Source organism: Scyliorhinus canicula, chromosome 11 (genome assembly GCF_902713615.1).
Source record: "Scyliorhinus canicula chromosome 11, sScyCan1.1, whole genome shotgun sequence".
In the NCBI taxonomy this organism is placed as follows: domain Eukaryota; kingdom Metazoa; phylum Chordata; class Chondrichthyes; order Carcharhiniformes; family Scyliorhinidae; genus Scyliorhinus; species Scyliorhinus canicula.
Genome location: NC_052156.1, coordinates 162454351 through 162526439, shown reverse-complemented (window position 1 = coordinate 162526439; position 72089 = coordinate 162454351).

The following is a 72089-nucleotide window of genomic DNA, read 5'->3' as shown; positions in this document are numbered from 1 at the left end:
CAGTAACCCAACAACCCCCATTAACCTTATTTTATAGGACACTAAGGGCAATTTAGCCTGGCCAATCCACCTAACCCGCACATCTTTGGACTGTGGGAGGAAACCGGAGCACCCGGAGGAAACCCACGCACACACGGGGAGGACGTGCAGACTCCACACAGACAGTGACCCAGCCGGGAACTGAACCTGGGACCCTGGAGCTGTGAAGCATTGATGCTAACCACCATGCTACCGTGCTGCCTCTTGATGCAGTCTTGACTTGATGCAGTCTTAACTAAAGGATGCGCCAGACTCTGAAATTAGTTCAACGTGTTTATTGAACTATTAACACAGTTCTCAAATGAGTTCGACTCTCTGCTAATCTAACTGCAGTAACGCAGTCTAACTGTACCAGCTTGCTCTAAGTCACATGCTGGGGTGTGATGCTGCTGATCAACCCTGTCTAACTCTCTAGATGTCTGTCTGTGGGAAGAGGCAGGGTGTGAGTGCCTCATCCCTTTTATAATGTTTGTGTCATGCCCCCTTGTGGTGATGCCACCTCTGAGTGTCCTGACTGCCCATTGATTGTGTCCTATTCTGAGTGTTCATTGGTTGCATGTTTGCATATCATGACAGCATACAAGCACTGACTGGTTTTCCTAATGGGCTAATTTTGTTCCAGATTTTAGATCCCATTGTAATTTACTGTTCACACAACAGCATTACACCGTTACAGGGGCTGTTTAGCACACAGCTAAATTGCTGGCTTTGAAAGCAGACCAAGCAGGCCAGCAGCACGGTTCAATTCCCGTAACAGCCTCCCCGAACAGGCGCCGGAATGTGGCGACTAGGGGCTTTTCACAGTAACTTCATTTCAAGCCTACTCGTGACAATAAGCGGGGCTGGTTTAGCTCACAAGGCTAATCGCTGGCTTTGAAAGCAGACCAAGCACGCCAGCAGCACGGTTCGATTCCCGTACCAGCCTCCCCGGATAGGCGCCGGAATGTGGCGACTAGGGGCTTTTCACAGTAACTTCATTGAAGCCTACTCATGACAATAAGCGATTTTCATTTCATTTCATTACTCTCTCATTTACCAAATTGTACAGGTGCACTTTAGAAAGCTTCCTATCTGGCTGCATCACAGTCTGGTATGGCAACTGCTCAGCCCAAGACCGTAAGAATTCCGGCCCTCATCTTCCGAACATGTTCCAATATGAGCTGCTTTCAGGAAAATGCCCAAACTAAAATTACACTGTGGCTCAATAAGATTCTGAGGAGCTCAGGCCCTCATGAGCAGTTTGCCCATTAGATGCTTCAGATCTAGAAAGTGTTGTAGTGGGTTTGGTCAAGGTTCTGCCCATTGCAGCTCTGTAATATAGCTCTCTGTGCTGTACAGGCTGTTTCCAGGGATGCACACTGAGAAAAACATCAACTGCTGCTGGAGGACCCTCAACTCGATGAAAGACGCTCTTTAGTCTGCCCTAGCTGGCTGATCTTCCAGTGCAAAGAGATGTCGATGATCAAACGTTGCAGTCTGGCACATTCTAAGGTCAGGGGCTGCCAGCTGCGGGACACACTAAAACTTGGGGCAACTATAATGAAGGCTCAATGGGGAATGGCCACAGTCTATGAACTTCCTACCATAGTATACTGAGGGATTAGAAACCCTAGAAACCCTTCAGGCTGTATGCACAAGATAAAGTTTGACATAAAAAGTAAATGGACATTGTAGACATAACCTGTAATGGCATGTGTAGTGAGGCACGCCATTGAAAGAAACTGATGAGCCTTGCTCTTTCTGTACTGTCAAGTTTGAACTGTTACATAATGTTTTACAAATATTATGAATACAGTACACTCTGGAGAATAAAAGCAAAGTCGCACACATTGGGTAGGGTTCAAAAATGGCTGCTTCTGACCACCATGCATTCTGGTTAACAGTCCCCAGGCAATATCACAATCCAGACATTATTAGCCACATACCAATGGAAATCCAATTCAATTTAAATGGATGCAATGTGTTCTCCCCCCCCCCCCCCCCCCCAACCAACCCTACCCTCCACCCGCATCCCCCCCACACTTCACCCCTCGGTTGTAAAGTATTTCAAGATTGGACAGATAAAAACACGTTTGATTCGGAAAGCATAGAGGTAAAGTTTGCTTTTTCATAACAAAAGTATCAAAAGTTAAATTTTTTAGAAAATCAGCTTCCTGTTGACAATCATGGAGAAAACAAGACCATTGAAGCAATTTCTTAAATCACAACAAAGACACATTTTTTTGTCTGTTCCAGGAATTGTTATTGCAGATTAAATGGTTATTACATGGCTGCCTTTTTTTCTCTCAGTCTACTGCCGTGAAATCTCCAAACATCCAACTGCTTCAAAACGACTGACTACTTTCGCAAGATGCGATTACCATTTTGCCTCCATTAACAATTTCAATAACAGAAAAAATGTCTCTCTATTTGTGATTTCACAGATTCCTTCAGTCGCCTCGTTTAAGATCAAGCTCTACAGCATTTGTCAGCATCCTTTGGGAGGCCTTTTCTTTCCGACAAAATATTATTGCAATCATAAAACTTGACAACAACTTTTTAACCCATTGGGAGTGCTTTAATATCTGAGATAATGGATACATTATCCAGAGGATAAAGACCTCCCTGCCTGACATAGGTTTCAACATGAAATTGTATTACTTAATCTTTTAACCAATTTCCTAATCAGCGCAAGTCCCTGACACTGAACTGCCTAAGGTTTAGGCAAAAGCTGGCGCAGGTGGATGTGCTACAAAGTTCGATGCGGGATGTGAAAAAAACATTTTAGTTTTAGATTTCATTGTGAGATTGTTGATTAGGAATCATTGTTGGGGAGGGGGGGGGGTGGGGGGGGGGGGGGAAGCACGGTGGCACAGTGGTTAGCACAGATGCCTCACGGCGCCAAGGTCCCAGGTTCGATCCCGGCTCTGGGTCACTGTCCGTGTGGAGTTTGCACATTCTCCCCGTGTCTGCGTGGGTTTCGCCCCCACAACCCAAAGATGTGCAGGGTAGGTGGATTGGACACGCTATATTGCCCCTTAATTGGAACAAAATGAATTGGATACTCGAAATCTATTAAAAAAAGGAATTTTTTGGGGGGAGAAACAATGGAAGCTTCTGCTTAATGGAGCTCAATCCGAGAATACTTGATGATGACAGTGTATATAAAAGATAGAAAAACATTCTGTTCCCCATGCTGGCATCCTGCCCTTTGCGAAGAATTTCCTGAGACACATCAAAAATAGAATCACTTTACTCTCACCTCCATGACTTGGGTTTGAATCCATAACTGACCAGGGAGGTAATTCTCTGATCTACAAAAGGCAATGGCCAGGCTTTTCCAGACTCACTCTGACAATGTTTGAGCAGAATTGGGTGCAGTGGGGTTGGAGTATGGTTCAAGGTGCACTTTGCTGCATCCTCATCTATTTTGTTTTGGATTGCCACCAGAAGTGCCAATTTACATACAGTATATCCTCCTGCACATGCTGGACACATAATCAAATGATGTCAATGCATCATCCAACATATTTCTCAGCATTTGTATAATCACAACGCTGTTTGCCTTTGACACCCAAGGTAGCCATAAATGGCTATAAATGCGGATTAAATGGGCAGCACGGTAACACAGTGGTTAGCACAGTTGCTTCATAGCTCCAGGGTCCCAGTTTCAATTCCCGGCTGGGTCACTGTCTGTGCGGAGTCTGCTCATTCTTCCCGTGTCTGCGTGGGTTTCCTCCGGGTGCTCCGGTTTCCTCCCACAGTCCAAAGATGTGCAGGTTAGGCTATGCTAAATTGCCCTTAGTGTCCAAAAAAAGATTTGTTTGGGTTGCGGGGGTAGGGTGGAAGTGTGGGTTAGGGTGGAGGTGTGGGCTTGGGTAGGGTGCTCTTTCCAAGGGCCGGTGCAGTCCCGATGGGCCGAATGTCCCCCTTCTGCACTGTAAATTCTGTAAATAAAACCGAGAATGAGGGATAGAGGGGAACAACACATTAAACGTAACGGGTATCGTTACCACAATGAAGAAGGCATAGAAAGTCACATATCCAAATTTGCTGCTGATACAAAGTTGTGTGGCATTGTAGACAGTGTAGATGACAGGATAAATTTACTAAGGGATCTTGATAGATGAGGTGAATGTGCAAAGTTGTGGCAGATGGATTTCAACGTAAACAAGTGTGAGGTTATCCATTTTGGACTAAAAAGGATAAATTAGAGTACTTTCTAGATTGTATGAAGCTAAATTCAGCAGATGCCCAAAGAGACGGGAGAGTTCAGATGCACAGATGTATAAAATGCCAGAAGGCTAATAGAAAGCTGGCCATTATATCTAGAGGACTGGAGTTTAAGGATATAGAAGTTATGCTGCAGCTTTACAAAACCTGGTTAGACCCCACTTGGAGTCACTGTGAGCAGATCTGGACACCACACCTTAGGAAGGGTATTCTGGCCTTGTCGGGAGTACAAAGTCGATTTACAAGAATAATGCCTGGCCTTCAGGGGTTAAGTCATGAGAAGAGATTATGCAAATTAGGCCAGCTTCCTCGTGAATTTAGAAGTTTAAGGGATGATCTGATCTAAATCTTCAAGATATTAACTGGAAAAGACATGGTTGATAGAGAGAAGCTGTGTCCACTAGTTGGAGATTCTAGAATTAGGGGCATAGTCTAAAAATTAGGGTCAGACCATTCAGGAGAAATGTTCGCAAGCATTTCTACACACAAAGGGTGGTAGAGGTTTGGAACTCTCTCCCACAAATGGCAATTAATGCCAGATCAGCTAATTTTAAATCTAAGGCAGATAAACTTTTCTTAAGCAAAGATTTTAAGAAATGTGGCTACAGGTAGGAATATGGGGCAGGATTCTCCAATAATGGGTCTATGTCCCCACGCTGGCGTGAAAGCCGGCGCCAACCACTCCGGTGTCAACGGCCCCCGAAAGTGAGAAATTCTCACCTTTCTAGGGGGCTAGGTTGATGCCAGAGTGGATCTCGCAGCTCCAGCGCATGCTCGGAACGGCCGGCTAATTTCCACGTATGCGCAGAACGGCCGGCCCCCGGTCAATATGGCGGAGACCTACAGGGGCCTAGCATGGAGGAAAGAAGGCCCCCACGGAACCAGCCCACCCACAGATCGGAAGGCCCCGATCGCGGGCCAGGCCACCGTGGGGGCCCCTCCCAGGGTTGGATCCCCACACACCACCCCCCCAGGATGGACCCACACACATACCTGCCAGGTCCCACCATGTGAGAGATGGGTAACCCACGCCGGCAGGACTGGGCAAACCGCGTCGGCCACTCGGCCCATCGGGGTCCGGAGAATTGCCGGAGCCCCGACTGGTGTGGCGGGAATCCCGCCGGCGCCCAAACAACGCGCCAGGAAATAGGAAAGCCGGCGTTGGGGCGTCGGGGGGGGGGGATTCGCGCCCCCCGGGGATTCTCCGATCCGACGCAGGGTTGGAGAATCCCGGCCATAGAGTTAGGCCACAGATCAGCCATGATGTCATTGAATGGCTGCCCAGGTTCGACGGGCTGAATGGCCTACTCCTGTTCCCACGTTCCTATGTTGCTGAGGTGTCCCTCGCCTGAGGTGTGGTGATCCTCAGGTTAAATCACCACCAATCAGCTCTCAAAGGGGGGAACATCCTGTGGTCCTCTGGGACTGTGGCGAAATTCACATTTTTGAGGTAGGGGACCGTCAGTTTCCTGGTTTCAAGCTTCCTGTGCAGAATTTTATACTTGTAACTAGAATTGACACATGAGGCCAGTGCACCCACTATGTCATGTGTGTGATTTAACCTACATTAAGGGCAAAATTGCTCAGGGAAATTGGTAAGTATAATGCACCTTGAATATTTTCCTGATATGAGTGTGATATGTGTAATATTACTGTGACCCATATTATCACAACTTATTTTTTCCTTATTCTTTATATAAGATGTGGTCATCATTGGCAAGGCCAGCATTTGTTGCCCATCCCTAAATACCCTTGAGTAACTTGCTAAGTAATTTCAGAGGGCAGTTAAGAGTCAACCACTTTGCTGTGAGTCTGGATTCTCCTGTAGGCCAGAACAGGTAATGTTGACAGATGTCCTTCCCTAAAGCTATTTAAACGATAAAATATTAAAGCATGCCGCTGTGCAGAGAGACCTGGGTGTGCTAGTGCATGAGTCACAGAAAGTTGGTTTACAGGTGCAACAGGTGATTAAGAAGGGAAATGGAATTTTGCCCTTCATTGCTAGAGGGATGGAGTTTAAGACTAGGGAGGTTATGTTGCAAATGTATAAGGTGTTAGTGAGGCCACACGTGGAGTATTGTGTCCAGTTTTGGTCTCCTTACTTGAGAAAGGACGTACTGGCGCTGGAGGGTGTGCAGAGGAGATTCACTAGGTTAATCCCAGAGCTGAAGGGGTTAGATTACGAGGAGAGGTTGAGTAGACTGGGACTGTACTCGTTGGAATTTAGAAGGATGAGGGGGGATCTTATAGAAACATATAAAATTATGAAGGGAATAGATAGGATAGATGCGGGCAGGTTGTTTCCACTGGTGGGTGAAAGCAGAACTAGGGGACATAGCCTCAAAATAAGGGGAAGTAGATTTAGGACTGAGTTTAGGAGGAACCGCTTCACCCAAAGGGTTTTGAATCTATGGAATTCCTTGCCCAGTGAAGCAGTTGAGGCTCCTTCATTAAATGTTTTTAAGATAAAGATAGATAGTTTTTTGAAGAGTAAATGGATTAAGGTGTTCGGGCCGGAAAGGGGAACTAAGTCCGCAAAAGATCAGCCATGATCTCATTAAATGGCGGAGCAGGCTCGAGGGGCCAGATGGCCTACTCCTGCTCCTAGTTCTTATGTTCTTATGTTCTTACTAGTGAGCCATACGGGATTTTACAACAATCAATGTTAGTTTCATGGTCACCATTATTGAGACTGGTTTTCAATTCCACATTTATGAATTGGATTTAAATTCCGCCGGCTTCTGCGGCCCCAGAGCACGAGGCTGGGTCAGTTCAGCGATGTTACCATCATCTCTCCCACAATCCTTCAAAAAGTGACTGAGCTCCAAATCTAACCGAGCACTGTTCCAGATAAAATCTGATTGGAACCTAGATTTTCAATGTACTTAGGATATCTGAATTTGCTCCGTGAGCCTTTCTAGTATCTTGAGACCTGACCAGACTGATACGGTACCAAGAGAGTGTTAAAAAATGTCCGTGTTTGAATATAATAGTTATTTTCCACTGCCACCTCTGGGTAAAGTCCAACAGGTTTGTTTCAAACACTAGCTTTCGGAGCACTGCTCCTTCTTCCTTCCTGAGGAACAAACCTGTTGGACTTTAACCTGGGGTTGTAAGACTTCTTACTGTGCTCACCCCAATCCAATGCCGGCATCTCCACATCACCTCTGGGTCGGCCACAGGGACTGGTGAGCATGGTCAGGGTTGTGCACACGTCCAAATCTTTCTCTCTATTGGCTTCAATCCTATTGACCAATTGGTTGCAGTATGTAAAATGGGCCGCCCACCCGCTGTTGCCCAGTAACAGTGAAAATCAGCCTCATTGGTTACCGGAGAGTGAAAGAAATGCAAACTCATAGTAACAGGCAAACATCATTCAACACAAAAGACTTTGATATTACTGAAAATAGTTACATGTTGCTGAAACTTTTTACCTAACACTCTTCAGGAGAAACACAAGAATGCCACATTTCAAACAAGCACCAGCGTTGATACTGCAGGAGAAAAAAGGGTATTGATTGTCGGCAAGCCAACTCTGATTGGCCGAAGTGTTGCCATTGAGGGGACAGGGAGCCCCCCAATTGGGGGGGGGGGAGAGCAGGTAGGGGGTGGAGCAGGGAGAGTGGCAGGGCAGACGGAAGGAATGTGTGTATAATTTGTAAATGAGAAACGTCGTACCGTGTAAATATCAAGTGCATTATATGTTAAACTGTTACATTGTAAAAGTTGGAAAATGCCAATAAAAATACTTTAAAAAAGAGAGAAAGCAACGGGGAACTACAGGCTCCCAAGATCCCACTCTCAAAAATGGCGCAAAGCTTGAACATGTAATCTATTTTTCTTCTGTTTGCAGATAACGGGTCCCTGCGTATGAATGTATGTCACTTTTAGCAGGAGCAAAGGAAGCACGCTGAACTCAACCGATCGTAAATTGTCCTACAATCCCCAGTTGCTCTCCAACACCAAACAACAGTCTTTGCTCGATCTTATTCCCATTTTCCAATCTCTTCTCTCTCCGGAACTTTATTCAATAAGCCTCAAAATAAAAGTCGAGAACGCTGGAAACAGGTCGGTCAGATAGCGTCTGTGGAGAAAGAAAGGCAGGGTAAACATTTCAGGCCCAGTTATCCTTTCGTTAGAAACCCTTTAGTAAATGGATTGCAAACAAGGTGAACTTGATGAAAGAGACAAACAGAAATCTGATCACGGACATCTCACCTCTGAGTTGTGTATCCCCTTTGAAGATATTTGTTCAATTAGTACTGATTACTTTAAAAGAATGGTATATTTATTGTTCTCCTTCTGAATCTTCCGTATGGCATCGCATTCTGCATTTAATAGGGTCTTGTTGAATTTTTTTAAACATGTGTTTATTGAGGTTTTATACTTTGTAAAATAACGCAACAAAGTTACAAAATAATACACCGCCGTAAGCAAGGAAATGAAAAAAACATGAGCACAGAACGGAAAAGGAGAACACCACAACTGGTTTAATACAATCATTAGACAGAACTAAATACTCCTATAGCCCTGTCAGAGACTGAGGGTGAAACAGGATAGGATCATGAAAATCATGACAACATGGCAAAATGGTATGTGCCCTCCCACACTGCACAAACCCACAATCATCACGTGAAATCAGGACAAAGTAAACTTCCCGCACAGCAGCGCACAGCCCCCTCAATCCCAGCAGTGCCAACGTCACCGATGGCCCATCACAGCCTCCCTTTTCTGAATACCATACCTATCTGCGTCCATGTAGGAGCCAAGAGCGGATTCGTCATACACACCCGGAGAAGAATTGAGGAAATTACACGAAAAGCCCAGATCGTTATACATGCTCCACAATACAACTAAACCCCCAAAAGTAGGCCCAGGGCAGAACCAAAATCATTCCATACAGTCATGAAGAGAGAAGAGGAAGAGAGGCCACGACAACAACATGTTCAGACGATGGTCAAGCCTCCAGGGACGACCAAGGTAGAAAAGAAGGACGAGAAGACCAAAGAAAAACCTACCAGAGCTATCCTACCAGATGACAACACCCACCCACCAATGAAGAAGAGAACATTCCATTTATTCTATCCACAGAGGAGTCCACACGAGAGGCTGAACTGTTTGTATATCGATCAAGTGATTATTTACAATGTATGTACACAGGTCCCAGTCGGGGCATCTCTGTTTGGTTCCCACTCAGGCCAAACTTTCAAACATAGTGGGCGGGATTCTCCGAGCCCGCGCCGGGTTGGAGAATCCCCAGGGAGCCGCACGAATCCCACCATACCGCTTCGACGCCTGGCGCGATTCCCCGGACAGCCCTACGAGCCCCCCCCCCCCCCCCCCCGAAACACCCCCCCCCCCCCAACGATTCTTGGCCCGGGATAGGCCGAGCGGCCGTACAAAGAAACCCAAGTCCCGCCGGCGCAGTTCTAACCTGGTCCTACCCAGCGGGACCTCAGGGTGAATGGATCCGGGGTGGGCCTGGTTGGGGGGAGGGGGGTCCGACCCCAGAGGGGGGCCTCCGCTGTGACCTGGCCCGCGAACAGGGCCTACCGATCGGCGGACCGGCCCCTCGGGCTGGAGGCCTCTTTTGTTTTGTGCCGGCCCCTGTAGACCTACGCCATGTTGCGTCGGGGCCGGCGTGGAGAAGGGAGCCATCGCAAATGCGCGGCAATCGCGCCGGTCCCACTGCGCATGCGCAGAACCGCGGTGCCCATCTGGCACCAGGATCGGCAGCTGGAGTGGTGTGGGTCGCTCCAGTATCGTCCTGGCCCCCTGTAAGGGTCAGAATCGCTTCTCCTGAGGCTATGTTGATGCCATCGGGAAACGTGACGGCGTTTACGACGGCGTCAACACTTAGCCTCAGGATCAGAGAATCCCACCCAGTGTCTATGGTACCAATGATGGGGTCCCCAGAACTAGGCGGGGAAGCTCGTACTCAACAAGACTCACAGAGAGACCAATTGGTTCATTCCCTGTAGATCTCATGCGGGTTGTAACATCTCTCCAAAAACTCTAATTTATGGAGTATGGTAGATGGACGTCCAGCCCAGAGGTCAAGCCAGGTATACAGGTAAAAAGGTATGGACAAGAGTTTCAGAAGCAGATGAGCTAAGGGGGTTGAGATGGATGATGTTACAGGAGTGGAAGTCATTGATCAGACACGTGTCAGGGAGAGAAATGGAATCAGAGATTAGCAAATGGAGTATGTGGCAGCCAGTAGCTGATGTGGGACAGGCAGCGTGACAATTAACTGAGAGAATTGATGGTGAAGTTGAGTTGGGTGCTGTCATGATATGCAGACATGCACATAATGAGATACAGACAGACAGCTAATGAACACAGAGAACAGGACATAACCAATCAGCAGGCAGAGCACTGGGGGGGTGGTTTACACTATAAAAGGCACGAGGCTCTCACATTCCGCCTCTTTCCACTGGGGACATCTACAGAGTGGCTCAGGTGTATATATCACAAAACACCTACAGCACGTGGCTAAGAGCTAGTCTGGTTCGGTCAGACAGAGTAACCACACTGAGGTTAGCAGAGAGTCGAACTGTGGCCAGTGAGTTTAACTTCGGTAGTAGGGAAGATGCTGGAATCTATCATCAAGGAAGAAATAGCGAAGCATCTGGATAGAAATTGTCCCATTGGGCAGATGCAGCATGGGTTCATAAAGGGCAGGTCGTGCCTAACTAATTTAGTGGGATTTTTTGAGGACATTACCAGTGTGGTAGATAACGGGGAGCCAATGGATGTGGATCTCGATTTCCAGAAAGCCTTTGACAAGGTGCCACACAAAAGGTTGCTGCACAAGATAAAGATGCATGGCATTAAGGGTAAAGTAGTAGCATGGATAGAGGATTGGTTAATTAATAGAAGGCAAAGAGTGGGGATTAATGGGTGTTTCTCTGGTTGGCAATCAGTAGCTAGTGGTGTCCCTCAGGGATCAGTGTTGGGCCCACAATTGTTCACAATTTACATAGATGATTTGGAGTTGGGGACCAAAGTTTGTCCAAGTTTGCAGACGACACTAAGATGAGTGGTAAAGCAAAAAGTGCAGAGGATACTGGAAGTCTGCAGAGGGATTTGGATAGGTTAAGTGAATAGGCTAGGGTCTGACAGATGGAATACAATGTTGGCAAATGTGAGGTTATCCATTTTGGTTGGAATAACAGCAAAAGGGATTATTATTTAAATGGCAAAATATTAAAGCATGCTGCTGTGCAGAGAGACCTGGGTGTCCTAGTGCATGAGTCGTAAAACGTTGGTTTGCAGGTGCAACAGGTGGTTAAGAAGGCAAATGGAATTTTGTCCTTCACTGCTAGAGGGATGGAGTTTAAGACTAGGGAGGTTGTGCTGCAGTTGTATAAGGTGTTAGTGAGGCCACACCTGGAGTATTGTGTTCAGTTTTGGTCTCCTTACCTGAGAAAGGACGCACTGCTGCTGGAGGGTGTTCAGAGGAGATTCACGAGGTTAATCCCAGAGCTGAAGGGGTTGGATTACGAGGAGAGGTTGAGTAGACTGGGACTGTACTCATTGGAATTTAGAAGGATAAGGGGGGATCTTATAGAAACATATAAAATTATGAAGGGAATAGATAGGATAGATGCGGGCAGGTTGTTTCCACTGGTGGGTGAAAGCTGAACTAAGGGGCATAGCCTCAAAATAAGGGGAAGTAGATTTAGGACTGAGTTCAGGAGGAACCTCTTCACCCAAAGGGTTGTGAATCTATGGAATTCCTTGCCCAGTGAAGCAGTTGAGGCTCCTTCATTAAATGTTTTTAAGATAAAGATAGATAGTTTTTTGAAGAGTAAATGGATTAAGGTGCTCGGGCCGGAAAGGGGAGCTGAGTCCACAAAAGATCAGCCATGATCTCATTAAATGGCGGAGCAGGCTCGAGGGGCCAGATGGCCTACTCCTGCTCCTAGTTCTTATGTTCTTATGTTCTCACAGAGAACTGAGCTATCTCTGTGACAGGTTCAATCAATCAAATTGAACTAACTTCAAGGTCTGGAGTATCTTTCAGTTAAAGCTGCATCCAGTTGCAGCCCGCGTTATCTCAGTGTGCTTAACACGACAGGTGCCATCTGTGCACATGAGAAACAGACATGTTTTCAGATGACATTGTTGAGAGGCAGTGTGAGGAGAAATAGGAGGGAACCAAGGTGAAGTCCTTGCAAGACAATCAAGGTCATGGTGCAGGTTCAGACGTTCCAAATATGCAAATCATCCTCACCTACAATTGGATGGATGTGAATGGAACCATGTGAGTGGAGCACTACCCAGCTGGATGACAATGGAGGGGGGAGGAGGACAACCATATTAAAAGTTGCAGACAGGTTGTGAAGGGTGGGGAAAGGTGGTTTACCACAGTAATATTTGCAATTAAAGAATGGCAGTCATGACTTCCATGTACTATAATATTAGTGTATCCCTCAGAAATGAAAGCAAACGGTGGTTCAGAGGTTGATCTGTGAGGTTGAAGAATGCTCCGTGAACCCACAAAATGTCCTCAAAATCATCGCCATTTCTTTTCTTGTGCGCTCCTTCAGAAAGCAGAAATGGAATTTAGTACACATCTGTGCCGTACCAAACACAAAGCATTATTACTTGAGGCTATTCCTGAACTGCAATCCAATAATTTATTCTGGAAATGAGTATGAAATGAGATGGCTAAGCCGGCAGCCTGAAATATATTTATCCTCTTGGCCTTTTCCTCATATTAAAGCAATCACCCCTCTGAGCTCGATGGAAATGAATCACAATTAGGAGGGAATCGGGTTTGTTCATCAATTAGTTTCCAATATGTTGTTTCCAGCAGACAGCTTATGTATCTGAGGTAACTGGAGCCCTTTGTGTTAATAATAGATGTAACCTACTTAACCTGCTGTAAATTCACCACAGAAGCTAATCTTCCATGCAAGACATTGTGTAAATACAGAGTGCCTTTATATCAATTAAAAACTTTAGCATGGCCTTGGGAAATACTCTGAAAAAGTAATTAACAATGGATTGAGGTGAAGGATGAGGTAAATTCGAAGGAAAATTAGTTAGGACTGATCACATTTTGAAAATCTTGTATGCCAGATGTAAAGACTAAATAAAGGTTTGTGTTCATGGCTGACATCCTTTCATTATTGTAAAATGACATTTCACTGATGAGGAAGACTGGAGTGCAGCATTCCACTCTCTGAGATCTAATTAGTTTCAGGATGATGAACTGTTGATGGTACAGTGGAGTCAAGCTGACTCCCCGTGACACACTGTGCAATCCGATACCTGAATCAAGCAGATTCAGAGCAGCTCAAGGCTCAAGAACATTCGATACCGGCCTCGGGTGACTGTTTGTGTGGAGTCTGCACTTTCTCCCCTTGTCTGCGTGGGTTTCTCCGGGTGCTCCGGTTTTCCTTCCGCAGTCCAACGATGTGCAGGTTAGGGGGATTTTCCATGCTAAATTGCCCCTTGGTGTCCAAAACGTTAAATGGGGTTACTGGGTTACAAGGATAGAGCGGAGGCTTGGGCTTAAGTAGGGTGCTCTTTCCTAGGGCCGGTGCGGACTTGATGGGCTGAATGGCCTCTTTCTGCACTGATTCAGTCCTAAAAGGCCATAGTCTTATTTTGGGACTGTGATTCCATGTTCTAGTTTCCACAAACAGGGGATCATTTTCTCAGCATCTCCCGTGTCAAGCCCCCTAGGAATTTTATATGTTTTGATTAGATCACCCATCATTCTTCCAGACTCCAAGGAATATAGGCCTCACCTATTCCTCATGGCACAATCCTTTTGATGCGACCATCAATTCATTCAGAGACACGAGTTGAAGTAAACTGTGGCTTTAATCGGCTTACAACTGAGCCTGCCTGCGACTATGCTGAACTGAGGGTGGACTCGCAGGACCCCAGCACTTATACTTCCTGCTGGGGGGAGAGCCAAGGGCGGAGCCAAGGGCGGAGCCCTGTACATGCTCCTCATCTCCCCCTCTGGGCAGAGCCGCGCAACGGCTCACAGATGGAGCCCACAGGGACACAGTAAAGTACAAGGTGAATTTATAGTGGTTACACATTCACCACACCCATCATCCCAGTAATCCCTCTTGTGACCCTTGGCTGCTCTTTGTTCCAGGCCCAGGATAAGGAGACTAAAGCTATGAGATGCAGTTGATGTCTGACAAGCCAACCTGTGTCACTGACCTTTTCACGGAAGTCTTCATTGATGGAATGATTTTAGCTTGTCAAGCAATAGGAAGCCAATTTATTTACAGTCTCGAAAAGTCTGCCTATGGCAGCAAATACAGATACAGAGTAAAGTCCTGGAACATCCAGCATGCCGATCCCTGTCAGAGCCGGCCTTCACACCATGAGCGGGATACTCTGACCCCCCCCCCCCCCGCCCGGGGCCGGCGTCAATCCCGCCCCCACCGTGTCCCGAATTCTCCGCCACCCGGGATTCGGCGGGGGCGGGAATCGCGCCGGTCAGTGGGCCCCCCCGGCGATTCGCCGGCCCGTGATGGGCCGAAGTCCCGCTGCTGACAAGCCTCTCCCGCCATTGTGGATTAAACCACCTACCGTACCGGTGGGATTGGCGGCGCGGGCGGGCGCTGGGGTGCTGGGGGGGGGGGGGGGGGGCGGGGCGAGCAGCCACGGACGCTTCCCTGTCCATTTCCGAGCCTGAGACGTCAACATCATAATGGTCCAGGCCTTGGACCATGGCAGGTTGCACTCCTTGGCCATGGAGTGGTCCACGAGGATGTGGAGGTACCAACCTCTTTGGCTGGTCATCCTCGATGCCTTTTAAGAAGGTCGGTGTGCTTACGCAATGTCTTCCCTTGGGTCTTGCTCTTGTAAGATACAGGTCCTGTTTTCTTCAACACAATTTCCGGAAGCCAAGGAGCACTGTCTCCGACATTCTGGACATAAATAGCGTCTGCTGGTTGAAAACATCTCCTCAGCATCCTGTGGTCATGATTCTTCCTTTGAAAATCTTGTTTCTCTTCAACCTTTCTGCCCAAACCTGTGAAAGTCAGACTTAAACGAGTTTGGAGGCCTGGCCAATCAGCAGCTCTGCCGGTGCCCTGCTGCCATGGCATGCGGCACGGCCCTGTAATGATCAAGGAACCTCGCCGGTCCAGTGTGGGCTGCTTCTATATGCCCTGTTTGAACGTCCGCTTCGCCCGTTCTGCCAAGTCATTTGAGGATGAGTGGTATGGGACGAATGTGGAGAACTCCTCGCTCACAAACAGGGTTCCGTTATCGGTAACCAGCACCTCGGGAATCACTTGGGTGCCAAACAAGCACCTTCAATTTTCAGCAGTGGCTCTTGAGGTGGTGGAGGTCATTCTGTGTACATCCAGCCACTTCGAATGGGCGTTCACGATGACCAAGAACAAGGACCCTATGAAAGAACCTGCAAAGTCCACGCACAACCTGACCGAGGGGCACCCTGGCCATTCCCAGGGGAGAAGAGAAGCCAAAGGTGGGGTTTCTGGTGCTCTTGACACGCCGGGCATCTTTTCACTACTCGCTAGATGTCGCCATCGATCCCTGGTCACCAGACATAACTCCTCGCCAACGTCTTCATCTTTGAAGCCCCTGGGTGACCGCTCTGCAGGACCTGCAGGATCAGTTCCTCTCCTGGCTGCAGGATGACTACACAAACTCTCCACAGGAGGATGCAGTTTTCCACACTCAGCTCTTGTTTTTTCACAGCATAGGGCTGTTGTTGGCGAGGGGTCTCTGTAATCCGCCATGTCGTATAATGTGGCAAAGCTTTGCCAATGTGGCATCTCGCTGCATCCATGTTCGAAGCTGTACAGCTGTGCGGGCAGCATGTCCATGAAATTTAAAGTCGCCATGATCACAAAGTGGGAGACCCTCTGGCAGGTGTACTGCAGGGCATCACCAGTCACCACTCAATGACAGCAAGGGTGGCAGCATGGGCGCATTGTAACAGGTCTCCATTCAGGCTCCCGCACTTGCGTCATCAGCCAGGACCTCAGCGGTTATCCCTTGTCCACCAAGAGTCTACTGGTCATCCTGGGGTGATCCTCGAATACACTGGGATCTCCGGGTGCACCAGGATGTAGCTGTCATCCACACTCCCTGGGTAGCGGGCACACAGGTGCATGATTCGGAGATGGTGGTTCCACACGATCTGAACATTCAGGGAGTAGAAACCCTTCCTGGTAATATTGGGCACTCCCTGATGTCCCGATGCTCGCAAGGCAACATGGATGCCATCAATGACCCCCGGACCTGGGGCATCCCAGTGATGGCAGCAAATCCTCCAGCCTGGCATCTTGGTGGGCATGGTCCAGCTGGAAGGTAATATAGTTGGATGCCTCCCGGGTGCACCTGTGGGCTGATGATTGGGATATGCCGCACAGGTCCCCATTCGAGTCTTGGAGTAACCCGATGGTATACAGGTTCAGGGGCTGCAGTGACCTTCACAGCCACCGGGAGTGGGTGTCCTCCTCCTCTATGGGATGCCAAGTCCACGAGGACATGGCGCAGGTGCCGCACTGTGTCCCTGCTGAGACACAGTCTTCTGCGACACATGGTGTCCATCAGCTCAAGACGGTTCTGTGGTTTGGTGGGCAAGCAAACGAGGGGTTTGCCTCCAGTGAAAATAACTCATTAACTGGCAAATAAGTAAAATATCCATGAATTTCGCAAGTGATTGCAACCAAAAATATAAATTCTCCTTTCTGCACTGAATCAGTAACTAACATGATGGCCGGATTAATTTACTACATCATTGCCTCCCTTTCCTAAATTTCCCATTGAAGTTTTATCGAGATGGGATGTTATCATATGGAGCTGCAATCAAGCGTTCCCACATTCCCAGAACGAAAAAACAGCTAAAAGAGGAAATTAAAATACTGGTCCGAACTGTTTTTTCCTTTCTCAATTGGAATATCACTGCCTCGAGTGTACGATTTTTATTGAACTAAGAGCATAAAGGAAATCCGAAAAACGTTATGACATGTGCAGTGAAGGAAAAGAAAAGCTGCATTGCTCCAGTTTTGTTTTGTGAAACCCCTGTTTGTCTTCTAAAGAGGGGAGCGATCCTGTGGCTGCGACACCTGGAGGTTGTGGTGCCTTCTACGAATGGGGAAGGGGCTGGAGAACTTGGGGGTGATATAAGATGAAATGCAGACGGCTCGGTGGAAGGGCTTGAGGCATTGGTCCTGGCTATTATTCAATAGGTTAAATTAAATTCGGAAGAAGAAAAGGGTAACATGGTAGCACAAGTGGATAGCACTGTGGCTTCACAGTGCCAGGGTCCCAGGTTCGATCCCCGCTGGGTCACTGTCTGTGCGGAGTTTGCATGTTCTCCCCGTGGGTTTCATCCGGATGCTCCAGTTTCCTCCCAAAGACGTGCAGGTTAGGTGGATTGGCCGTGATTAATTGCTCTTAGTGACCAAAAAGGTTAGGAGGGGTTATTGGATTGTGGGGATAGGGTGAAAGTGAGGGCTTAAGTGGGTCAGTGCAGGCCTGATGGGCCGAATGGGCTTGTTTTGCCCTGTATCTTTTATATTGGACTGGAAATGACTCCACAAATGCTGCTAGATTGCTGAGCTTTTCCAGAACTTTCTGTTTTTATTTCAAACCTCCTGCAACTGCTTTTATAATAGTGAATACACTCGATCTGAAACTTTGTCTGGAAGAAACTGAATATTCCATTGTGCAGCGATTACGTGGGTCTTTACATATGATAGGGAATGGGACCGCCTCCACTTGTAGCACCTATTGTCAGTAATGGCCACTTTCAGATCAGGTGTAGCAGAATCAGCACCAATAAAATTCCTTCGCAGCATCCCCTCTGCTGCGCTCTTTTGACTTGTTCCATTTTTAGACTGCAATCATCCCATTATGCTGCATGTGTGAGGTTGTTAGTTTTTGTGCAGAGTGCTCCAGCGAAATGATTGTTTCTCAGGGTCAACTGCTTTTGTCAGCTTTCAGCTCATATACGAGACATTGCAAGAAACACACGTGTTACTGCTGTGAAGCGATTTGAACGTAAGGAGGTACTTTTTGCACCGAAATATTAACTTGGACTACAAAAAAAACACAGACATCGAAAAATTATTTCAATTGGAATTAAAACATTTTGAACAGCTTGATTTTCTCGATGCTTCCCAAACCTGAACTAGCTTGTCTTTTCTCTATTTTCCGAAAATCCAACTGTTTAGTTCTTTACTTATTTTCTTCCTCTGGTGCCGGCTGTTCCTTTTGGAAGTGGGAGAAATTTGGCAAAGATGTGCTTTGGTGGAATCCAAAAGGTAGAGAATTCTTGTCCGACAACCGGAAGCCAGAACAGTGGCTATTGGCACCAGGACATAGTTAATCATAGAATTTACAGTGCAGAAGGAGGCCATTCGGCCCATCGAGTCTGCACTAGCTCTTGGAAAGAGCACCATACTTAAGCCCACGCCTCCACCCTATTCTTGTAACCCAATAACTCCACCTAACCTGTTTTGGACACTAAGGGCAATTTATCATGGCCAATCTGCCTAACCTGCACATCTTTGGATTGTGGCGGGAAACCGGAGCACCCGGAGGAAACCCACGGATACACGGGGAGAACGCGCAGACTCCGGACAGACAATGACCCAAGCCGGGAATCGAACCTGGGACGCTGGTCCAGGTGCTAACCACTGTGCTACCGTGCTGCCCTTCGTATACCTCAGGTGCCCTGATTTGTTTGATGTGGTGTCAAATCATCTGTGCTAGAAGCTGACTGCCAATGGAGCAGCCAAACCACTTTACTGCACTAAAACAGAAAATGCTAGAATCACTTGTGGGAATATGGGAACACAAGTAAGACACTTAGCCGCTCAATAGTGTTCCACGATGATCAATCGTGGCTGCTCTGTCACTTAACTCCAGATGGCCACATGTCCCACTCGCAGATTAAAATCAACAATTGACGTATCATCAATTATCATTCGTGGAAGAGAGTTCCAGATTTCTATCGCCCTTTCTGTGTCGAAGGATTGCCCAATTGTCACTCCTGAAAGTTCTGGTGCTAAGTTATAGATTATGACCCAGAGTTCTAAACTCCCCACACAGTGGAAAAAGTTTCCTCATCGCTGCTCTGCCCGTTTGGCTCAATATCTTGCACTCAGCAGAACGGGCGGGAAAGAGAATGTTCAGGCTGACCTTTCAGGCCCAGGATCCTTTATCTCAGCAGCCCCTGCAATGTAGAGTCAGTATCTGGCACGCTGCAATCCTTCTGGATAACTCCCACCAAGCGGCAGGTCCTGAATCCACCCCAGCTAGAACAGCATCAAACCCCATGCGGTTGGCACCAAACTGACCCATACGGTCCATCCAGCCAACTGGCCCCACCCTCCTCCCGCCGAGTTGTTGTGGTCCAGAGTTACTCTAAGAAATGGGGTGGCTCCGAAATTCTTTCCATCACATGGTTGACCTGAAACCCCTCTCGCCACCTTCCGTGGGGGAAAGCGGGTGGGATTTACAGGTTGACATCAACAGTTCACCCACATTATGAAAGCACCTTCCTTATCCATCAAGTCCTTTCTCATTTTTATTAAGGGGTTAATGTCGCGGTTCCCGCCCACCGCAGGAATCAGCACGAGCGGGAAGGAAAGTTTGACGGACCATGGAGGAGTCTGTTGACCTCGGCTGGCAGATCCCAGTCTTGGAGCGGGTCTGGAAAACCTCAGCCAAAGTGTCAACTTAGGGTGTAGCCCGTCAGGTCCGCTGCCACTTTTTCCGTCATATTAGTTTGACACTTGGTCAAAAATAAATCCTGGAGGCGGGTCCCCACGACGTCACGATGCTGGGGCGGGTTCTGAATGAACCTGGGCCCACGAGGCCAAAAAGTAATAATAGAATAAAAGAACTCCTCCCACCACCACAGAACAAACCCCCACACAAAACAAATAGAGACCCATCTCCAGCCTGAAATTCCAATTCCCTCCAAGGGCTCAGAAACCCAGCACTTCCCCACAGGACCCTCTTCCAGCACTCCCAGGCTTTTCCGGGATACTGTCAGGGCATGCCACCCTACCCACTGGGGGCAGTACATACCTGTGTGTCCCCTGCGGATTCTGTTTGCCAGGTCCCTGCATGTCGAGATCTGTTGTAAACCCCACCAGGAGATGGAGGCACGGAATATCGAGGGGGGAAATCTCATTGGCATGATTTGTTGATTTCCCCTCAAATCTCCAACCCCCCACCCCACCATTCCCGCCCATCAGAAATGGGAGCAGAATATCCTGCTGTTAGAGTGGGACTTCAACCTCGAGGTTGTGCGGAGAGGATATCCTACTGCACCACAAGCCCACCGCTGGGTGATATATAAGGGTATATTTTATGAATGCACATTCTCGGTGTGGAGGTTCATTGTGGGAAATTGGAGGCACAGCTAAGCAGACTTTTCATCTATAGACAAAGTCGGCTCTCCTAGGTGGATGTAAAAGATCAACTCCCTGGTGTGCCGGCTAATATTCGTCCCTCATCAACATCACTGAGAAAACCAGATGGTCAGTAATGACCTCGGTGCTGTGTGTGAGAGCTTGCTGTGGGCAAATTGGCTGCCATGTTTCCTACTTTACAAAAGTAACTACTCTTCGGAAAACAGTGTGCTGAGGGAAGTCCTGAGGTCGTGAAAGGCTCTGGCTGGAATTCTCCCATCGTTTGCTGGCGGCGGGATTCTCTGCTCCCGCTGGCAGCACACCCCCGCCAGAGGGTTTCCCGGCGACGGAGAGGGGCTTCAGCGGGAAATCCCATTGACGGCAGTGGGAGCAGAGAACCCTGCCACCAGTGAACAGCCCTCCACCGCCCTCCGCTGGGAAACGCGAGGCTCGGAGGCCAGAGACTCAGGCCTTCTCTATTAATGTTAGCTTCTTTCTCTCTATTCTAGAAGATACATCCTGTAGGTTATGTCGGGTGGAACTTTGAGCCCGTGTTGCCACAAGCCTGAACGGCAACATGGGCGCAAAATCCCACGAGAATCAGGAGATGAGATGCTCACCAGTGCCAGGGGGCAGTGCCAGGGGGCAGTGCCAGGGGGCAGTGCCAGAGGCAGGCTCTCTGAGGAACCCCTGTGGGGGGGATTTCCCTTTTCTGCAATGGGAGGAGGGGCCGATGGCTATGAAAGGGGTTACTTGCCTGTGAAGGGGGGAGGGGTGGATGTCTGCGAAGGTGAGGGGACTTGCTTGTGAAGGTGGAGGCGATGCCTGGGAAGGGGGTGTGGTGGGTGAGTGTGGCGGGGGAGGGTTGCAGGAAAAGAGAGCCCTTGATATTTGTGTTATTGTTGGAGGGAGTGAGGGAGGACAGGCAGCCCCTGATACCCCTGGAGAGGGGGGGGGGTGCACCCCGATGTTTGTGGGGGGGGGGGGGGGATTCTACTTGTCCATGGACGGTGTGGGAAGCGTTAATTCTGCAAAATTCCACCCATCGTATATCATTGGGGTGACCCAGCTAAATTTCTAGTGCACATTTACCTGTCAAAGATGGAAGGTGTTGTTCCTGGACGCACGCATTCAGCGATATGCCACAGGGAGGCCTGGGAAAGTAAATCCATACCCTATATATGGGTAAAAGAAATCTCAGTGAGGGCAGCACAGTGGCGCAGTGGTCAGCACTGCTGTCTCACGGCGCAGAGGTCCCAGATTCGATACCAGCCCTGGGTCACTGTCCGTGTGGAGTTCGCACATTCGCCCCGTGTTTGTGTGTGTTTCGCCTCCCACAACCCAAAAGATGTGCAGGGTAGGTGGATTGACCACGCTAAATTGCTCCTTGATTGGAAAAAATGAATTGGTACTCTAAATTTATTTTTAAAAAATAATAATCTCAGCGAAGCAGCATATCTCAGGTGGTTCTTTATGTGACCTGCCCCTGGTAGTCCTACTCCATGGGCTGCATTCTCCCAAAATGGGACTATGGCCCCACACTGGCATAAAAACGCTGGCGTTGCACTCCCGGGTTTCCGCTAAACACGATAAGCTACTTGACTCACCTCCAGGGGTCCAGCAGGGACCTGCAGTGATTCATGTAGCTTTAGCTGCGGATAGGGGTCTCTGCACTTCCGGTTTCGATCCGCGCATGCGCACGCCGGCGGCCTCCAGCGGCCACGCCGAGCGCCATGGTGAACTCAGACCGCGGAGACAGATGGAAAATGCAGGCCCCCCTGATCAGCCACACGCCCGAAGGTCCGTCCGGCCCGACCTGTCCCCCGGCTGCCTATAAGGACCCCCCTCACCCCCCCCCCCCCCTACCCTCCCCCACCAGGGCGGCCATGGACTGAGTCCTCAGCTGCTGTGCGATGTTCCCGAACGGAGATAGGTGGTTTGTACCACGCCATCAGGAACGCGGCTGGCCGGGAGCGGGGAAATCGAAGGGCGGGCCTCTGGCAATGGCCACCCAGCCGCGTGGAGTATTCCGTTAACGTGCCGATTCACGGGTCGCGGAGAATTGCCGGACAGGTGCCGGGCCCGATTTCGGCCTGAAAGTTGATTCTCCGCCCCCCCCCCGCCAAACGTGATTTCAGCACGGGGCTGCGGAGAATCCAGATTTTTTTTTACCAATAGTCTGTTACTGTCAGAATGGGTGCCATTCGAAGAATGGGCTTGGCTGATAAATGTTGTGAGACGGAAAGCCTGAGATAATCAAATCGCAGGTTCTCTGACCGCACAGTAGAAAATATAACATTTCATTTTCATACAGCAATGCATAAATTGTTCCCGAGTCCCTGTAAGCACTCAGCATGTGACCAATTAAATAAAATTATGTTAAAAAATCATATTTCACTTTCAATGGGAGTCCTTTAGCAAACTGTCACTGGCAATGCACCTTTTCAAAACAGGTAGGAATGAGCATAGAAGTAGAATCAGGAGAGGAACTTTCAATATTGGTGAAGCATGAATCAGACAACAATGAACCTGCTGCACAACCTCCACCCCAGCAGCCCTTCCTTTACAATGGTTTTGTATAGGGCACATGGGCACAGCTGTCTGTCTATATTACACCCCCTTCCCCCCGCCCCACCAAAGCTCACTCTGTCGACCACAATTCCGGCTGCCTGTTGCCACTGTTGATTAATTTTAGCAACAGATGTTGTTTTTGATATAAACTGTAATTCATGGGGCAGCACCGTGGCGCAGTGGTTAGCACTGCGGCCTCATGGCGGCGAGCTTCCAGATTCGATCCCTGCTCTGGGTCACTGTCCGTGTGGAGTTTGCACATTGTCCCCGTGTTTGCGTGGGTTTCGCCCCCACAACACAAAGATATATCGGCTAGGTGGATTGGCCATGCTAAATTGCCTCTTAATTGGAAAAAATTAATTGGGTACTCTAAATTTATAAGAAAAAACATTTTTAAAAAATAAACTGGAATACCTTTGGAGAGGTGGTCCAGTGGAGATAATATCACTCCGCTAGCAATCCAGGTGCCCATCTCAATACCATGGGACACAGGTTCAAATCCTATAACGCACCCGGTGGAATTTGAATTTAATTAATACATCTGGAAACTAAGGCAGAAATGGTGACCATGAAACTATTATCAAACCCATCTGGTTCACTGGTTTAGGAACTCTGCCATCCTTACCCAGTCTGGCCGACATTGGACTCCAGACCCATAATGTGGTTGATTCTTACCTGCCCTCTGAAATGGCCTCACAAGCCCCTCAGTTCAAGGGCGATCAGGGATGGATCACAAATGCCCACATAATAGTAATAATAATCTTTAATAGTGTCACAAGTAGGCTTACATTAACACTGCAATGAAGTTACTGTGAAAAGCCCCTAGTCACCACACTCCGGCACCTGTTCGGATACACAGAATATCCAAATTATCTAACAGCATGCCTTTTGGGATTTGTGGAAGGAAATTTCACAAAATTCTCCCCTGACATGGGGAGAATGTGCAGACTCCGCACAGACAGTGACCCAAGCCGGGAATCGAACCTGGGACGCTGGCGCTGTGAAGCAGCCCCGTGCCGCCCACTGCCTTGTGCCTTTTATGAAATGAAATGAAATGAAAATCACTTATTGTCACGAGTAGGCTTCAATGAAGTTACTGTGAAAAGCCCCTAGTCGCCACATTCCGGCGCCTGTCCGGGGAGGCTGGTACGGGAATCGAACCGTGCTGTTGGCCTGCTTGGTCTGCTTTATAAGCCAGCGATTTAGCCTTGTGAGCTAAACCAGCCCCTTTTAGATACTGGACAGGCTTTGGCGAGTCAGAAGGTGAGTTACCCACTGCAGAATTCCCATCCTCTTGTAGCCAAGCTATTTGTCAGGTGACCCGATTAAGATTCCGGTCAATGGCAATCCCCTACAGGTTGTTGATAGTGCGAGATGCAGTGATGGTAATGCTATTAAACATGACGTGGAGATGCTGGATTCTCTCTTGTTGGAGATGACCATTGCCTATCACTTGTGTGGTGAGAATGTTACCTTCTTGCATACAACTGAGTGGCTTGCTAGGTTATTTAGGAATGCCGTCCACTGCCAGCGACATCGATGTGGGTCTGGAGTCACATTTAGGCCAGACTGCCCAAGGGCAGGAATTTTCATGGTCATCAGTCCTGAAACAAGCTCTCTATTCCAAATGTAATTAATTAAATGAGTTAAAATTCCTCAGCCAATGCACTCTAGGAAATGAGTGAAGAATTACCAGTTAATAAGCATTGCAATTCCAGTGAATATTTTCTATGATCGCTGTCAACTTAATGCCCAAGAGATGACGTTGAAAATTAATTCTATTGATTCCATGCCGAATATGATACATGAAGATCGGAAGATGCTGGCTGAAATTCTCAAGCCGTCGGGATTCACTTTTCCCACTGTCACCGTCCCCTCGTCCATGGGTTTCCGGGTGGAGTGGGGTGGCTTTAATGGGAAATCCCATTGACAACCGACGGGAATAGAGATTCCCGCTGCCAACGAACGGATCGCTGCCGAGAAACACGTGACTGGAGGACTGGCGAATCCCGCCCACTAACCTGTCCCGAAATGAGAGACTGCTTTCTGTTTTCTTATGTTTTGGGTTGTCACACTTTCCCTGTACCAAGGAGGTGAATTAACATTCAAAAAGCATACATCTCCATTCACACGGCGGTCCTCAGCGCTCCCCAACATTTAGATTGCTTAGGGCAATTCTTTATTACATCTTAATAAATAATATATTTTATTTAATTAACTTTTTAATGTGAATTTTAAGACAAATTATTTATTTACCTTAGTATTTATCCCTGTGATAACTTTGCCTTCTGTCTTACAGACAAATTCTTCAATCTGTGTGACAGGCACTTGATAGCGAAGCAATTAGCTCACAGGGCTAAATCGCTGGCTTTGAAAGCAAACCAAGGCAGGCCAGCAGCACGGTTCAATTCCCATACCAGCCTCCCCGAACAAGCACTGGAATGTGGCGATTAGGGGCTTTTCACAGTAACATCATTGAAGCCTACTCGTGACAATTTTTCATTTCATTTCAATTTCTGGAAGAAGTAAAACCCTAATCAAATATTTTAATGAATTAAGCTAAAGTTGTCATTGCGCAGGATCAGTGAATGAAAATATTGAACTTAGATTTGTTCACAGAACACGTAGTGACACTGATAAGGTAGCACTTAGTAATCACCCCAAGTTACTTTGAGATTATAGTGGTGGACCGGACCTTCTCCGTGAACCACGACAGTTTTGAGGTGAAGATCCACGCACAGTGGTGTTCAATAGGAAATTCCTGCACATTGACGCAGTGATGGTTACGATCATAGTTCCAAGTCTGAATGCTGGGTGACTCAGAATGGAACCTGGAGGTGAGTGTGTTCCCATGACAATGCTGTGTTTGTCCTTCTTAATGGCAGACACTGTGGTGAATTTAACTCCGTAATTCACATTGTATTGTATATACATGAGACCATGCATTTGTAAGCGCAGTTGCGTTGCCCTACCACTAGGGGGAGTAGCACTGGGAATGCTTAGGAGTTTGTACAGGGCTCCACCCATGGCTCCGCCCACGACTCCTCCCCCTGGACTGCTGTATAAATACCAATGCTCAGAGCCAGTCGTTCAGTTCATCGAGAGTTCCACGCGGAACAGGCTGGCTCTGTTGTAAGTAGATTAAAACCACTGTTCATATCTTAAAGCACGTGTCTAGTGAATTGATGGTTCCATCAGACACTGTACCAGGTGAGTTACAATACTGTGTTGTGGATTGTAGAGATGGCAACTCTCTCCCGAACAGCAATACGGCTGTTCCTACAACATGTGGACAGTATCGGTTAAAGAAACCAGCTCATCACCACATTCCCATGGGCGATTAGGGATGAAGAATAAAATTGCTGGCCAAACCAGCGACGCCCAAGTCCCGTGAAAGAATATTTTTGAAAAGCCTCTGTGAATGAGTGATTGAGGGGATGGATAATCGATTCAATGGGAAGCAAACAGCGATTGGATTCTCCACTGCCCAACGGTGGCAGCAAGAACCCCATTCGGGTGGGGAATATTCTGTGGAGCAAAAATCAGCCGGGTGCCGATTCAGGTACGATGCACCGGTTCCCCGCCGGCGGTGGCAATGGGTTTCGTGCCCCGCGCCGGAGGCCACATGCACATCTGCCATTTGCACGGATTTGTCTGCGATTAGCAGGTGAAGTCAGTAATAAAGGAAAACCTGGAATTGTCAATTGCTGCAAAAACCCGTCCGGTTCACTAATGCCCTTTGGGGAAGGAAATATGCCGTCCTTACCTTGTCTGGCCTATAGGCCACTCCAGAGCCACAGCAATGTGGTTGACTCTCAACTGTGCCCCACTTAAGGGCAATTAAGGATGGACAATCCTCAATACTGGCCTACACAACTGGTGACGCCATGCCCCATGAAAGAATCAAAAAAAATAAATGATCAAACTAAATTTGTCAACAAACCACATAAGGAGACATACATTATGGCAGATGGCCAAAAGTTTGATCAAAGCGGTAGGTTTAAAGAAACGTCTTAAAAGAGGAAAGTGAATAGTGTTGTTTAATATCACACCGTGTCAGGTGGAATTTGAGTGGCTGGGTGATAAACACTGTGGCCAAATTGGCTTATTGTCTGCTGATGTTTCACCCTGAGCCCTTTTGCCCACAATTTCTCTGTCAATGGTGGAACAAACAGAATGTTTACTCTGGCACTATGTAGAATGGAGAACAGCTCAGAATAATGTAACATTATGGTGGATGGGATACGGCGCCTTTTAATCTACCATCATATTGTTTGGAATATATCACTTGAAATTAAGCAAAAATCGCATCTTCATTCTTAATCTCAGCACTCCAACTTAACGTTCCATCTCACATATTTATTCTATCAATCCTGCCTGAAGTTAAAACGGCACTGGAGCGCAATGTTTTATATTATGAGTGGAAACTAGTCAAACCTGTGTAGCGCGCAACGTAGCGCTGATATTCTTTGAGTGCTGTGAGATCAAGTCGTGTTTACCTCCTCGAAAGGCAATCAGCAAGCTCTGTTTAACTATAGAACCAAGACAATTAAGTTCAAGCTCCTCATACAAAGAGCACAGGACACACAGTGTAAGAGCTCGACAATACAAGGAGCCTCTCTTCAATATGCCCTTGGGAAAGAGGTACTATAGCTTGATACAAACAATCTGGAAAACAACTGCTGAACAGGCCCTTCCAATATAGAGGTGTTTTTCTATAAAGCTGCACAACATTCTGGATGAATGTAAACTTAAAACGGGGAGCAACCTTAAAGCAATGAACGGGGACAACAGATGAACCTTAATGCACGAGCATAGCACCAATCCTGAACACATGAACATTCATTGTGTCGAACAATCAATCGTTGGCGAGGTGTTGAAAATCTCCTCCAGAGCTGCAAAACATCAGCACTCAGCAAGTTGATTGTACAAAGCCTACAGGGTGTTTGTTTTGTCAACAATTTTGGCAAAATAGTCTGCAGGAAAATTGAGGAGGTTGGGGAGGGGGGGAGAGAAAGTGTGTGAATTAAGGGTAGAGCCAGAAGCCTGGAGTATATTCCTTCTCACAGTAAGCAACTTGGAGATATGACACCACGGCAAGTAGATCATATGGAAGTGACAGTGAGTTGGACAAATCATTAGGAAATTCTAATCTGCCCCTGTCTCGAGTGGTGTGTTATAACTTTAAAGGCTCAAAGGCTATTCATAAGCAGATCAGTAGACATTCAAAAGAGCAGCCATCTGTCATCAGCATTGCACATGTAACGAGGAGCCACAATTCAGCGCCAGTAGCAGGGCACAGTCTCCTGTTCATCAGTCAAAGACCAGAATACACAAACACAATAAAACTGTGTCCACTCAGTAAATCTAACTGTCTGCTGCAGCCACTTAAAGCCTTATTAATTTTACTGCTTTCCTCATAAGTAGCGTAAACAGAACTGGACATTTATGACCGACTTCGACAAACCCCTTTGTACTGTAAATGGTGTTGGCAGCTGCTCCTGAAGAATCACAAAGTCATTTATATTAAGAACAAATTAATTTAATGGCTCTTTAATCTGTTGCTCGGGCCTTGACACGGGACGGATAAATGTTACCATTGTTCGGCTTTGTACACACAAGGGCAATCTTACATCCGTCACTTTTCTAAAACCTAGCTTTTGTTGATCTAAGGCTGCATGCCCCCGTCCACTGGAATTCATTCAATTTGCTGCGACTATTTAATTGCCCAGGTTCTGCCAAGATTGTACTGACCTCAGTTACACCCCGATATAACTTCAGTTTGAATCAAGCTGTGTTTTGATTGAAACGTCACTTGGTGCCGATGGAGAGCATCATTAGAGAGCCGAAACAGAAGTAGGCTGGGCCTGGCATCCATTGGAGTTCAGAAGAACGGGAGGTGATCTTATTGAAACACGTAAGACTCTGAAGAGCTTCAGAAGGTGGGCTGGATTCTTCGATTCCCCGGCTGTGTGTTTCTGGGTGGTGCAGTGCTAACTGGTGGAGAGATTCTCTCTTCCTGCTATTTGTCAATGCGATTTCCCGTTGTGACCATCCCACATCGCGGGCAGGGTACGTTGCCACCAGGAAAAGTGAATCGCAACGATCGGATAATCCCGGACATTGTTTCTGCTCGTGGAGGAATCGAGAACCAGGGCCACGCAATTTTAAAATCATGGGTCACCCATTTAGCCGGATGCAAAGAGGAATTTCTTCTCTCAGATGGCCGTTAGACAGTGCAATTCTCTTCCTCAGAGAGCAGTGGTGGCTGGGTCACTGAACATATTCAAAGCTGCGATAGATAGATTCATTTTGAGGCCTCGGCGATCAAGAGGCAGTCAAGAAGTGTGGGAGACAGAGGGCGCGGTCTAACGGCCATGCTGCACCCAACTCAGGCCGTGACGTGGCCGGTAAATCTCACGAGTGTCTTGTTATGCTCTTGGCGTAGCGTAAGCTGCTTCCTTGATGTGCACTCTGACAAAGGAAGATTCAGTCGTGGAGATAACTTCAACACGTTTATTAAATTATTAAAAATTCTCATACTCGGGTTCACCAGTACTGTTAATCCTTTTATAGCTACTCAGACCGACAAACCAGTCTGCTACAATCCACGTGGTGGGTGTGATGTTGAATCAACCCTGTGTCTGTACTCACTGAGTGTCTCCACTGGAAAGAGGAAGATCATGGGCGGAATTCTCCGACCCCCCTCAGGGTCGGGGAATCGCCCAGGGCCGGCGTATATCCCGCCCCTTCCGTGGCCGGAATTCTCCGCCACCCGGGAATCGGCGGGAGCGGGAATCATGCCCCGCCGAGCGGCGTGCCCCCCGTGGCGATTCTCTGGCCTGCGATGTGCCGAAGTCCCGCCGCTGACAGGCCTCTCCTACCGGTGGGAATTGGAGCACCTCTGGTGCCGGTGGGATTGGCGGCGCGAGCGGGCCTCCAGGGTCCTGGGGAGGGGGCGCGGGGCGATTGGACCCCGGGGGGTGCCCCCACGATGGCCTGGCCCACAATCGGGGCTCACCGATCGGCGGGCGGGCCAGTGCCGTGGGGGCACTCTTTTTCTTCCACCACCGCCACGTCCTCCACCATGGCGGAGGTGGAAGAGAACCCTCTACCGCGCATGCGTGGACCGGCGAAGGCCTTTCGGCCAGCCCTGACACCTGGCGGCGGGCGCCAAAGGCCGTTGGCGCCAGTTTTACCACCAGTCGGCATGGCGGGAGCCACTCCGGTGCGGGCCTAGCCCCTAAAGGTCCAGAGAATTCCGCACCTTTGGGGAGGCCCGACGCCGGAGTGGTTACCACCACTCCGCTACACCGGGACCCCCCGCCGGGTACGGGAGAATCCCGGCCCATGTGCGCTGTGTCCTTTATATATGGGTTGGTGTAATGCCCCCCTGTGGTAGTGTCACCTCTGTGTGTATCGTGAATGCCCAATGGTCGTGTCCAATCTTTCTGACCTATTGGTTGAGTGTCTGTGTGTCATGTCTCTGGTGGTCCCTCTAGTGTCGAGCTAGTCTACGTGTACTTACATTAACCCCTTGTGTACCTACAATGATGCATATCACTACAACGAGAAGCCTATCGTGAGATTTCCCCAGATAGTTATGCCTCACAATAATCGGGCTCCAGCAGTGTGATACTCTGGCATCCCCAATACCATTCGGGCACAATGGCTCTGCCAGCTTGGCACCCTGGCTGTGCCACCTGGCACTACCACTAAAACTGGCATCCCACTCTCTTCCTGCACTGACGTGGAGAGAACGTTCGTGCAGGAAATGGGACTAAGTGTGGCCTTGGCGTGACGTTCCTCGCCGAGGCCCCAAAATGAAGCAGGGTCCCATTTAATAATGGGATCGTAGTCGGCTCTGCCAGCGCCGGGAAACACCCGGCTAAACGTGCTCGAGGTGGGACTCTGTCTCATTTCTGTTAAATAGTGTCTAGACAGGGAGGTGGCGGGGCGCCCACAACCTGATGATCTTATCCAAAGGTGAAGATGGCCCTAAGGGCTGAATGGCCTATTCCTGCACCTAAATCCGATGTTCTCATGTTCCAATGTGGTTGAGTGATATCAGATGTGATTTAAAGGCTTTGTCGGACCTGACTTGATGACACGACGAGGCCGGTGAATCTTGCAAGGGGTCTCTCGTGAGATTTGCGGCGCTTGAGATGTCTCGCATGATTTAACCGAATCCTGTGAAGCGTCGCGTTCTGCACCTTGCCCTCATTCAGCGTGGTCAGCATTTTAAAATGAGCTATTAGGCTAATTTAAATATGTCTTCACTCGATTCTCCCGGCCCCCAGGACCTAATGACCCTGCCTGGGACACCTCACCAAGGTGCTGCTTAGCACTGGTTCCCACAAACATGGAGCAGGCGTATTGAACCTGCTGGGGGCGGTCACCCAGACCATTAGTGAATCCTGGGTAGTTGGGGACAGGGCAGGGTGGTACCCTGGCACTCCCGCTGGTGCTCAGGCACCAGTGACCAGCCTGGCACCTGGGCACTGGCACTCGGGCACCCTGACAATGCCACCCTAACTAAGGCTGGCAGAGGCACTGCCGTGGTTCCAGACGGACAGAAACAAGATGCCCAGGTGCCAGGTTGCCCGTGCCAAGGGTCGGGCCAAGAGGGGCTTGCCCAAAAGAGGTGGGGTGAGGGGGACCCGAGGGCACCTGAAGAGGTAAGTTGGGTGGCCAAAGTGGGGTTGCTGAACGGGGGGAGGGCGGGGTCAAAAGGTCGGGGCTGCCTTTACAAAAGACGACCCGATCCGTGGGTTGAGCTCGCCGGTACAAGAAATTACGTAAGAGTGGCCTCAATGGGGTGTTCCTCCCAGAGGCCCAAAATAAGGCTAAGTGCAGTTGAATAGCAGGGCCTTTCTTGGCACTGTAGGAGCTGAGAGACATCCGGCTAAACCCGCCCAAATCCGGACTCTGGCACCTCTTCAGTAAATCGCGCCCATCCATTGGGATCGTCACACAGGTATTCCAGACAAATATTTTTTGTTGAATCTCTCAGCCAATGGCCAGGTGACCAAAGATTTGATCAAAGAAGTTTCTAGCCAATCTATATATTCCTTTTCACTTGATGTTGGACTTGTAAGCCATTAGCACCGTGTGGTTTTATTCCAAATGCCGAGCATAATTGGGGTTGCTTTACTGATCTAAAGTTTAATTTTAACGTATTTCCCTATTTTTCTCTTGAAAGTAAACACTGTATCAGTGTAGCAACATGTTAAAGAAGGTTCGTTCCTGAGTAATGTAATGTATACTGATCACTCTCACTGTGCTAATTATTCCCTTTTCCCTCTCTGCTACATTCCAACACGACGTTCAAAAGATCATTAATAGTTGCACAGCGTAAAATGAGATTCCTTCATATAATTAAATATCAGAGGCATCAATTAAGCAGCTAAGTAGCTGCAGTCTCCTTGGTTCACATAAACACAATGTAATAATGTTTGCTTACTTTAACCCCGCTCTTCCACTGTCACGCTCCACAATGCCTGGAAGCTTAAGCAGATCAAGAAACAAGGTTCAAATTAATTTGCAAATTGAACAAAGTTTGACGCAGGCCTCTGCTGGGTGTCCGCCAGGGTTTACTGGCACGTGCTTCACTTAATGGACTCCTGGTGCTATTTTGGAGTCCGCAGGGCATGATAAGACTCTAATTCACATTTATGCCCACGGCGGGAGAGCGGAGCGCCAGCTGATGATCCGTCTCAATTCAGGTGGCTGGAGACTCCCAGGGGAACTGCGGGAACACCTCAGGGATGTCCACAAAGCATTCCTGAAGAGGGCTAACATCATCGCCAAATTACGGGAGACGCTGCCATGTGCAAGTCCAAAATGGACAAGGCACTTTCAGAAAGGCACCGAGCACATCGAGAGACTCCATTGGGAGTTTGCAGAGGTGATAATACTGCTGTGGGCCAATAAAAGTACAGTAAATGCATTGTCACCATTCTGCCAGGGTTTCCACAAGCTGCAAAGAGTAAAAATTCCTCCCTCTGATTGAGAGGTTAACAATAATATGTAGAAGCCGTTTCTAAAATCTGGTGCAGAATATCATGCGCTGGAGTGTGGTCCCGGGCTGTAGTTATTTCGTAGAATTTACAGTGCAGAAGGAGGCCATTCGGCCCATCGAGTCTGCACCAACCCTTGGAAAGAGAACCCCACTTAAGCCCACGCCTCCACCCCATCCCCGTAACCTAGTGAGACCCCACCTAACCTTTTGGACACGATAGGGCAATTTATCATGGCCAATCCACCTAACCTGCACAACTTTGGACTGTGGGAGGAAACCGGAGCACCCGGAGGAAACCCACGCAGACACGGGGAGAATGTGCAAACTCTGCACAAACAGTGACCCAAGCCGGGAATTGAACCTGGGGTCCAGGTGCTCTGAAGCAGCAGTGCTACCCACTGTGCTACTGTGCCGTCCTCATCTTGAGGAGAATTTGAGTGGGCAACTAGCTGGAAACAAATCTAAAGGAGGTGACCCCCTGAGGACATTCAGAGCACCATACCCACTAAAAATGAACTGGTTGCTGGGATCTGCTGGGTACATCACCCGCTCAGCAGTGGCTTCTCCTTTGGATTGAGATGCTTTAAGATTCACAGTTTGTAATGTGTCCTGGAGTAATGAGTGCTTTTTAGCATTGTAAGACGAAATGCCTGCCTCTTCAAGACTGTTAGTTTCAACTATCAGATAACGGGAAGGAAATATGCATGAGAATAAAATATAATTACAGTTTGAGATATTGTGCTTTGTGCACATTTTGAATTAGCAATAACTCATTTTGGTTTAGCAACTATTACAGTTTCAACCTGTCAGTGTGTCTCTGGTTTGTAACACACTGTAGACTGCATTGTGGTATATTTGTTTCACAATCCCCAGCGTCACTTAAGCTCTCTGTAGCAGCTTCTTTTGTGCCCTTCCTGGAGGCAGGTCCTTGGCTCATTGTTTGCTGATGCTTCGCCCTGAGCTGTTTTTGTGAATGGTGGTTTGCCCGTCTCTCACACTCTCAGGGAGCAGGGCGAGAAGGCAGGGGCCAAGTCGACCTCAGGCAGAATGGGACTCAAACCTGCACTGTTGACCTTAATCAGGGTCACATGCTAGCCTCCTCTTTTGCTGGGCAGGAATGAGGGGTTGGGGTGGATGAGGGAAAAGTAAATCCATTTTGCACTTTTACCAGTTACGGAGGAGTCCGGGAAGGGGAGTTAAAATGAATGGTTTATTGCCAAAGTATAATAATAATCTTTATTGTCACAAGTAGGCTGACATTAACACTGCAATGAAGTGACTGTGAAAATCCCCTCGTCGCCACATTCCGGCGCCTGTTCGGGTACACGGAGGGAGAATTCTGAATGTCCAATTCACCCAACAAGCACGTCTTTCGGGACTTGTGGGAGGAAACCGGAGCACCGGGAGGAAACCCACGCAGACACGGGGAGAACGTGCAGACTCTGCACAGACAGTGACCCAAGGGGGAATCGAACCTGGGACCCTGGTGCTGTGAAGCAACAGTGCTAACCACGGTGCTACTGTGCTGCCCTTGAAGTACAGACAAGTAACAGTCCCAGTCCCAGCTGGGGCCACTCTGCAGCTCGGCTCCTAACTGGGCCGCTTTCAATGTCCAGAGTTAACTGTCCCACTGATGGGCCTGCACCCCTCAGCGAGGGAGCTCGTACACCATGAGGCTCACAGGGAGATTAATCGGGTCGACCTGTAGGTCTCCTGGGGGTTATAAGAGTACTCTTGGTGTCACTCTCTAAATTCAAGTCAGGCCCGACATAGACAGCTGACCGGGCGATTGTTGCTAGACTCGAGTAGAAATCTAGAGCGTAGAAAATGCTTACCAAATGCAATGGAAGGAAAAAGCAGACAGGGGTGTAATGCTCATTTTGCACAATGCCATGTCATTGCAATAAAGTATATGATTAACAGTAACCGAAATACCCGTTTTAAAACTAATACTGTGCCTAAATGAAACTGAAATCGAGCAGTTTGAACTGAATGGTCCAGCCTACTTTATCGCTGACCCTGTTTCCAAGACAATGCAAGTTACAGAAAGGTCCCCTGCAGGGCCAGTCACTTGAAATAACTTTTTTAAAAATCCAGCTACAGTGCACTGTGTCTGCAGTGTACTCAGGCACGGTAGCACAGTGGTTAGCATTGTTACTTCACAGCGCCAGGGACCCAGGTTCGATTCCAGGCTTGTCTGTGCGGAGTTTGCACGTTCTCCCCGTGTCTGCGTGGGTTTCCTCCGGGTGCTCCGGTTTTCTCCCACCAGTCCCGAAAGACGCGCTGTTAGATAATTTGGACATTCTGAATTCTCCCTCCGTGTAGCCGAACAGGCTCCGGAATGTGGCGACTTGGGGCTTTTCACAGTCACTTGATTGCAGTGTTAATGTCAGCCCACTTGTGACAATAAAGATTATTATTAGCTAGCTGAGGCTACACTGACATAATTCCCAGTTAAAACCACAACCTGTACCCTTCCAGAAGAACAAGGGGAACCGAAGCATGAGAACGGCATCACTTGCAAATTCCTTTCATAATTCGCACCTCAACCGGAATTGGAAATATTTGATCGTTCCTGACCTGTTGTTGGGCTAAAATCCTGGAATGGCCTCCCAAACAGCACTGTGGGTGAACCTACATCATCTGGATTGCTGTGTTTCAAGAAGGCAGCTCAACGTCTCAAGGGTAAGTAGGGAGGAGGAATGAATGCTAGCCTAGTCAACAAGATCCATGCCCCTTGAAAGAGTAATTACAAAAGAATTGATGTCTGCAATGAATCAAAACGATCTTTCCACAAGAACTAAAATTACATGCATTGAGTTTGCAGATGAAAACCAATAGCCACACAGCATGTGGTTAAAGATAATTAGCCCACATAACAACCACAATTTACAATTAAATGCCACATTTAACATAATGAGATGTCCCAACGTGCAGGATAGAGAAGAAAAAAACAAACAACAACTGCCAATGCAGGCTTGTGAGAGGCGGGAAGTGGGGAAACTAAGTTGCGAGAAAACATTCAGAGGCGGAACGAGAGGGAATAAGACAGGAAATGTCGAAGGACCAAGTACCAGAGACTAGGACACTGATAACTCAAGTGCCTGTCATCACTGATGAAACGCAACGTGGGGTACACATGAGTCCAAAAGCGGAGGACCAAAGCGTTAGTGATTGGACATAAAGCCACATGGAGGTGGAGAAATTGAGGCTATAGAATGAAATGTGATGAAGATAAAGACTTCAAACCCAATTGATTTGGAAATTGGAAGCAAGTGCAGATCAACACTGAAGGGTGTCAGGGCAGTGAACACGACAACAGAGCTTTAGACATAGACATAGAACATAGAACAGTACAGCACAGAACAGGCCCTTCGGCCCTCGATGTTGTGCCAAACAATGATCACCCTACTTTATACCCACGTAACCCGTATACCCGTAACCCAACAATCCCCCCATTAACCTTACACTACGGGCAATTTAGCATGGCCAATCCACCTAACCCGCACATCTTTGGACTGTGGGAGGAAACCGGAGCACCCGGAGGAAACCCACGCACACACGGGGAGGACGTGCAGACTCCACACAGACAGTGACCCTGCCGGGAATCGAACCTGGGACCCTGGAGCTGTGAAGCATTGATGCTAACCACCATGCTACCGTGAGGCCCCACGGCCTCAATTTCTTTAGGAATTGCTCTTCATTTCATTTCATTTCATCTCAGTTGCTCACTTTTCTGCCCCCCCCCCCCCCCCCCCCCCCCCGTGTTGGAAATAGACAACTTGTCCAAATTAATTGGAATGTTGCCAATGTGAATCATGCATGCAATGCTCCTTATGTGAGTGGGGAGGGGAGGATTCTCGGGGGAAAATCAGGAGAATTTCTCAAAATGTGGCTATTGACACCAAGAAAGGAAATAATAAGATATCTTGGGCGGGATTCTCCATTTTAGCAGCAGAGTGTTGACACCGTCGTAAACGCCGGAGCATTTTATGACGCCGTCATTTGGCCACTAGGAGCAGCGATTCCCCCAACTCACAGGGGGCCAGCACGGCACTGGAGTGCTTCAGGCAGCTCCAGCTGCTGATACAGGCCCCAGCACGGCCGGAGTGGGTCCGCGCATGTGCGCCACGGCCGGCGGGTCCATGCATGCACACCACGGCCGGCGGGTCCATGCATGCGCGCCACGGCCGGCGGGTCCGTGCATGCACGCCACGGCCGGCGGGTCCATGCATGCGCGCCACGGCCGGCGGGTCCATGCATGCGCGCCACGGCCGGCGCGGGTCTGTGCATGCGTGTGGGTTGCCGACTCCGCGTAGGACCCCACCCAACATGGCAGAGACCTGCAGCGGCCCGGCACGGAGGAACATAAGCCCCCCACTCGGAATTAGCCCGCCTGCCAATCGGAGGCCCCTGATTGCGGGCCTGGCCACGATGGATATCCCCCTCCCCCTCACCAGGATGGCCTCTGCATCCAGAACACCGAGGTCATGCCTGGTAGGACCACACGCTAACGACGCGGCGGGACCCGGCGGGACCCGGCGGAAGTGGGCAGGCATTCGGCCCATCGAGGGCGTATAATCGCTGGGGTGGGGGGGGCGAATTCAGCGGCCCCCGACCGGTGTCGCAGTGACCGCCGGAGAATCGGCGGCCCGGCACCGGAATGCTGTGGCGGGATTCACTCCCCCCCCCCCCCCAGCGGCGATTCTCCGACCTGGCTCGGGATCGGAGAATCCCACCCCGTGAATCAGCAGTCAGCCTATTTCTACGCTATTCTATATTTTCCAACTCCCACCCGCTGCTCTGCTAACATTTTACCCCCTCACTCGTGATAGTAGGCAATTGGCCAAGCCTACCATCTATAATGGTAGTCAGTCTCCTTTCTTTCTATCCACCCTCACCGACACCCTCGTGCTGATAAAAGAAAGTCTGCACAACATTATTATTTCCGGTTAGGGATCAGCAACGTTTTGTTTAAAATGAACAAAGTTTGAAATCTGAGTTACCCACTAAGATAATAAAGTCAAAAGATTCCACTGTTTAAAACAAGCAGATTAAAGTTTACTGCACAAATTCAGAAAATTAAAACAATTTACAATATCTACCTTGTACTCTTAACATTCAGAGTTCACATGCGGTAAATATAAATTAATGGGAAAACTGCGGACAAACACAGCATGGCAGATGTTATCAAGACAGATCCCATGGATTTCCCAGCAATTCCACCCCCACTCCCCCCAGATGTCAGTGACCACTGAGTCACAAAATCGTATTAAGACAAGGGGCGGGATTGTCTCAGCCTGGGGCCGGGCCGGAGAATCCCCGCGACCAGTGTGAATCACGCCATGCCATCCCAACGACAGCACGCGATTCTCCACAGAGCACAGAATCAGCGCCATTGGCGCTGGCGTGGTTGCCACGGCGCCGGTCGGGGGGGCGCTCTACGCTCCCTCTCCGATTCTCGGCTCGGGATGGGCTGTGCGGCTGTGGTGAAAAACTCGAGTCCCGCCGTCGTCTGCTCTCAGCCGGCGGGAATTTTGCCATGGAAGGTTTGGGGGGCGGCTTGTGGGTGGGGAAGGGGGGCTCCAGCCGGGGTGGGGGGGCCTCCGATGAGGCCTGGCCCGCATTCGGGGCCCACCAATCGGCGGGCCGGCCTCTCTGGCTGGGGGCCTCCTTTCTTCCGCGCCGGCCCCTGTCGCCCTGCGCCATGTTGCGTCAGGGCCGGCGCATTGAAGGGAGCCACTGCGCATGTGCACGTTGGCACCAGTGCCACTGCGCATCTGGAATGGCATGAACCACTCCAGTGCTGACGGCGTCAACACTTAGCCTCAGGATCACAGAATCCCGTCCTCTGTTTCTCTTAGGAGCGATTTCAACTCTTCACCTTCAAAGATCAAGGGCAGAATTCTCCGACCCACTGCACCAGCTGTCAGGGGGAGCTCCCATCCCGCCAGCCGGCCAATGGGGTTTCCCATTGTCAGCACCCCCATGCCATCGGGAAATTTGTGGGCGTGACTGCGCTGCCGGTGAAGCGGAGTCTCCCACCGCCGGAGAATCCAGCCCCAAGTCTCTGAATATCCAAAACAGCTGGTCTGATGAGGGGGCTGTTTCAATTATTGTTAATTTCCCAATTGTTCAATCACTTCTTCTGAGACTGCATTCCATGGAATTCACAAAACTGCGTTCCTCCTCTAATCCAGCACACTTCAGACATATTAATCTCACCAAACGTGCACTACCTATGGATTTCTTGGAACTCCAGTCTCCCAGTTGCACTGAGCTAGAAATGACTCGCAGGGCTTCTTCTGCATGCATGGAATCAGTGTTCTTCCATAGCCTCTTCAGCTTCCCAGTACTTCTCCAATGGCACCAAACATACCCCAGCATTTTCAGAACACAGACTGCTTGCAGCCTGCTGACGGTAACACCTGTTCAGTCTAGTCTCTTCCCCCTGCAGCAGAACATCCACACCCCCAGCAAGCACACAGACAACTTGAAACCAAAGAACATTCTTAAGTTCCACCCATCTCCCTGACAATGTAGGATTTTAAAGTTCGCTAAATGCCTTTAAACCAATGTAGCTCTAATTCCCAAAACAATACGTCTCTCTGCAACCAATGTGGACAACAGATCTCCAGTTCTCCAGCTAGGTTTGCAGTTTTATGCCTCTTACCTTCCTGGTTATTTGCCCCTTTAGTCAACATGGATTTTAAGTGTAATAGACTCCAAGCTTCGTTAGTTGTGTTTGTACAATTTCTACAGTTGAACTTTAACCTTCCCAGAACTAAAAATGACCTCTAAAAGTTAACATGAACCATGAGGTAGATATTCATCACAATATGTAGCTGAATGGTTCAGGCATGAGTAACAATTTCAGATCTGAAGGCCTGCACTGCTCATGACTTTGTGTATCAAATCACACAATGTAACATTTCAAATATAGGACATGAATTTGCGCAGTGTTATCAGCTCCTAACATGCCTCCCTCTCTATTTCATAAGGAGCCACTTGCCATTATCGGGCAGTTCTATAACGTTTAATATTTATTCATTTATGTGGAATCATCAGTAAGGCCAGCAATTGTTTCCTGACCCTAATTGCCCTTGAGGAGGTGTTAGTGAACCGCTGCAGTCGATGTGATGTAGGTGTGGGTGATATGCATCACTGTAAATACACAAGGGGTTAATGTAAATACACTGGGACTAAATAAACACGAGAGGAAGTACCAGAGGCAACAGGACACACAGACATTCAACCAATAGGTCAGTAAGATAGGACACGACCAATGGGCAATCAAGACACATCCAGAGGTGACACTACCACAAGAGGGCTACCCATATAAAAGGTCAGGCACACATGCACTTTCTCTTTCCATTGGCGACATTATGAGAGACAGGGGCAGATCAGGAAGCATCACACCCACCGCATGGAGTAGAGCAGACTGGTTAGTTAGATTGCGTTACTATAGTTAGATTAGCAGGAGAGTCAAACTCAAGTAGGAGAATTGTTAACTGTTCCATAAATGTGTTGAACCTATCTCCAAGTCTGAACCTTCCTTTGTCAGAGCATACATCAAGGAAGCAGCTTATGCTACATGAAGAAGCATAACACAATAGTAGGTACACCCACAGTGCTGTGAGGGAGGAAGTTCAAGGATTTTGAACAGTGAAGGAACGGCCAAATCAGGATACTTGGCAGAGAGTGGAACAACAAATCTGCACTCGCAGCACGGTCCCGTTTTTGAGGCTGCATTGGCCCCATTGCACATTACGTTCAATTGCCAAACAAAATATACAGAACACATGGCTTGCAAAAAATGGCCTCACAATCCATACTTGTTCCTTGACCTTATGATTATGTACTGATACTGCAATACTTCTTTATTTCTGTGGAAGCCAGAATTTCACCCGGAGGGGTCGTTAGTGGGGAGTCAGCGGGGAGGGGCAAAGGGAAGATCAGAAACACAATATTCACCCATTGTCATATCAGTACTCAGAACTTAACAGTGCGGCATGGTGGCACAGTGGTTAGCACTGTTGCCTTACAGCTCCAGGGACCTGGGTTCAATTCCGGCCTTGGGTGACTGTGGAGTTTGCACTTTCTCCCCATGTCTAATAATAAGAATAATAATCTTTATTAGTGTCACAAGTAGGCTTACATTAACACTGTAATGAAGTTACTGTGAAAAACCCCTCGTCATCACATTCCAGCGCCTGTTCGGATAGACTGAGGGAGAATTCAGACTGTCCAAATTACCTAACAGCATGTCTTTCAGGACTTGTGGGAGGAAACCGGAGCGCTCGGAGGAACCTACGCAGACACGGGGAGAACGTGCAGACTCCGCACAGACAGTGACCCAAGCTGGGAATCGAACCTGGGACCCTGGAGCTGTGAAGCAACAGTGCTAACCACTGTGCTACCGTGCTGCGTGGGTTTCCTCCGGTTGCTCCAGTTTCCTCCCACATTCCAAAGATGTGCAGATTAGGTGGATTGGCCACGCTAAATGGCCTTTCCCTTTGTGTCCAAAGGTTGGGTGGGGTTACGGCGATAGGGTTGGGGAGTGGGCCGAGGTGGGGTGCTCTTTCGGAGGATCAGTGCAGACCCGATGGGTTAAATGGCCTCTTTCTGCACTGTTGGTATTCTGTGAACACCTGCTGAGTTGAAAAGCTCCTCAGTGATCTTGAGATCCACAGGTTTGAATGGGACAATATCCATGAATTGAGCTTTTCCTCTGCCAATTGCTTTCACGGCAGCTGTTTTATTGACGTGCATGCAGCCTGCATGGCCAGAGTGGGGATTGGCCAGGTTTCAAGCATTATTGCCTGTGCCAAGTGTGGCGAAAAATTGGTTGCCATCAGAAAACAAGGGGGAGTTTCCGAAAGAAAAACGTTGTGCTTTAATAAAGCTAAGAAGAAATAGGGGTGGTCGGATATTGATGTTTAGGAAGTGGAAGCGCGCCTGAGATTTACCTAAATGATTTATTGCCATTTTGGTGACAAATTGAAACCTTTGGCTGTGTGCAAATCACTTAACTGTGGCCCAAGCTTCCCATTTGAAAATGGTTCCTGGCACATTATTAAAATTCACCTGAAGAAGGAGCCGTGCTCCGAAAGCTCGTGTTTGAAACAAACCTGTTGGACTTTAAACCTGGTGTTGTAAGACTTCTTACTGTACATTATTAAAATAACTTGATTGGAGCTGCATTTTGTATCTCATTGCACTGGATACTGTTTCCCACCTGGGACCTTTGTATTTTTCCCAGGAAACCTGTCCATGATGAAGCCAGCAGGAGGGGATTACATTTCACACACAGGAGAGAAATCAACTAAGCTGAGCCAATGAGAGCTCGGCTCCAGTCCCAGCCAGATCAAACTTTGGCTACGTTCAACTATCGGGCTTGAACATTTTCAGCCTGTCAAACGCCATTAACTGCTGCCTATGTTTTACTCGGCGTCGCTACTAGCCCCTCACCGGTCCCGGAATCGAGGAGGGTCCGGCCCTAATTTTTTCATCGTAGAACTCTCGCTAATTCTCCGTTTGAGCCGGCACGTAGCCGCTGAAACGGAGAATCCATCCCCCTATTTTTTTAAAATCATTTTCTTTAAAGTTAAGAAATAAAGAATCTGCCAAACATCTCGCCGACTAATAAAGTCAGAATAGAGGGAGAGGGATTGCTCTGGTTGCTGTGTGCAGCAACTATGCAACTGTACTCAACAATATGTTTGCCCCAACCAAAATCACCCCTAACCATGACGCCCACCGTGAGTTAATCTGAGCACGGATGAATTTCTGTTGGATGTTTATCCATCGCTATATTTACGACGCACCTGCCCATATACAACCAAAAATATGAAGGGCGTCAGCCAAGAAACAAAAATGTATTTTCCCTTCATCAGGGTGATTTGCACACACGCACACACACAGACATTTACACACACAGATACACACACACAGATACACACACACAGACACTTACACACACACACACAGATACACACACACAGACACTTACACACACACACACAGATCACAGACACTTACACACGCACAAACACAGACACTTACACACATACACAGATACACACACACAGATACACGCACACACACAGACATTTACACACACACACAGATACACACACACACAGATTCACACACACAGACACTTACACACACACACAGATACACACACACAGACACAGATACACACACACACAGATACACACACACACACAGACACTTACACACACACACGGATACACACAGATACACACACACAGATACACACACACACAGACACACACACACGCACACACACAGACTCTTACACACAGACAGATACAGATACACACACAGACACACAGACACTTACACACACACACACATGGATACACACACACACAGACACTTACACACACACACACGGATACACACACACAGATACACACACAGATACACACACACACAGACACACACACACACAGATACACACAGACACTTGCACACACACACGGATACACACACACACAGATACTTACACCCACACAGATACACACACACATGCACACACACAGACACTTACACACAGACAGATACAGATACACACACAGACACACAGACACTTACACACACACACAGACACTCACCCACACAAACACAGACACATCCTTATACACACAGACACTCACACACACACAGATACACACACACAGACACTTACACACACAGACACTCACGCACACACACAGATACACACACACACAGACAGATACACACACACACAGACACTTACACACACACAGTCACTTACACACACACAGATACACACACACAGGCACACACACACAGACACTTAGACACACACACAGACACACGCATACACAGACACATACCGACACACACACAAACAGACACAGACACTCACACACTCACACATACACACACAGGCACACACACACACACACGCACACACATACATACAAAGGCACACACACAGGCATGTACAAACAAAAAGATACATACACATAAACACAGTCGCACACTCACATACACAGAAAGCCACACACAGACACACAAACAGTCGCACACACTAACACATACACACACACACACGTATACAAACACAGTTGCACACACATGCACACACAGACAGAAACACACACACACTGACAAACACACAGACACCAGGCATACACACAGATAAACATACACAGACAAACAGGCACACACTTCATGCTAAAACCCTCGATCAGAGGTGAAGGGACCCCATCCAAATGGGTATTCCTCATGTGTGAATCTGAGTGTCAGGTTGCTGTGTAACTTTGGAGGGTATTATGATCAGGAGCCAAATCTGGCCCTCAACAAACATTCACACACACACATCCTCTGCAGTAATGACCACAAATGGGAACCTGGATGAATTTGAGTTCCCCATCCCTGATCAGGACTGTTTAAGGCTTTATCACCGGCCTAACTGAGAGCAGTTAACCCTACACAAGGCAGAACCTGGAATTCTCCACACGCCGTGCTTAATTATTGGCAATTCATGCAAGTAGTGACTGTGCCAGCAGATCTGTTATATTCTATATAGCAGTTGAATATCTAGATTATTCCGTTCTGGCTCATATTGTCTCCCTCAAGTTACACTCGTTCCCTGCTCTCCCCACCACTCAAGGACTGTTTGTCAAGCATGATTCTGGGGGGAGTTAGACATTTCTATTATAATGTGATGCAGCAAAAGAAATCAGTTGTCTGACCTGCTTCCTCTCATTTGCCATAGCAATAAGAGGTACAAGCCATTGTTACGGGCAACAGAGGGAGTCCCTTTTACCCTTGGCTAACTTCAAAGTCTCCCAAAATACTGAAAGTGTTTAGAAAATGAAGATAAATGAAGCGTTTTTGCAGCAGTCAACTCCATATGATTATCTAATCTGACCCAAGACTAATTTCTGATCCATGCTCAGAATTCAACAGCAGAAAACTTATCAGCCCATTCTGATGGTGTACCATTTTTGATCCAAGGAAAAATAAATATGAAAATCCTGATCCTGGCCTAAATCAGACCTCAGCTATCTGATCTCCAATTCTCAGTAGGTCGTTGCCAACTTTCAGCCAGGGAGAATGACAGAGTTTTAAATCTTCACCGTAAAATATATCGGGGACATTTTCTGACCACTTAATGCACTCCCGCTAAATCCTTGCGTCCACTCAACGAGACAATTTGACCCATTTTAAAACTAAAGTAGTGAACTCGGTGCTCACAGGGGAACGGGTGCCATTCATAAAAATGTGCCCGTGTTTCTTTATACTTCCCTGGACTGAATTGCTGAAGGAGGACGATTAACCCTTCAAATGCTGGGTAGTTAGCTGAAACTCCTATCTCAGTGGGCTGATCAGCTGGCAGTTTTCAGCTCGTGGGATCTTGGCTGATCCGCCCCAGAGCTCCATTTGCCCGTCTTTCCTCCACATACAGACTACCCTGCCAACATTGACTGATCTCAGCCGTGGCTATTTCAGTCGAGGTTCCAGTCTTTTGAAGAGGAGGTTCCAGATTTCTCCCATCCTTTATCCGAAAGCTTCTACTCCTGAATGGCTGGGCTGAAAGTTTATCATTTGTTGTGGATTCAGCCACCAGCGGAAGCAATTTTTTCTCTTTCTACCCCGTTGTATCATTTTTGACACTTTATGCACGGGAATATTGAAAACCGCATTAATATCACAGCAAAGAATCACCATGATTCTTTTCATTTTTAAGCCAATTCTCACTGCTGAGATTCTTTGATTGACAAGGCAGATCTCGGTAGTGCAATGGTTAGCACTGTTGCTTCACAGCAGCAGGGACCCGATTCGATTCCTGGCTTGGGTCTGTGCGGAGTCTGCACGTTCCCCCTGTGTCTGCGTGGGTTTCCTCCGGGTGCTCCGGTTTCCTCCCACAAGCCCCGAAAGTCGTGCTTGGTGGGTAATTTGGACATTCTGAATTCTCCCTCTGTGTACCCGAACAGGCGCTGGAATGTGGCAACTAGGGGCTTTTAGAACATAGAACAGTACAGCACAGAACAGGCCCTTTGGCCCTCGATGTTGTGCCGAGCAATGATCACCCTACTTAAACCCACGTAACCCGTATACCCGTAACCCAACAATCCCCCCATTAACCTTACACTATGGGCAATTTAGCATGGCCAATCCACCTAACCCACACATCTTTGGACTGTGGGAGGAAACCGGAGCACCCGGAGGAAACCCACGCACACACGGGGAGGACGTGCAGACTCCGCACAGACAGTGACCCAGCCGGGAATCAAACCTGGGACCCTGGAGCTGTGAAGCATTGATGCTAACCACCATGCTACCGTGAGGCCCCTTTCACAGCAACTTAATTGGCTCGGACATGAAGGCTACCCTCTAATATTCTTTTTTTTTAAATGCTATTCCTTTCTCAGAGTTAAAAAGCCAAAGAGCAGAGTAGACATAGACAAACCCCTAATTAATCTCCTTTCTTGCTCCAAAAAACAATTCAAATTCAAGTTCAATTCAGCTCATGGTCCCCACAAGAGAGACATACCACATTCAAGCAGAACAGACATTACACCTGGAGAGATTTCGCCGGGAGGCGGCGTGATTCCCGCCCCCGCCGGCTGCCGAATTCTCCGGCGCCAGGGTTTTGACGGGGGCGGGAATCTCGCCGCACGGTTGCCGGTCGCTGGCGGCGCCCCCCCCACCCCCCCCCCCCAGCGATTTTCCGGCCCACGATGGGCCGACTGGCCGCCCGCTTTTGGTGGTTCCCGCCAGTGTAAATCACAACAGGTCCTTACCGGCGGGACCTGGCTCCACGGGTGGCCTGCAGAGTCTTTGGGAGAGCGCGGAGGGATCTGGCCCTGGGGGGTGCCCTCACGGTGGCCTGGCCCGCGATTGGAACCCACCGATCGCAGGTGGGCCTGTGCTGTGGGGGGCTCTCTTTCCCTCCGCACCGGCCGCTGTCAACCTCCGCCGTGGCCAGTGCGGAGAAACCCCCCTGCGCATGCTCTGGGATGAAGCCAGCACATGCTGGTTCTCCCGCACATGTGCTAACGTCGCCAGCCGGCAGAGGCCCTTCTGCGCCGGCTGGTGTGGCGCCAAACACTCCGCGCCGGCCTAGCCCCTGAAGGTGGAGTGGTTCACGCCACTCCTCTGCGCCGTACTGGCCTGCCCCGCCGGTTCGCGGAGAATCCCACCCCAGATCTCACGCTTGACTTCAGCCAAAAGGCCGAGAAACAATAGCCTCTCAGATCCTGACTGGTGATACCATTCTGAAGCCCATTGCCACAAAGATAAACCCAGGAATAATACATCAAACTCCCAGAGAATTCCTGCAGTCGACAGACTCCAGGAGATACTTCAAGGACTACCTTTGTTGACCGAATATTAAGACCTGTTCCCCCCACTGTCTCCATGCTCAAATCAGATATTCTACCCCCTTCTTTTGGCAAAACTGCACCACAGGTGTGAGGATTTTACAGCAATCTTCTCCAGTGCCTTTGTGGATTGTGCTGTTTTTCTGCAAAGAAATACACAGAGGTCAAATCATTAAAAACATAATTACAGCAGTTTACAATGCAGACCCAGTGCTATAAGTAAAACCTAAACATTACTTGAAATCCATTTGGGTTGGATTCAAGAAGACTTTGAACAAAGGAAAATCACTGGATACAAATATCATTAAACTCACGACAAAATGACAATTTGCAAGCTAAAATTTGTTCATTGTGAGGAATTACATAAATATAATTTAAATGTAACTGTGGGATGCTTCAATAGATGGTTTTGTTCATGTCTTTTCCTATCTGGATTGTCGAAAACAAGAGGAAAATGCTATTGTAGAAGCTCTGGTAGGACTTGAAACATCTAATAAAAGTTTTAGATAAATTTAGTGGCAGAAAGCAGCTAATCGTGTTGAGCTGTTTGAAGGTGCTGTGTGTTACCCTATGACTCCGAAGATATTTCAGAAAATTCCTACTCTAATCTCGTGACTCAACCTTAAAACAAAAGCGTCACACTTTTACATCAGAATACATCTGTTTCTGTAGCTCAGTTAACAATGAGTGGGCATATATCCAATTTTAATTTTTTGCAATTCTATTTGCCAAATTCGAACAACTCCTCCTGTTTCCATTGAATTCATAGAATTCCTACAGTACAGAAGGAGGCTATTCAGCCCACTGAGTCTGCACCTATCCTCCAAAACACCACTCTGCCTTGGATCACTTGGCGCATTGATCATGGCTAATCCACCTAACCTGCACATCTTTGGACTGTGGGAGGAAACTAGAGCATCCCAAGGAAACCCTCGCAGACAAGGGAAGAACCTGCAAACTCTACGTAGACAGTCACCCAAGGCCAGAATTGAACCTGAGTCCCCGGCACTGCGAGGCAGCAGCGCTAACCATTGTGCCACCATGTCGCCCATATCATTGACACCTTGATGTCTATGAAAGTGGTCACAGGCCAGTGTCTGAAACACAAAACTGTGGGTTCAGGCCCGACTTCGAAGACCTGAGCCGACAATCCGGGGCATTATTGAGGGAGTGCTGCACTATTGGATATGCTGCCTTTTCAGTGAGATGTTAAACCGTCTGTCCTCTCAGGTGGACATCAAATATTCTGATTTATTGTCACATATACCGAAGTACAGTGAAAAGTATTTTTCTGCGGCCGAAGGAACGTGCACAGTACGTACATAGTAGACAACAGAGAACATTGACAAATGGTACATCGACAAACAGTGATTGGTTACAGTGCGGAACAAGGGGCCAAACAAAGCAAACAAAGCAAATACATGAGCAAGAGCAGCATCGGGCATTGTGAATAGTGTTCTTACAGGGAACAGATCAGTCCGAGGGAGAGTCATTGAGGAGTCTTGTAGCAATGGGGAAGAATCTATTCCTATGTCTAGATGTGCGAGTCTTCAGACTTCTGTACCTTCTGCCTGATGGAAGGGACTGGAAGAAGGCACTGCCTGGGTTGGAGGGGTCTCTGATAATGCTGTCAGCCTTCCTGAGGCAGCGGGAAGTGAATACAGAATCAATGTGGGGGTAAAAGCAAATTACTGCGGATGCTGGAATCTGAAACGAAAGAGAAAATGCTGGAAAATCTCAGCAAGTCTGGCAGCATCTGTAGGGAGAGAAAAGAGCTAACGTTTCAAGTCCGATGATTCTTTGTCAAAGTGGGGATGGCAAGCTTGTGTGATGCGTTGGGCTGAGTTCACCACACTCTGCAGCTTCTTGCGACCTTGGACCGAGCAGTTGCCATCCCAGGCTGTGATGCAGCCGGATAGGATGCTCTCTATCGCACATCTGTAGAAGTTTGTGAGAGTCGATGCAGACATGCCAAGTTTGTGACTATAGTGACTATACTTCAAAAGAACCATTTGGGATGCTGTCAAATCCTTTCTTCTCATTGACGCAGTGGTGGGAGTTTGACTGACGTGAGCTTTGCACTTCTGTTAGTCAGGGCACCGTTCCAGTTTAACTTTGGTCTTCGCTTGCCTGTGGGAAGAATGCACTCTGCAGCCATTTCTGTGGAAAATAGGCCTTTTACAATTCAAGTCGTGATTGTCAGCCGATTTCGTGAACAATTCTGGAATGAGCATAGCTTGGGACGTCACATCCATAAACTCAATTTATACCTCACTGAGTTGGGAGGACACTAAGAAAAATACACAGGCCCATCATTAATTTCAATGGGAGTCATGGGGTTAATCAGATACTGTCAAACTACTGTCAGCTGTAAATCCAATATTCATGTATGGTATTGCCACATAGAAATTACCTGACAACCAGAACAAACAGTTTTTCCGGGAATTAGTTACAAGGTGTGGCCAAAGGCAAGAAATGGTGGACGCATTTTAAACAATTCTCTTTCGGGGAGTAAAGCCAAAGTCTTTAAAGGCAATGTTGTATCATTGGCAACATTAAAAGACAGCTTGACTAAACAATATTCAGATGAAATACTTTTGGAGACAAACGTCATCATAGCTACAAATCTTGCAACTAGTGAAGTCGAATTGTGCTTTGTGTGAGAAAGCTGGTTTGGATGGTAACTTAATAATTACATAATGGAGCATTTTAACTCACATGGAGCCTCATTTGATTCTTGTTTGAACTTGCGGCTTCTGGCTTCAGAACTCAAGTTTTGCTTATTTTTTTATGCGTTTTGTGGGATTGCTAAATATTTTATTGAATATATTATCAGCATAATGCTTATGTATATTTACATTCAAATCGTGAACCTATCTCCAGCACTTACACTTTTGCTCTTTTTCCCATGCTGGTATTTTTAACCTGAGTAACTAGTATGTTTTCATATCCATTTGTGCTGCAGGTCTGGAGGCGTCCGGCTTCCAGGCGACATTGTGCACAAAGATGGCTACTCCTACATCAAGTATGTTCCACGTTGCTGCTTCCAAGGTGTAGATCTGTGCACCAGTGCACGCCAGCTTGTCCTTGAGTGTGAATGCTTGAGCATGTGCATAAATGAGTGTATGTGAGTGTGCGTGTGCATGAATATGAGTAACTCCATGTGTATGTTGTGTGTGGATATATGCGCGGGTTATGTACTTGTGTGGGTTATGTGAGTTTTTGTGAGTGTGTGTCCATGAGCATGTGCATGTATGAATGCAGATGTAAGTATGCCTGTACATGAGCAAATGTGTGCGAGTGTTTGTATGTGTGCAAGTGTGCAAATGTGAGTGCACCTGTACCTATATGCGCATGTGGATATGTGCCTGTGTCTATGTTTGTGGATCATCAATGTCGCTGCATCAAAATATTGGAATTGCCCTGATCCCTAACCGTGCTGTGGGTATATCTACACCGTGTGCACTGCAGCAGGTCAAGAAAGCAGCTCATCATCACCTTCTAAAGGGCAATGATGGATGTGCAATAAATGCTTACAGCCAAAGAAGCTGACTGACTGTGCATATATGTGTATGCCTGTGTATATATGCACCGGTGTATATATGTGTTTATGCCTATGTATCTATGCACCTGTGTATATGCGTGCCTGTATGTATATATGCATATGTCCATGTATATATGCACCTGTGTGTATACCGGTGTATGTTACTGTGAAAAGCCCCTAGATGCCACATTCTGACGTCTGTTCGGGGAGGCCGGTACGGGAATTGAACCTGCGCTGCTGGAATTGTTCTGCATTGCAAGCCAGCTATTTATCCCACTGTGCTAAACCAGGCCCTGTCTGCATGGGTTCCTCCGGGTGCTCCAGTTTCCTCCCACAAGTCCCAAAAGACAGGATGTGCATATATATCTATGTGTATTATTGCGTATGCCTCTGTATGTATGCATCTGTGTGTATATGTGTGTATGTCTGTGTACATATGTATCTGTGCATGTATATATATATGTGTGTATGTATGATCTGTGTGTATATATCTATATGCCTATGTATATTTTTGTCTGTGTGTATGTGTGTACATCTGTGTGTGCATATATGCGTATGCCTGTGTATATATAGCATCTGTATATATGTATGAGTATGCCTATGTATATATGCTTATGTCTGCATATGTGCGCCTGTGTGTACATATGCGTATGCCTGTGTGTATATGCATCTTTGTGTACATATATATGAGTATGCCTGTGTATACATGTGTATGTATATGTACATATGTATGTGTGTGTATAAATGTGCATATGCACATATGGGCATATATGCATCTGTATGATTATATGTGTACGTATGTGTATGTCTGTGTTAATAGATGTGTATGTGTTAATTTATGTATATGTGTATGTTTATGAGTACATCTGTGTGAATATATGTGTACATATGTGCATGTCTGTGTATATATGTCTGTGCCTGTGTATATATGTATCTATATATATATGTGTATGACTGTACATCTGTGCATATCCGTGTGTATAGATGCGTATGCCTGTGTATGTATGTGTCAGTGTATATATATATATGTACCTGTGTGTATATATGTGTATTGTGTATGTCTGTGTATACACACAGAGACATACATATATGTACAAACAGATGCATATTTACACAGACATATATATATATATGCGTGTGTGTATGTCTGTGTACATATGTGTATGTCTGTGTGTGTATATGCACGATAGCACATTGGTTAGCACAGTTGCTTCACAGTGCCAGGGTCCCGGATTTGATTCCCAGCTTGGGTCACTGTCTGTGGGGAGTCTGTACATTCTCCCCATGTAATAATAATATTAATAATTGCTTATTGTCACAAGTAGGCTTCAATGAAGTTACTGTGAAAAGCCCCAAGACCACACACTCCTACGCCTCTTTGAGGAGGCTGGTACGGGAATTGAACCTGCGCTGCTGTCATTGTTCTGCATTGCAGGCCACCTATTTAGCCCACTGTGCTAAACCAGCCCTTGTCTGCGCGGGTTTCCTCCGGGTGCTCCGGTTTCCTCCCACAAGTCCCAAAAGACATGCTGTTAAGTGAATTGGACATTCTGAATTCTCCCTCAGTGTACCCTGTGTTATTCCTTGTGTCTGAATAAAGCTCGTAGTCTTACAGTTGAAGTAGATGCTTTATTTCTATGAGTTTGTTCTCTCTTCAGCACTTAGACCATGTTACATCTGAGCTGCCTGTCTGTGTCCTGCTCACCAGCTGCCGTTCCTGTGAAGAAAGAGAGACTGACTTCCTGTTTGTCTATGTATCTGTACATCTCTGGTGCTCCCTCCAATGGTTACTTAGTTGTAGTGTATTTACCTTAACCCCTCGTGTATATACAGTGATGCATATCATTACATACCTGAACAGGCGCTGGAGTGTGGCAACTAGGGAATTTTCACAGTAACTTCATTGCAGTGTTAATGTAAGCCTATTTGTGAACTAATAAAGATTATTATATGTCTGTGTGTATATATGTGTATGCCTGTGTGTATATATGTATATGTCTGTGTATATATGTGTATGTCTGTTTATATATATCTGTATGTCTGTGTGTATATATGTGTATGTCTGTGTGTATATATGTGTATGCCTGTGTGTATATATGTGTATGGTGTATATATGCGCGGTTGGGTTTTTTATGTGATGTAAATATAGATTTGCAAATGAGTCACTCTATGCAAACCAGATGCAATATTTTAACCATGTTAATTAAAGAGAAGGCATCTCTTCGTTGCTCTATGTAGCTGAATTTTCTAAAGATCTGAAGGAAAACACCTACACACCATCTGCTCATTCTCATTTCACTGTTTTGCACAATACAGTTGATATTTGAGGTAGTTTGGGGAAATTGGATGATTCAATTATCACATTTGAAAGGGAACGAAACTTTCAGCTATGACAGCTACTTCGTTATCTTCTGATTTCTTCTAAATGTAATTCATTTTATTAATTGAGTCTCAGAGGTTATTCAAATGGCAGCAAATGACAGTAAAGCTTGACAAAGAAGGATGAGGAAATATCGGTTACGTTTTATGGAAAACAATACATAAAGTAAACAAAAGCGGCAGGATCATCAAATGCTCATCAAGTTTCTTTCACACCCATTGTTGCCCATTGTAGCAACCCAGCTTCCAGGAAACTCGGGGCAGCGGGGTGGGGGGGGGGGTGCAGTGCGTTGCCAATGGAACACAGAATCCCACCGGCGGAGAATTCACCCCATTAAGTGTGGCGAAATCAGAAATAAAAATAAAACAAGACCAAAAAAATGTGCTGGAGTTATGTTTCTCTTGTTATCTGTTCCTGGGATGTGGGCACATCGCTGGCTAGGTCAGCACATGTTGCCCATCCCTAATTGCCCTTAAGAAGCTGGTAGTGAGTCATCTGTTTGCCAGCATCTTTATACCGCGTCTCGATGGAGTATCTCCATAATGAAGTGTTACTGTCAGGGTGATTTTGAGCCCCCACTCTCCACCCGTGTGAAACTCGGCTCACACTCAAAATCCAGAGAGACTTGAGAAATACGATTGTGTCCGGCGTGATTCTCTCCTCCCCCAGTGCAGCAGTGCAAATCATTCCACGGGAGCCCGGGAACCGCACTTTAATGCATTAGCATTTCATGAGCGAGCGCTCTCTCCAGGCCTTGCCCCCTCATGGAATAGTCACCGACGTGACACAGGCCAGTGCCTTTTACAACAGGTTTGGCCAGTCAAGGAGATCCCTCCGGGAGCACAGTGAGAGGTATAGCCTGGGGGAGGAGGTAGGGGGTGCTAGAGAGTCCTGTCTGGGTTGTGCCTTCACGTTTCCCCCTGGCACAGGTTGGCACTGTAGGGTTGGCAGTGTCAACCTGGCAGTGCCCATCTGGCAGTGGCCACCTGGCAGTGCCCACCTGTACCAAGGGTCAGTGCAGGGGTCAATGATGGGGGGAGGATGTGTATATGTGTGGTGGACAGTTGGGAGAGCGGACATTACAGGGGGCTGCCGGCGAGGGATGTTGGGGGTTGGGGGGGGAAAGAGGCCCAAATGATATAGGCTAGGGGCCGTTAAACCACAGAGCTGATTGAGACGGCCTTTAAAGATGGCGCCCAATCTGTTTGGAGTTGCTTTCCTGGCTCTGCGAAGCCCTGCACCACCAGAGTGGTGGCGTAAACCAGGCCCACTCACGTTATTTTGACAAAGAGCTGCGAGAAATCACAACACCGGCAGAATCTGCATCTTTTGTTTCTCGCAGGAGCTGACACTTTGCCATTTTTTGGTAAGATTCTGCATTCTTCTTTTCTCTTTACAGATGTTGTCAAGTTGATGCGTCGCCAAAATCTTTGCTTTTATTCCCATTTTAAAATAATTACGCAGATTCAACGTCTCCTGCTTTTGCCAGCTCTCTGTTCTGTAGATCTGTCATACTGAGCAAAGAAATATCTCTTTACAACTGTCGCCTTCCTGTGAATTTGGCTCCTGTGTCATCAGCTCCTACCCGCAGTTTAATTCTGTAGCTTAATTTTATATCCCTTATTCACCTTTTGTATTTTGAAGACTTAGATCAAATTTATTTCATGACTCAAATGTCAACTGTCATCAAAATGCCAAGTTTGTTCATCAATGATTCCAATACAAAATATTCTTTTATATGATAAATTCAACATTAACTCCTCAATGGCCCACAGGATAATTGCATTTTCTGGTGGCTTACTGAATTATGTGGAAAGATTTAATGGTTAGTCCTTTTTCTGTGTTTTTTTAGCATCTCACGGTCGTGTCCTAGGGCCAAACATCTTCAGCTGCTTCATCAGTAGCTATCCTTCCATCATAAGGTCAGAAGTGGGGATGTTTGCGGATGACTGCACAATGTTCAGCGCCATCGGCAACTCCTCAGATAATGAAGCAGTCCGTGTCCAAATGCAGCAAGACCTGGACAATATCCAGGCTTGGGATAACAAGTGGCAAGTAACTTTTGCGCCACGCAAGTGCCAGGTAATGACCATCTCCAACAAGAAAGAATTTAACCATCGCTCCTTGACATTCAATGGCATTAATATTGTTGAATCCACCATTATCAACTTCCTGGGAGTTACCATTGACCAGAAACTGAACTGGACTATGAATATTGTGGCTACAAGACCAGGTCGGAAGCTAGAAATCCTATAGCAAGTAACTCACTTCCTGACTTTCCAAAGCCTGCCCACCATCTACAAGGTACAAGTCAGGAGTCTGATAGAATACTCTCCACTTGCCTGGATGAGTGCAGCTCCAACAACACTCAAGAAGCTCGACACCATCCAGGACAAAGCAGCCCGCTTGATTGTATTATGGGCCAGGGTTTAGAGTTCACCTGACCTACATTGGTTATGATGAGGACAAGGGCCTGCCTTTCAGGTGTTATTCAACAGGTGCCTTAAGGATTTTTAATCAAAAACAAAGTTTATTCTACCAATTTAGTTAACATTTTCATAAACACGCACAGTAACATTTTATCAACTACCAACGTAAATACCCCACACAGCTACAGTACTCTATGTATAACACTTAATAAATTCCTCCTTTAACTGTTCCAATTTAATAACAAGATCCCATAAATCAGAAAACCCCTTTCAAAGGTGTGGCCCAGCACACAGCACTCAAGACCTGGTTTAGATGCTCTTGTGCCCTTTCCAAAACAGCAGGTTTGAATTTCTTCCAGAAAACAGTTATTTCTTTTCAAGTTATCAAGCCGCCTGGAAACAGCTTTTAAAATACAGATAGAGAAAAAAACTGTGCAGAACAAAACCAGTTCAAACTCAAAGCAAAAGTAAAACCAACTCCCAGAGCCACAGCCCAGCTCCACCCACACAATGACATCACTGAAGCCATGTAATAAGACAAAAACATTTCTTAAAGGGACACTCCCATGCCAATCGGCACCCTTCCACTAATATTCACTCCCTCCATGACTGATACACAGTGGCAGTAATTTGTACCATCTACAAGATGCACTGTAGAAACTCACCAAAACTCCTTACACAACACCTTCCAAATCCATGACTTCTACCATCGAGAAGGATAAGGGCAGCAGATACTTAAAAATACCACGTCCTGGAAGGTTCTCTCCAAGCCACTCACCACCCTGACTTAGAATGAATATATTGGCTGTTCCTTCACTGTGTCTGGACCAAACCTGGAACTCGCGCCCTAACAGCACTGTGGGTGTACCTACACTACATAGTGATTCAAGAAGGAAGCTTCTCAAGGCCAATTAGGGATGGGCATTAAAAGCTGGCCTAGCCTAGCAAAACCCACATTTTGTAAATTCATTTTTAAAAATGCCGGGGCTCAGCTGGTAGCTCGCTCTCCTCTGAGTTGGAAGGTTTTGACTTCATTGTCCCAGAGACCTAACTTCAAAAATCTAGTAATGAGAGAGTGATATAGTCCAGCACAGTACTAAGGGTGTGCTGCACTGTCAAAGGTACTTTCCTTTGGATGCGGTGTTGAGCTGAGGCCATCTGTGCTCTCTTAGGTAGACATAAATGACCACTTTGCACTTATTCAAAAAAGAGCTGGGGAGTTATCACCAGTGTCCTGGCCAATATTTGTCCCTCGATCGCCATCACTAATGATTGGGTTGTTATGACATTGCTCTCTGTGGGAGCTTGCTGTACGCAAATTGGCAGTCGTGTTTCCTACTTTACAATCGTGACAACAGTTAAAAAAGTTAGTTATTGGCTGTAAAATGTCTTGGCATAGCATTGTGAAAAACATTGTATAAATGCAAGCCTTTGTATAGTTTCAATTGAGGCAGCAATTCGAGTGCAACACTTGGCCTGGAAGAAAAGGATTTGCTGAAGTATCGCCTACTGACCCTATCCAATGCCCTGTCGGACTTGCCTGTGGTAATCCTGATGCCTGTTGACATGAGTCACTGCCAAGTCTTGCACATAATGGAGGACCACTTGATTGACGGTATCTGTGGAATCGTACCTCAACACGAAACAGCATTCTTGGGAGATGAAGACATTTTTTAATTTTATTTTTAAAATGGCTAATGCCTATGGAATCGTTTTGTTTTAATTTTGTGACAATCGCAATGGGAATCCACGATTGTCTTCCATGTGAGTCCTTTCACATGGGGTGTTTTTGTTTTCATTTCTTGGGAAGATAAGGTTAAGGGGGGGGTTGTTGGGTTACGGGTATAGGGTGGATACGTGGGTTTGAGTAGGGTGATCATGGCTCGGCACAACATTGAGGGCCGAAGGGCCTGTTCTGTGCTGTACTGTTCTATGTTCTATGTTCTATATTCGCCATTGCATCCCAATACATAGAAGCTTTAATAATAGTAACAATGTTCAATGTGACACCAGAGAATTGCCTAAGCTTTATAATATTAGAAAATAATAGATACCTGCAAGTGCTTATCGGCAGTGATCTAATTTTGGTGTCTGTTGATGATTATCAGTCTATCAGCTAACTAAAAAAAAGTAAAAAATTTAGAGTACCCAATTCATTTTTTCCAATTAAGGGGCAATTTAGTGTGGCCAAGCCACCTATCCTGCACATCTTTGGGTTGTAGGAGCGAAACACAGGGAGAATGTGCAAACTCCACATGGACAGCGACCCAAAGCCGGGATCAAACCTGGGACCTCAGTGCCGTGAGGCAGCAATGCTAACCACTGTGCCACCGTGCTGCCCCATCCCTCAACTAAATTATGAGGGAACCCAGGTATCTATTCTTTATAAGGCTGGATGATTATTTCGTTGTGCACAGTCAATATTTTTAATTTTTATAGTCTCTTACAATGTTTGTCAAGCTTTAGCTGAAAATATCTGTCATTAATGGATGCCTGGTAATGATTACAGACAGTAATCAAATTGTGGGATTCGTAACCATCAACAGATCTCAAGATGAGATTTCTGCTTTGTAATTATTCTCTGAAATCTATTACATGTTAGTAACTGGATGGGATAGTTTCATTTCATTTTATTTAATGTTGCATGGCTGTTAGTCCTAGTAAACTTGCGGTTGAAGTTTCATCACATCCATTCTTAAAGAATTAATGGTTATTGCACCGTTGCTGCAAGTTTAGCGGTTCAGCGTACTCACGCAATTCTCTTTGGATTTTGAATAACACTGAAATATAATTGATTCCTGACATTCAAAGTTGTTCCTTTTTGCACCCAGAGCAATCAAATTATCCAATAACTCAAACAAAGAGACTTCAAATCAATAGGAGGAAGATATATGAAGAGACAAGGCTTTTGGCTTACTGGAATGACTTTATATGATAATAACACATGAATGTTAACTCACTTCTACAGAATGGCCAGTTATTTTTAACAAATGTGCTAATTTGTTAATCTTATCTAGATTATTACTTCACTGGGCTTGGTGTCAAAGTTTGCTTAATAACGCTCCTGTGGGACATTTTATATGAACATAAGTGATTTTTTTTTGTTGTTGTTTAGTTAAAAATCAGCCAGAGGAGCTTCATATGAAAGCAATTGAATCTATCAATCCCCTTGTTTCACAGAGCATGTACAATGCACTCCATCATGTAATCCACACAATCCGTTCAACATCCAGAGAATCCTTTATTTCATTCTGTGGTTTTCACCCCTAAATGTGAGAGGGAGAAACGCACATAAAAGAAGCAAGAAACCAGTTTAAAAGGTGCTGGAGAGAATGGAGAATGGGGGTGTTGGCAGGCTGTGAACTCGGGGACAAGAATAGAAAATGAGGAAGACTGGAGATTTTTTTTTGCAATTACATGGAATAGATTCTCAGATGAAAGTTAATGTCATCAGTTAACATCTTCAAACGTGGATGTTAATTATGAACTGAAATAGGGATTTTCAGGACAAAGTCTCTGGATTCTGTGTGCAACTTGATGGCATTGCTGAATTCCTGGTTCATAGAACATGGAACATACAGTGCAGAAGGGGCTGGTTTAGCTCACAAGGCTAAATCGCTGGCTTTTAAAGCAGACCAAGCAGGCCAGCAGCACGGTTCGATTCCCGTACCAGCCTCCCCGGACAGGCGCCGGAATGTGGCGACAAGGGGCTTTTCACAGTAACTTCATTGAAGTCTACTCGTGACAATAAGCGATTTTTTTTTTTTAGAAGGAGGCCATTCGGCCCATCGAGTCTGCACCGACCCACTTAAGCCCTCACTTCAACCCTGTCCCCTTAACCCAATAACCCCTCCAAACCTTTTTGGACACTAAGGAGCAATTTAGCATGGCCAATCCACCCAACCTGTACATCTTTGGACTGTGGGAGGAAACCAGAGCACCTGGAGGAAACCCACGCAGACACGTGGAGAACGTGCAGACTCCGCACAGACAGTGACCCAGCGGGGAATCGAACCTGGGACCCTGGAGCTATGAAAGCACAGGGCTATCCACTGTGCTACCGTGCTGCCCCATAGGAAGCTTGTCATGAAAGACAATTGATCAAAGGTATGTGTCCAGATAGGTGTTCTCAATTTTGATACACAATATGAAACTTGTGCTGACATTCCTCGGAATACTTGATCAATTGGGAATGGGGGTGGGGGTGCTGTCCACGGAAGTGGGATTTAGATGCTTTGTGTAGGAATTGGCTACAGGAATTGAACTGCCTTTTCTCATTCCATGTTTTTTTATGTTCTCCCATGGTAAGGCAAATTCTAAATTGTGGACTCCAGCTTCACTCAATGACCTGGGCAAACTTCAGTGAGTTTGAAGGATGGCACCTGTGGTCATGCAGCCCTCCCTTTACAACACACCATTAGCTACATTCAATTAATTCATTTTTGGTGAAGCATGTCCTGAGGACGTAGTGAGATAATATATAAGCACATCTGGTTTGTTTGATGGGCCATTTTTAGTTTCGTAAATTGTGAATTATATATACTTTAATGATAATCAACAACAACAACCTATATTTATGTTGCACCGTTAATATAAGGCAACATCGGGTGCTTCGCAAGAGCATTATAAACTACAGAAACCCAGAGAAGGAGATGTAAGATAAGCAAAAGATTGATCAAAGAGGGAAGTTTTGAGGAGTGTCTTAAAGAGGAAAAGCAAGGTAGAGCGACAATGCCCACATCCTGTGAAAATAATATATTTTGTTTCATTAATTTTATGGAATGTGAGCATCTCTGGTTAGACCAGCATTTATTTCCCATCCCAAGTTGCCCTTCGGAAGGTGATGGTGAGCTGACTCCTTGAATCACAGTCAATGTGGTGCAAGTACACCCACAGTGCTGTTAGGGAGGAAATTCCAGGATTTTGCCCCAGCGACAGTGAAGGAATGGCCGATATATTTCCAAGTCAGGATGGTGGATGGCTTTGAGGGGAACCTCTATGTGGTGGTGTTCCCAGGTATCTGCTGCTCTTGTCCTTCTAGATGGTAGTGGTCATGGGTTTGGAAGGTGCTGCCGAAGGAATCTTGGTGAGCTCCTGCAGTGCATCTTGTAGATGGTACATGTGGCGGCCTCTGTTCATCAGTGGTGGAGGGATTGAATGTTTGTGGAAGGAGTTGCAATCATATGGGCTGCTTTGTCCTGGATGGTGTCGAGTTTGTTGAGTGTTGCTGGAGCTGCATTCATCCAGGCAATTGGAGAGTATTCCATCTGTGGTGAATGTATTCATCATAATGCATGCATGATACTGTAACCTGTGACCTATGACCTGGAAGTGGTGATATGAACTGCTTCCAGGTACTGTACTGTAACCCCGGTATGGCTCCGCCTCTGGCTCCGCCATTACCGGGGCCATATATAAGCCGGCCTCTTGTGGGCGGCATTCATTCTGCACTACTGACTCTGGCTAGGCAAGTTCATGACTAATAAAGCCTACTGTTCACTTGCTCTCTCTGCCTCACTGTGAATTGAAGGTATATCACCATCACACTCCTGACTTGGACCTTGTAAATGATGGAGAGGCTTTGGAGAGCTAGGAGCTGAGTTTCTTGTCACAGGATTCCTACCCTTTGACCTGCTCTATGGAAGTACAGGTTTCGCCTATTAGCTTTGCAGGCAATTTGATTCAAATTCAAACTGAGAAGGGTTCAAACTCCTCTCTATAAATACTTGGGGCTGTGGGGAAATTATTTTGAATATTCTCAGACAATCCTACGGGTTGGAGTCCTTCTCATACAGCTCAACACAAATCAACATTGAAATGATGGGGTGTCATTCACAGAGATTATCATAACAATCGAGAGATGAACGAGATGTTACTTCTCTTTTTCTCTGATCAAGGTGAGTTGTTGGTGGAAACACAGTTGGATCTTTACTCGTTACCTGGTGCTGATCTGGGTGTATTAACGTTGACTCTGAATGTCAAAACTAGAAAAGGTTTATGCTCTCGCTGCACTTAAAAACTTTATCGTGATGAGCTGAATAAAAACTCACTCAATATCTAATTTCTTTTTAATATCTGAAAGAGAGAGGGAAATATCATGGGGTTAGTGTATCATCAACATGTCATTTGAACAAAGAATTGGGCACTAATTCCAAGTCATTAACATCCTATTAGAATTTGGAACTAAACATTCACAATGAATGATTAACACATCATTAGATCGAGAATTAGGCACTTACACCAAATCGTTAACATACATGGTTGTTATGTTACTGGACAAGTAATCTTGAACTAATAATCTATAGAAATTAAATTCCAGCATGACAATTCAAACATTTGAGGTCAGTTTTTAACAATCTGGACACTAAAAGTAGCTGGCATCTGCAAATTTGACAATAGTTTTGTTGTTGAAAACCTAACTGGTTCACCAATATCCTTGAGGGAATTTCCTGCCCTCCTTACTCAGCCAGGCCTATTTGTGACTTCAATTACCCCTCCAATGTTGTTGGCCCTCCATAGTGGCCGAACAAGCCACCCTATTATGTAAAAACTGCTGCAGCAGGTAGTTCAAGATGCCCCACCACCATCTGCTCAGGACCAACGAGACATGGGGAACTAATACCAGCCTGACCAGGATCATTCGATAAAGCAACAACTTTGGAACTGAGCAAAGAAGGAAAGAGAACCTAAATAATGCTCATAACTTCTCACTGAATCCAAGGGTCCTTCCACATAGGACTGGCGGGAAGCACAAATGACAGGGCACGATTCACCTGTGAAATCTCTATGTCCGTTTTGGGTGGGTTTACCGGGCTGCATCACTGAGAATCACCCCGCTATTCAATGGAACTCTGCCATTCTATTTGGCCTCTCTGCCAGCGCCGCTTTCAGAGGGATTTAAAGGCTCCTCGCAGTTCAGGGTGTCATTTTGTATGGCTGCCCCCGATCTTCTTCCCCACTTCCTCCAACCTTGGGGAGGCCCCCGCGGATGCCCCCCTCTACCTGGTAAGGTCCCCAGGGCCTGTTCCTTGGCACTGACACCCTGGCATTGTCCGTATCAACCTGGCAGTGCCACTTGGGCACCCTGACAGTTCCCAAGCTGGCAGTGACAAGGTGCCCGGGTGCTGGCGGAGTGCGAGGGTGCCACCCTGCCCTGTCCCCAACCACATGGGGGTCACTAATAGTCCAGGAGACCCCCCCCCCCAACCAGGTGCAGTACGCCTTGTCCACGTTTGTGTAGACCAGTGCCCAATGGTGCCCTGGCAAAGTCTCGCAGGCACGGCTCTTGAATGCCAGATGCTAGGAGAATCCGATAGAAGTATATGGTGATCTGGGTCATGCCCAGTGAGGGCAAGATTCAGATGGTGACATCTTGTGAGATTCCATTGGATCTGGCGACACGTTTCGAGTGCCGCAAATCTCGTGAGAACTCTCTCGCAAAACTCAATGGCCTCATCCTGACACCAAGTTGAGCGCGATGAGGTGCCTGAATCACACCCACTGTGTTTGTAAATATCCTTGTACACTTTCTCGTGAATTTAGTTTGCAAACATGAGTGGAAAAGATCTGTGGGCAAGTCACCCACTCATCTGGAATTTATATTTGGGCAGCACGGTAGCATTGTGGTTAGCACAATTGCGTCACAGCTCCAGGGTCACAGGTTCGATTCCCGGCTTGGGTCACTGTCTGTGTGGAGTCTGTACATCCTCCACGTGTGTGCGTGGATTTCCTCCGGGTGCTCCGGTTTCCTCCCACAGTCCAAAGATGTGCAGGTTAGGTGGATTGGCCATGATAAATTGCCCTTAGTGTCCAAAATTGCCCTTAGTGTTGGGTGGGGTTACTGGGTTATGGGGATAGGATGGAGGTGTTGACCTCGGGTAGGGTGCTCTTTCCAAGAGCCGGTGCAGACTCGATGGGCCGAGTGGCCTCCTTCTGCACTGTAAATTCTATGATAATCTACCAATGATGCTGAAAGACCGAAAATAAATAAACAAATGATCATTGATTTAAAATGGTTGTTTAGTTTCCTCCAGAAAAGGTTTCTGATCACTGGGCCTGTTAATTAACAATTGCGTGGTAAAAGTTGATTAACTGGTCATCCGATCACAAAATACTTCAACATCGTCATTTTGTGTAAAAAGATGCTTAAAGCACATACATGTAAGTAGCTTTGATGAAATATCTGTGCTCCTCAATGTGAAACCTTTTATACTGCAGCACTCGTGTCTAAAGTATTCAGAATAATAAAAATCCCAAATTCAAGGTTACGTGAAGAATGGCTTGAGTACTGAGAGTGCTGTACAAGTTCAAAAAAGACTTGCATCTCTATTGTGCCTTTAATGACCTCAGCACTTCCCAAAGTATATTATAGCCAATAGAATACTTCTGAGGTCGGGTCACGGTTGTAAAGTAGGAAAGGCAGCAGTTCAATTTGCACAGAGCAAACTCATGCTTATAGCAATTTGATAAAGACTAGATAAACTGGTTTAGGTGCCGTCTGCGGGATAAATGGTGGCCAGAGCAGAAGAACAGTATTTGAATAGCAGCATAGGCTCTCTTATGTTCACCTGAGAATACAAGTCAAGGCCTTGTTTTGACATTTCGGCCCAAAGACTGCACTTGCGACAGTGCAGCACCCTGCAGCGTGAGGCTGTCAGCCTAGATTCTGAGCTCAGGTAACTGGAGTGGTTCTTGAATCCACATCCTTCTGACTCAGTGACAAGAGGATAATTAAGCCACAGTGTCATCATCAAGCTGTACTAGTTAATCACTAAATCTTGCAATGTTGACGAATTGGCAAACATAGGTCTGACTGAAAAATTAAACAGCGGGGAAGAATCGTAGAATTTACAGTGCAGAAGGAGGCCATTCGGCCCATCGAGTCTGCACCGGCCCTTGGAAAGAGCTCCCTACTTAAGCCCCACGCCTCCACCTATCCCATTTATCCCCATAACCCAGTAACCCCACCGAACCTTTTGGACACTAAGGGGCAATTAGGCATGGCCAATCCACCCAACATGTACGTCTTTGGACTGTGGGAGGAAATCGGAGCACCCGGAGGAAATCCACGCAGACACGGGGAAAAAGTGCAGACTCCGCACAGACAGTGACCCAAGCCGGGAATCGAACTTGGGACCCTGGAGCTGTGAAGCAATTGTGCTAACCACTGTGCTAACCTGCTGCCCACGATTCAGGAAGATTTCCTCTGTGTATTCGCATCATAATTCAATTGACAAAGAACTGGGGTGGGATTCTCCGCCACCAGGATTCTCCATTGGACAGGCAGCAATGGGGTGGGATTCTCCGCCACCAGGATTCTCCATTGGGCAGGCAGCAATGGGGTGGGATTCTCCGCCACCAGGATTCTCCATTGGACAGACAGCAATGGGGTGGGATTCTCCGCCACCAGGATTCTCCATTGGACAGGCAGCAATGGGGTGGGATTCTCTGCTACCAGGATTCTCCATTGGACAGGCAGCAATGGGGTGGCCACAATGGGAAATCCCATTGGTAGGTGGCGGGAACTGAGAATTCCGTTGCCGGAAGGGCGCGCCGCTCAGGAAAATACAACTGGCAGACCGGATAATCCCACCTCTATTCCATGATCATCCCACATGTCCTTTCCATCTGTGTGATTCTGTGAATGAAGTTGGGTAGTGAGACAGTTGCACATTGAATTTTCAGAGGTCACACTTTGAGAAAGATACTTCAACGTCAGCAAATAACAGCCAATTTTGTAAATTCAGGGACAAATTTTAATCATGGTTTACAATGGGGCTTTTGTTTTTTTCTTCAATGCCCTACGTTAATGAGCTTGAGAACCTTTGGCAGTACAAAGTCCCCGTCCCTACATATGCACCAAAAGTGACTTCACAATTATTCTATGATTCGGTGGCTGGAACGGCTGGAAGGGCCCACCTGGCACTTCAGCCCCTTCACTCACAACTTGGGCAGGAAGAGTGCCAACTCATCTCACAGCTAATCTCACCGGGTCCAGCAAGCTGGCATTCCAATGGTATTTATGGAGTAATTCGAGCAACAACCAGCCAGAAACAAAAAGACAAACAGCTGGTAATATGTTGCAGATGAGTCAGCATTGGTAGAGAGGGAAAAAAAACAAATTAAGGGTATTCATCAGCACACCATCTTTTGGAGTTGCTGACTAACAGAATGCTTATTTTTTCTATTTTTGTCACATTTCCAACCTTATGCAGTTATCCTTTTTTCATTTTCTGACAGCAGGTAGATTAGGTTCCAAAATACAATTGACCGAAACTTGCTAGGCTCCAAATCAGCCTATGCCATATTTCTAACAACTATTCCATTTCTTTGATGAAATCTTCTTTCCCTTTTTGTAAAATGAAAGTTTTATCAATGTAAAAAAGTTTTTAAAAAAAGAGACAATTCAAATGAGCACATTAATACATTAAGTATTAGCGTTGTGAATTGTACCAGGTAGTCACGATTAATGCTATGCACAAGGGAATGCCGAGAAAAGACCTATGCATGTCAGTCATTTTCATTGCTTCACCATTGGCGGTTATGCCCTCTGAAATTCGCTTCCTAAACCTTCCCTACCCCAATCTCTCTCCCTTTATGCTGCCTCAGAAAATCTACAGCTTAGTTTATACCTGCTATATCCCTTTACAGAGCTCCACGCTAAATTGTGTTTGATAAAACTCCCGAGCAGCAGCTTCAGAGAGTTTACTCTGCATCCATGATCGTCCCTTGTCGTGATACATGATGGTCGCTTGGGAGAGAGATTGCCTTTGGTCAGAACGTACCCCAGCAAAAAGTGAACACCTTCAGGAAACGTGACAAAGAAAGGAAGGGGAACGAGAAGTAAGTGAAACCTTTTATACTGCAGATGTCCTGTGTGTGGCAATGTTGCCACTTAAAGTAATGCCTTTCCACTAGCTGGAGCACATTTGATATGTTGTATGGGGAGAATACAGCTCAACACAGCTTTTATAGCTGACCGCACATTAACTGAAACACCAAATAACTGCACCTTACAATGTCGTCCTGATTTACCGGGCTGTTTGAAAAGGATTCTGCAGTGTCGCATTGATTGCAATTACTTCAAAAAGGTGCATTTTCCTCATGGGAATTTCACAACACAGATCACACAGAAACATCATTTCCATTAATCTAACAGTCCAAATGAAGCGCATGTAAAGAAAATACAAGGTCTTGATGGACATTCATTCTGAAGTTCTGAAACTCAAGGGCTGCGTGGTTATGGGTCATGGGTTGAGCGATGAACTTGCTTCTATCCACTTCAAAATCCCAGCGGACATTTAGAAGCGCAAACACAACAGTTTCCACTGGTTGAATTGTGTAATTGATTAGCTAATAGAGGGACATCCACTGTGTCTGTATCCCATTATATGACCTAAAGGACACATCCCCAAATTTGGAGTGGTCCCATGCAGCAGAATCACATAAATTTTTGTTGGAGAGGGGGTGTGTGGGTGGGGCATATATTTGAACTCCCTCCTCTGCCGTGGGCTGCTCAACATTCCACATTAGAGGGAGCACAAAACATATCCTGTGTGAGTCACATTCAATATGTGGCGGGGTAATGCATTCCTCTCTCCACCTATATGTTCTGAAATTTGTAACCACGCAAGGAACGTAAAGAGGAAATGATTCCTTGATTGATTCTCTGGATTGATTCTTGGGGATTAGAGAAGGTTGTAAAATGATGAGAGGTTGAGTAAACCTGTTCTATACTCTCTGGAGTTTGGTAGAATGAGAGATATACGTGAATGTATGAAATAGGAACAGATGCAAGCCATTCAGCCCCTCGAGGTTGTTGCACCATTCAATGCGATAATGGCTGACCTGTTTGCGTTTCGAATTCCACATTCCCATCTACCCGTGATAACTTTTGATTCTCTCGCTCAACAAGAACCTACCATTTATTATGGGCCAGGGTTTAGAGAACACCAAAGTGTTATCATGGAGTTCACCTGACCCACAACTTTAAATAGATTTTGGTTATGGGGAGCACAAGGGCCCAATCTACAGGTGTGATGCAACAGAGATCTCAAGTATGTTTAAAACAAAACAATGTTTATTCTATGAATCCAGTTAACATTTTATAAACGCACAGTAAACACTTTATCAACTACCAATCCTTTTTTTTTAAATTTAGAATACCCAATTCATTTTTCCAATTAAGGGGCAATTTTAGCATGGCCAATTCACCTAGCTTGCACGTTTTCGGGGTGTGGGGGTGAAACCCACGCAAAAACGGGGAGAATGCGCAAACTCCACACGAACAGTGGCCCAGAGCCGGGATCGAACCTGGGACCTCGGCGCCGTGAGGCCAAAGTGCTAACCCACTGCGCCACCGTGCTGCCAATCAACTACCAATCCTGACCACCCCCCAAATGATACAGTACTCTATAGATACCCCTTAATGACTTTACAAAGGTTAAACCCTTTTAAAATAAAGACAGCAGGTTTAAATTCTCTACATCATCAAATGATCGTTAGATTGCAGAGGGAGATCATAACATCTTCTTGCTGTGAATGCAGCTCTTCACCTCTGAAAATGAAATAAACAGCTGCAAGCTCAAAAACGAAAGTAAAAGCAGACAGACAGCCCAGCTCCACTCACACTCTGACATCACTGCAGCTATTTGATAAACACCAATTTCTTAAAGGTACATCCACCTGACACTATCTCCACTTCAAAGGCATTCAATGACCCCGCCTCCACCTCTTTAGATCTGAGGCAGAGAGTTCCAAATCTCCCAACCCATGTAGGACAATGCACCATTCCTATTACTACTAGTAGAGCTGAAAAGAAGACCACTGAGAGAGACCCAAGTGAAAGAAGGCTCAAACTCAGGAGTCAGAAGGAACCCTGTCCTCCCCAGGATATAAAATCTGCCCAGGCTATCGAAGGATAAAGGCAAAGAGTCTTAAATTCAAGTACCCTGAAATTTAAAAAATATAAATCCCCCCCAAAAAATCCTGACACAGATTAGATGTAACTAGGGGCTATCCTCAATCTCAGTGAGCACTGAGCTGACCCTACCAGCCCCAACCATCCACACTTCACCCCACTCCACCTCCACATCTTTCTTATAAACAAGATAGGGGGTGATAAAAACAAAATACTCCCTTCCACATCCACAAGCATTAAAAGACACAATAGAAAAAAAGGAGTAAAGTTGTGCAAAGATCATACTTCACATGATCGACTCGCGATGATTTTGCTGGACAGGATCATCAACACCCCCGTCCTCATTCTCATATCTTGCATTCCCTTGCAGGAGGAAGGGCAACATTAATTATTAAACCATTAACAACATAATCACAAGGGAGTAACATCCAGGATTATAGAAGAACTGCAGGATAAATTGCAGGATAAAGACACCATTCACACTTCATGAGAAGATAAAGTATAAGCCAGGATCAGTGAGCACTCTTCAAGATCTCTCAAGGATTCCGACGATCACGCATGATAACAATAATAATAATCTTGATTAGTGTCACAAGTAGGCTTAAATTAACACTGCAATGAAGTTACTGTGAAAATCCCCTAGTCGCCACATTCCCTCGCCTGTTCGGGTACACAGAGGGAGAATTCAGAATGTCCAATTCACCTAACAGCACGTCTTTCGGGACTTGTGGGAGGAAACCGGAACACCCGGAGGAAACCCACGCAGACACGGGGAGAACGTGCAGATTCTGCACAGATAGTGAACCAAGCCAGGAATTGAATCCAGATCCCTGGCACTGCGAAGCAACAGTGCTAACCACTGAGTTACCGTGTCACCCAGCTGACCTTGAAGATCGGATTTGTTGTACTCCATTGAATCTGAGGGACCCAGCCTCCAAATCAAGACAATCAAAACATGGCAGTTAATTTTTGAACTCAATCAGAAACATTCCTCCTACCTCCCACCAGGGATCGAGCTCACAAACACACCTTGCCCGGTCCCTACCACCCGGACCTGACAGGATAAATGACAGAACATGCAGTAAGGTCTTGATGACACAGAGGAGGCACCTCACCAGGGAAGGTGCTGTTTCAAATGCAAGAATTCTATTATGCGGCTCCACCACTCTCCCAATGGTTCCCCATGATTCTTCAAAGTGAACATGAGCGACATGCACCACAGACCCCAGATCTTCAACCAAGACAACATATTCAAAGGAGCCGTTATCCGACTGCAGACAGCACTACTGAAGCAAAAGTCCGCACAGCAGCAACTGCGTCACTACAACCCGGGTCCCACCCCAGCACACTCCCACTGCCACAAACAAACAAGGATTTTTATGATTTATTTCAGCCCTTCTTCGCAAAACACCAATCAGAAACCTCCAGGGACATAGAGCCAGGCCTGGAACCCTAGAGAAAGCAATTACAAAATGTGCAGCAGGATGAAATGAAGGATTAAAAGATGAGCGATAAAGCAACCAGTCCCGCATTCACATCACACGGCCCCTTCATTCACCTTCTTCATTACTTGCTGTTCTGCCTACACATTAACTTTCTGTGACTCATGCACTCGAACACCTAGATCCCTCTGCACCTCAGAATTCTGCAGTCATTTTCCGTGAACGTTTTACTCTAACATTTTTATTCTTCCTGCCAAAATGAACAATTTCACATTTTTCCACCTTGAGCTCCATCTGCCAGATTTTTATCCACCCATTCATCCAATATATATGTATCTCAAATCTCTTACATCCACTTCACAACCTATTTTCCGACCTATCTTTGTGTCAACTGCAAATTTACCTATCATGCCTCCTCTCCCCTCATCTAGGTCATTGGTATACGTTGTAAGAAGTTGAGGCCTCAGTACAGACCCCTGTGGGACTCCACTCACCACATCCTGTCAATCAGAAAATGCCCCATTTATGCATACTCTCTTTTGTGCCAATCAACCAATATTCTATCCATGCAAATATGTTAGCTCCTACAACAAGAGCTTTTATTGCCTGCAATGCTTTGCTGTGGCACCTTATTAAATGCCTTCTGGAAATCTAGCTATAGTACATCTACAGGCTTCCCCTTATCCACACCGCATGATACACCTTAAAGGAACTCCACTAAATTGGTTGAACAAGATTTCCCTTTCACAAAACCACACTGACTGTGACTTTTCTAACCGCCGAGTCATAACCTTAATATTTGACGATAACACCTACCCCACGACAGGTCTCAGGCCAACTGGCCTGGACTTTCCTGTTTTCTGTCTCCCTCCCTTCTTGAATAGTGGGGTGACATTTGCTACTTTCCAGCCTTCCAGAATCTCACGTATTTTGGAAAATTAACACCAACACATCCACTATCTCATTAACCACCTCCTTTCAGACCCTGGAGTGAAGTCCATCAGGATCTGGAGACTTGTCAGCCACAGCTCCATCAGTTTGCTCAGTATCGCCGCACCAGTGATTGTAATTTCACCAAATTCCTCTCTCCCCTCCACCTCCTGATTTACAGCAATTATGCAAATATTTCTTGTATCCTCTATAGTGAAGAGGATTTACCTGAGGAAGCTAGTGTTTGAAATAAACATGTTGGACTTTAACCTGGTGTTGTAAGACGTCTTACTGCCCTCTATAGTGAAGACAGAGGCAAAACATTTGTTCATTTCATCTGCCATTTTTCTTATTATGTACTAATAACTCCTCATTCTCACACCCTGGAGGACCATCCCTCACTTTATTTCTTTTTAATAACGATATACTCTTTTGATATGCTTTTACATTTCTCGCTAGCTTCATCTTATACACTACATTTTTTCTCCTGCTTAATATTTTAGCCATTCCCTGTGGTTAGAATCTATAGAATCCATGGAATTCCTATAGTGCAGAAGGAGGTCATTTGGCCCATCATTTCTGCGCCAACCCTCTGAAAGGCCATTCTCCCTAGCCCCACTCCCCTACCCTAACCCAGTAACCCCGCGCATTGACCATGGCCAATCAACCTTGGCTGTACATCTTTTGGGACTGTGAGAGGAGACTGGAGCACCCGGAGGAAACCCACGCAAACACAGGTAGAAAGTGCAAACTCCTCACAGTCACCCAAGACTGGAATTGACCCCAGGTCCCTGATGCTGTGAGGCAGCAGTGCTAACCACTGTGTCACC